This window comes from Mytilus trossulus, chromosome 2, assembly GCF_036588685.1.
Source record: "Mytilus trossulus isolate FHL-02 chromosome 2, PNRI_Mtr1.1.1.hap1, whole genome shotgun sequence".
Lineage (NCBI taxonomy): Eukaryota > Metazoa > Mollusca > Bivalvia > Mytilida > Mytilidae > Mytilus > Mytilus trossulus.
Genome location: NC_086374.1, coordinates 10,237,129 through 10,290,939, shown reverse-complemented (window position 1 = coordinate 10,290,939; position 53,811 = coordinate 10,237,129). Strand labels below are relative to the sequence as shown.

The 53,811-nt window shown below is 34.8% G+C and overlaps 1 protein-coding gene across 1 annotated transcript; it reads right to left on the bottom strand.

Annotated features, from left to right (window-relative positions):
• Positions 1–18,413: 18,413 nt before the first annotated feature.
• On the bottom strand, positions 18,414–50,368 carry LOC134704837 (ubiquitin carboxyl-terminal hydrolase 40-like). Its single transcript, XM_063563618.1, has 39 exons — positions 50,117–50,368; positions 44,946–45,013; positions 44,087–44,200; positions 42,773–42,898; positions 42,265–42,303; positions 41,775–41,921; positions 41,247–41,333; positions 40,905–40,961; positions 40,448–40,567; positions 39,710–39,844; positions 38,432–38,500; positions 38,162–38,295; positions 37,342–37,502; positions 37,000–37,081; positions 35,662–35,830; positions 34,954–35,012; positions 34,541–34,654; positions 34,127–34,240; positions 32,749–32,862; positions 31,783–31,896; positions 31,113–31,191; positions 30,561–30,668; positions 29,303–29,390; positions 28,824–28,897; positions 27,680–27,869; positions 26,988–27,093; positions 26,488–26,566; positions 25,935–25,985; positions 25,106–25,214; positions 24,713–24,801; positions 23,869–23,992; positions 23,410–23,549; positions 23,012–23,123; positions 22,453–22,687; positions 22,154–22,219; positions 21,523–21,742; positions 20,335–20,424; positions 19,781–19,881; positions 18,414–18,551 (listed from the first exon to the last, which is right to left on the bottom strand). Exons 1-39 carry the CDS (start codon positions 50,301–50,303, stop codon positions 18,449–18,451), a joined length of 4,374 nt encoding a protein of 1,457 aa, XP_063419688.1. The 5' UTR covers positions 50,304–50,368; the 3' UTR covers positions 18,414–18,448.
• Positions 50,369–53,811: the final 3,443 nt, after the last annotated feature.

Below are 53,811 nucleotides of genomic sequence, written 5' to 3'. Positions count from 1 at the left end.
CTGAGAACCGCTTTCAAACAATAGTTGTCTTATTACTTATTAGCAAGCTATTGACAATCATGCCTAGTCTTATTTTCATATCAATCTGCATGCATATAAAAAATATGACCAAAAGATAAAGGACATGCAGTTAAATTAAATGAGCAATTTCATTGTCTTAAATGTTTACCTGTAAATGGATTCAAACACTAGCTTACTAATTTGCAAACTCCTCTTATCATCACCTGCTTAAAATCATATACATTTGAAGATGAATAATTGTGTATGGTGTTCAGAGCTAATGTTCATTTTATGTTTTTTTAGATCGAAAGTTACAAGTAAATAAATAACTACGGGACACCGAATATATTGGAACAATGTTGACCATAGGGAAATGATGACCACAACGGAACAGCACTTTTTACAACAGTGTAAACTTGTGTAATACTGACAAATGTAAACACACTGTTCGCCACAGTATTAGTACTGAACGCACTGGAACAACACAGTGTGCACAGTATAATACTGAAGACATTGGCACCATTCTGTTCACCAAAGCATAATACTGACCACACTGGAAAAACACAGTTCACCGAATTCTAAAACTGAACACACTGCAACAACACTTCTCCACAGTATACTACTGAACGCACTGGAACAACACAGTATAAAACGGAACACACTGGAACAATACTGTTCACCACATTATAAAACTGACTTCACTTGAACAACGCTATACACCGCCGTAAAATACTGACCACACAGGAACAACACTGTTCATCACAGTATAATACTGACCATAAAGAAACAACACAGTTAACCTAATTATAATACTGACCACACAGGAACAACACTGTTCATCACAGTATAATACTGACCACACTGGAGCAACACTGTTCATCACAGTATAATACTGACCACACTGGAGCAACACTGTTCATCACAGTATAATACTGACCACACAGGAACAACACTGTTCATCACAGTATAATACTGACCACACAGGAACAACACTGTTCACCACAGTATAATACTGACCACACAGGAACAACACTATTCGTCACAGTATAATACTGACCACACAGGAACAACACTGTTCACCACAGTATAATACTGACCACACTGGAGCAACACTGTTCATCACAGTATAATACTGACCACACTGGAACAACACTGTTTATCACAGTATAATACTGACCACACTGGAACAACACTGTTTATCACAGTATAATACTGACCACACTGGAGCAACACTGTTCATCACAGTATAATACTGACCACACTGGAGCAACACTGTTCATCACAGTATAATACTGACCACACTGGAACAACACTGTTCATCACAGTATAATACTGACCACACTGGAGCAACACTGTTCATCACAGTATAATACTGACCACACTGGAGCAACACTGTTCATCACAGTATAATACTGACCACACTGGAGCAACACTGTTCATCACAGTATAATACTGACCACACAGGAACAACACTGTTCATCACAGTATAATACTGACCACACTGGAGCAACACTGTTCATCACAGTATAATACTGACCACACTGGAACAACACTGTTTATCACAGTATAATACTGACCACACTGGAGCAACACTGTTCATCACAGTATAATACTGACCACACTGGAGCAACACTGTTCATCACAGTATAATACTGACCACACTGGAACAACACTGTTCATCACAGTATAATACTGACCACACTGGAGCAACACTGTTCATCACAGTATAATACTGACCACACTGGAACAACACTGTTCACCACAGTATAATACTGACCACACTGGAGCAACACTGTTCATCACAGTATAATACTGACCACACTGGAACAACACTGTTCATCACATTATAATACTGACCACACTGGAACAACACTGTTTATCACAGTATAATACTGACCACACAGGAACAACACTGTTCACCACAGTATAATACTGACCACACTGGAGCAACACTGTTCATCACAGTATAATACTGACCACACTGGAGCAACACTGTTCATCACAGTTTAATACTGACCACACTGGAACAACACTGTTCATCACATTATATCACTGACCACACTGGAGCAACACTGTTCATCACAGTATAATACTGACCACACTGGAGCAACACTGTTCATCACAGTATAATACTGACCACACTGGAGCAACACTGTTCATCACAGTATAATACTGACCACACAGGAACAACACTGTTCATCACAGTATAATACTGAACACACTGGAACAACACTGTTCACCACAGTATAATACTGACCACACTGGAGCAACACTGTTCATCACAGTATAATACTGACCACACTGGAGCAACACTGTTCACCACAGTATAATACTGACCACACTGGAGCAACACTGTTCACCACAGTATAATACTGACCACACTGGAACAACACTGTTCATCACAGTATAATACTGACCACACTGGAGCAACACTGTTCACCACAGTATAATACTGACCACACTGGAGCAACACTGTTCATCACAGTATAATACTGACCACACAGGAACAACTGTTCACCACAGTTCATCACAGTATAATACTGACCACACTGGAACAACACTGTTCACCACAGTATAATACTGACCACACTGGAGCAACACTGTTCACCACAGTTTAATACTGACCACACTGGAGCAACACTGTTCACCACAGTATAATACTGACCACACTGGAACAACACTGTTTATCACAGTTTAATACTGCCCACACTGGAGCAACACTGTTCATCACAGTATAATACTGACCACACTGGAGCAACACTGTTCACCACAGTATAATACTGACCACACTGGAACAACACTGTTTATCACAGTATAATACTGACCACACTGGAGCAACACTGTTTATCACAGTTTAATACTGACCACACTGGAGCAACACTGTTCATCACAGTATAATACTGACCACACTGGAGCAACACTGTTCACCACAGTATAATACTGACCACACTGGAGCAACACTGTTCACCACAGTTTAATACTGACCACACTGGAGGAACACTGTTCACCACAGTATAATACTGACCACACTGGAGCAACACTGTTCACCACAGTATAATACTGACCACACTGGAGCAACACTGTTCACCACAGTATAATACTGACCACACTGGAACAACACTGTTCATCACAGTATAATACTGACCACACTGGAGCAACACTGTTCACCACAGTATAATACTGACCACACTGGAGCAACACTGTTCACCACAGTTTAATACTGACCACACTGGAGGAACACTGTTCACCACAGTATAATACTGACCACACTGGAGCAACACTGTTCATCACAGTATAATACTGACCACACTGGAGCAACACTGTTCACCACAGTTTAATACTGACCACACTGGAGGAACACTGTTCACCACAGTATAATACTGACCACACTGGAGGAACACTGTTCACCACAGTATAATACTGACCACACTGGAACAACACTGTTCATCACAGTATAATACTGACCACACTGGAGCAACACTGTTCACCACAGTATAATACTGACCACACTGGAGCAACACTGTTCACCACAGTTTAATACTGACCACACTGGAGGAACACTGTTCACCACAGTATAATACTGACCACACTGGAGCAACACTGTTCATCACAGTATAATACTGACCACACTGGAGCAACACTGTTCACCACAGTTTAATACTGACCACACTGGAGGAACACTGTTCACCACAGTATAATACTGACCACACTGGAGGAACACTGTTCACCACAGTATAATACTGACCACACTGGAGGAACACTGTTCATCACAGTATAATACTGACCACACTGGAACAACACTGTTCATCACAGTATAATACTGACCACACAGGAACAACACTGTTCATCACAGTTTAATACTGACCACACTGGAACAACACTGTTCATCACAGTATAATACTGACCACACTGGAACAACACTGTTCATCACAGTATAATACTGACCACACTGGAGCAACACTGTTCACCACAGTATAATACTGACCACACTGGAGCAACACTGTTCACCACAGTATAATACTGACCACACTGGAACAACACTGTTTATCACAGTTTAATACTGACCACACTGGAGCAACACTGTTCATCACAGTATAATACTGACCACACTGGAGCAACACTGTTCACCACAGTATAATACTGACCACACTGGAGCAACACTGTTCACCACAGTTTAATACTGACCACACTGGAGGAACACTGTTCACCACAGTATAATACTGACCACACTGGAGCAACACTGTTCACCACAGTTTAATACTGACCACACTGGAGGAACACTGTTCACCACAGTATAATACTGACCACACTGGAGGAACACTGTTCACCACAGTATAATACTGACCACACTGGAGGAACACTGTTCATCACAGTATAATACTGACCACACTGGAACAACACTGTTCATCACAGTATAATACTGACCACACTGGAGCAACACTGTTCACCACAGTATAATACTGACCACACTGGAGCAACACTGTTCACCACAGTATAATACTGACCACACTGGAACAACACTGTTCACCACAGTATAATACTGACCACACTGGAACAACACTGTTCACCACAGTATAATACTGACCACACTGGAGCAACACTGTTCACCACAGTTTAATACTGACCACACTGGAGGAACACTGTTCACCACAGTATAATACTGACCACACTGGAGCAACACTGTTCACCACAGTATAATACTGACCACACTGGAACAACACTGTTCATCACAGTTTAATACTGACCACACTGGAGCAACACTGTTCATCACAGTATAATACTGACCACACTGGAGCAACACTGTTCACCACAGTATAATACTGACCACACTGGAGCAACACTGTTCACCACAGTTTAATACTGACCACACTGGAGGAACACTGTTCACCACAGTATAATACTGACCACACTGGAGCAACACTGTTCATCACAGTATAATACTGACCACACTGGAGCAACACTGTTCACCACAGTATAATACTGACCACACTGGAGCAACACTGTTCATCACAGTATAATACTGACCACACTGGAGCAACACTGTTCACCACAGTATAATACTGACCACACTGGAGCAACACTGTTCATCACAGTATAATACTGACCACACTGGAGGAACACTGTTCATCACAGTATAATACTGACCACACTGGAGCAACACTGTTTATCACAGTTTAATACTGACCACACTGGAGCAACACTGTTCATCACAGTATAATACTGACCACACTGGAGCAACACTGTTCATCACAGTATAATACTGACCACACTGGAGCAACACTGTTCATCACAGTATAATACTGACCACACTGGAGGAACACTGTTCATCACAGTATAATACTGACCACACTGGAGCAACACTGTTTATCACAGTATAATACTGACCACACTGGAGGAACACTGTTCACCACAGTATAATACTGACCACACTGGAACAACACTGTTCATCATAGTATAATACTGACCACACAGGAACAACACTGTTCATCACAGTATAATACTGACCACACTGGAGGAACACTGTTCACCACAGTATAATACTGACCACACTGGAACAACACTGTTCATCACAGTATAATACTGACCACACAGGAACAACACTGTTTATCACAGTATAATACTGACCACACTGGAGGAACACTGTTCATCACAGTATAATACTGACCACACTGGAGGAACACTGTTCATCACAGTATAATACTGACCACACAGGAACAACACTGTTCATCACAGTATAATACTGACCACACTGGAGGAACACTGTTCACCACAGTATAATACTGACCACACTGGAGGAACACTGTTCATCATAGTATAATACTGACCACACTGGAGCAACACTGTTCATCACAGTATAATACTGACCACACTGGAGGAACACTGTTCATCACAGTATAATACTGACCACACAGGAACAACACTGTTCATCACAGTATAATACTGACCACACTGGAGGAACACTGTTCATCACAGTATAATACTGACCACACAGGAACAACACTGTTCATCACAGTATAATACTGACCACACTGGAGGAACACTGTTCACCACAGTATAATACTGACCACACTGGAGGAACACTGTTCACCACAGTATAATACTGACCACACTGGAGCAACACTGTTCATCACAGTATAATACTGACCACACTGGAGCAACACTGTTCATCACAGTATAATACTGACCACACTGGAGGAACACTGTTCATCACAGTATAATACTGACCACACTGGAGCAACACTGTTTATCACAGTATAATACTGACCACACTGGAGGAACACTGTTCACCACAGTATAATACTGACCACACTGGAACAACACTGTTCATCATAGTATAATACTGACCACACAGGAACAACACTGTTCATCACAGTATAATACTGACCACACTGGAGGAACACTGTTCACCACAGTATAATACTGACCACACTGGAACAACACTGTTCATCACAGTATAATACTGACCACACAGGAACAACACTGTTCATCACAGTTTAATACTGACCACACTGGAGGAACACTGTTCACCACAGTATAATACTGACCACACTGGAGGAACACTGTTCACCACAGTATAATACTGACCACACAGGAACAACACTGTTCATCACAGTATAATACTGACCACACTGGAGCAACACTGTTCATCACAGTATAATACTGACCACACTGGAGCATATAATACTGACCACACTGGAACAACACTGTTTATCACAGTTTAATACTGACCACACTGGAACAACACTGTTCATCACAGTATAATACTGACCACCCTGGAACAACACTGTTTATCACAGTATAATACTGACCACACTGGAACAACACTGTTCATCACAGTATAATACTGACCACACTGGAGCAACACTGTTCATCACAGTATAATACTGACCACACTGGAGCAACACTGTTCATCACAGTATAATACTGACCACACTGGAGCAACACTGTTCACCACAGTATAATACTGACCACACTGGAGCAACACTGTTCATCACAGTATAATACTGACCACCCTGGAACAACACTGTTCATCACAGTATAATACTGACCACACTGGAGCAACACTGTTCATCACAGTATAATACTGACCACACTGGAACAACACTGTTCATCACAGTATAATACTGACCACACTGGAACAACACTGTTCATCACAGTATAATACTGACCACACTGGAGCAACACTGTTCATCACAGTATAATACTGACCACACAGGAACAACACTGTTCATCACAGTATAATACTGACCACACTGGAGCAACACTGTTCACCACAGTATAATACTGACCACACTGGAGCAACACTGTTCATCACAGTATAATACTGACCACACTGGAGCAACACTGTTCACCACAGTATAATACTGACCACACTGGAGCAACACTGTTCACCACAGTTTAATACTGACCACACTGGAACAACACTGTTCATCACAGTATAATACTGACCACACTGGAACAACACTGTTCATCACAGTATAATACTGACCACACTGGAGCAACACTGTTCATCACAGTATAATACTGACCACACTGGAACAACACTGTTCATCACAGTATAATACTGACCACACTGGAGCAACACTGTTCACCACAGTATAATACTGACCACACTGGAGCAACACTGTTCATCACAGTATAATACTGACCACACAGGAACAACACTGTTCACCACAGTATAATACTGACCACACTGGAACAACACTGTTCATCACAGTATAATACTGACCACACTGGAACAACACTGTTCATCACAGTATAATACTGACCACACTGGAGCAACACTGTTCATCACAGTATAATACTGACCACACTGGAACAACACTGTTCACCACAGTATAATACTGACCACACTGGAACAACACTGTTTATCACAGTTTAATACTGACCACACTGGAACAACACTGTTCATCACAGTATAATACTGACCACCCTGGAACAACACTGTTCATCACAGTATAATACTGACCACACTGGAGCAACACTGTTCACCACAGTATAATACTGACCACACTGGAGCAACACTGTTCATCACAGTATAATACTGACCACACTGGAGCAACACTGTTCACCACAGTATAATACTGACCACACTGGAGCAACACTGTTCACCACAGTATAATACTGACCACACTGGAACAACACTGTTCACCACAGTATAATACTGACCACCCTGGAGCAACACTGTTCATCACAGTATAATACTGACCACACTGGAGCAACACTGTTCATCACAGTATAATACTGACCACACTGGAACAACACTGTTCATCATAGTATAATACTGACCACACTGGAGGAACACTGTTCACCACAGTATAGTACTGACCACACTGGAGCAACACTGTTCACCACAGTATAATACTGACCACACTGGAGCAACACTGTTCACCACAGTATAATACTGACCACACTGGAGCAACACTGTTCACCACAGTATAATACTGAACACACTGGAACAACACTGTTCACCACAGTATAATACTGACCACACTGGAGCAACACTGTTCACCACAGTATAATACTGACCACACAGGAGCAACACTGTTTATCACAGTATAATACTGACCACACTGGAGCAACACTGTTCATCACAGTATAATACTGACCACACTGGAGCAACACTGTTCACCACAGTATAATACTGACCACACTGGAGCAACACTGTTCACCACAGTATAATACTGACCACACTGGAGCAACACTGTTCATCACAGTATAATACTGACCACACTGGAGGAACACTGTTCACCACAGTATAATACTGACCACACTGGAGCAACACTGTTCATCACAGTATAATACTGACCACACTGGAGCAACACTGTTCACCACAGTTTAATACTGACCACACTGGAGGAACACTGTTCACCACAGTATAATACTGACCACACTGGAGCAACACTGTTCATCACAGTATAATACTGACCACACTGGAGGAACACTGTTCACCACAGTATAATACTGACCACACTGGAGCAACACTGTTCACCACAGTATAATACTGACCACACTGGAACAACACTGTTCACCACAGTATAATACTGACCACCCTGGAGCAACACTGTTCATCACAGTATAATACTGACCACCCTGGAGCAACACTGTTCATCACAGTATAATACTGACCACACTGGAGCAACACTGTTCATCACAGTATAATACTGACCACACTGGAGGAACACTGTTCACCACAGTATAATACTGACCACACTGGAGCAACACTGTTCACCACAGTATAATACTGACCACACTGGAACAACACTGTTTATCACAGTTTAATACTGACCACACTGGAGCAACACTGTTCACCACAGTATAATACTGACCACACTGGAGCAACACTGTTCATCACAGTATAATACTGACCACACTGGAGCAACACTGTTCACCACAGTATAATACTGACCACACTGGAGCAACACTGTTCATCACAGTATAATACTGACCACACAGGAACAACACTGTTCATCACAGTATAATACTGACCACACTGGAGCAACACTGTTCATCACAGTATAATACTGACCACACTGGAACAACACTGTTTATCACAGTATAATACTGACCACACTGGAGCAACACTGTTCACCACAGTATAATACTGACCACACTGGAGCAACACTGTTCACCACAGTATAATACTGACCACACTGGAGCAACACTGTTCACCACAGTATAATACTGACCACACTGGAACAACACTGTTTACCACAGTATAATACTGACCACACAGGAACAACACTGTTCACCACAGTATAATACTGACCACACTGGAGCAACACTGTTCATCACAGTATAATACTGACCACACTGGAGCAACACTGTTCACCACAGTTTAATACTGACCACACTGGAGGAACACTGTTCACCACAGTTTAATACTGACCACACTGGAGGAACACTGTTCACCACAGTATAATACTGACCACACTGGAACAACACTGTTCATCACAGTATAATACTGACCACACAGGAACAACACTGTTCATCACAGTATAATACTGACCACACTGGAGCAACACTGTTCATCACAGTATAATACTGACCACACTGGAGCAACACTGTTCACCACAGTATAATACTGACCACACAGGAACATTACTGTTCACCACAGTATAATACTGACCACACAGGAACAACACTGTTCATCACAGTATAATACTGACCACACTGGAGCAACACTGTTCATCACAGTATAATACTGACCACACTGGAGCAACACTGTTCATCACAGTATAATACTGACCACACTGGAGCAACACTGTTCATCACAGTATAATACTGACCACACTGGAGCAACACTGTTCATCACAGTATAATACTGACCACACAGGAACAACACTGTTCATCACAGTATAATACTGACCACACTGGAGCAACACTGTTCACCACAGTATAATACTGACCACACTGGAGCAACACTGTTCACCACAGTTTAATACTGACCACACTGGAGCAACACTGTTCATCACAGTATAATACTGACCACACTGGAGCAACACTGTTCATCACAGTATAATACTGACCACACTGGAGCAACACTGTTCATCACAGTATAATACTGACCACACAGGAACAACACTGTTCATCACAGTATAATACTGACCACACTGGAGCAACACTGTTCATCACAGTATAATACTGACCACACTGGAGCAACACTGTTCACCACAGTATAATACTGACCACACTGGAGCAACACTGTTCATCACAGTATAATACTGACCACACTGGAGCAACACTGTTCACCACAGTATAATACTGACCACACTGGAGCAACACTGTTCACCACAGTTTAACAGTATAATACTGACCACACTGGAGCAACACTGTTCATCACAGTATAATACTGACCACACTGGAGCAACACTGTTCACCACAGTATAATACTGACCACACTGGAGCAACACTGTTCATCACAGTATAATACTGACCACACTGGAACAACACTTTTCATCACAGTATAATACTGACCACACTGGAACAACACTGTTCATCACAGTATAATACTGACCACACTGGAGCAACACTGTTCATCACAGTATAATACTGACCACACTGGAGCAACACTGTTCATCACAGTATAATACTGACCACACTGGAGCAACACTGTTCATCACAGTATAATACTGACCACACTGGAGCAACACTGTTCATCACAGTATAATACTGACCACACTGGAGCAACACTGTTCATCACAGTATAATACTGACCACACTGGAGCAACACTGTTCATCACAGTATAATACTGACCACACTGGAGCAACACTGTTCATCACAGTATAATACTGACCACACTGGAGCAACACTGTTCATCACAGTATAATACTGACCACACTGGAGCAACACTGTTCACCACAGTATAATACTGACCACACTGGAGCAACACTGTTCACCACAGTATAGTACTGACCACACTGGAGCAACACTGTTCATCACAGTATAATACTGACCACACTGGAGCAACATCACAGTATAATACTGACCACACTGGAGCAACACTGTTTATCACAGTATAATACTGACCACACTGGAACAACACTGTTCATCACAGTATAATACTGACCACACAGGAACAACTGTTCACCACAGTATAATACTGACCACACTGGAACAACACTGTTCATCACAGTATAATACTGACCACACTGGAACAACACTTTTCACCACAGTATAATATTGACCATATAGAAACAACACAGTTAACCTAATTATAATACTGACCACACTGGAACAACACTGTTCACCACAGTACAATACTGTACACACTGTTCACCACACATTATAATACTGACCACACAGGAACAACTGTTCACCACAGTTCACCACAGTATAAAATGGAACACACTGGAACAACACTGTTCATCACAGTATACACATTGGTACAACATAGTTCATTTCAGTATGATACCAAAAACACTTGAACAACGCTGTTCATTATAATACTGTTTATCCACAGTATAATATTGAACACACAGGAACAACAATGTTTACAAAAGTATATCACTGAAGGCATTGGAACAGCACTGTTTCACATTATGATACTGACTACACTTTTCTTCAATGTTTAATACTGACCATACTAGAACACCAATTTTATTTTATGATACTGAAGATACTGGAGGAGAAGAACTATTCACTACAGTATATATATAATAATGAAGAAAACAGAACAACTCTGTTCACCATACTATATTACTGAACACAAACAGCACAGTATAATCCCGAAAACAGTGCAACAGCACTGTTCACAGTATTATTCTGGGCACGCTGGATGACACTGTTCACCATATTGTTATACTAGAACAGCACGTTTCGCCACAGTATAATATCGAACACACTGGAACAACACTATTCACCATAGTATAGTACTAAACATACCGAAACAGTACTGTTCACCACATTATGATACTGACCACACTGGAAAAAACACTGTTCGCCACAGTATAATACTGAACACACATTAACAACACTGTTCATCACAGTACAATACTGACCACACTGGAGCAACACTGTTCATCACAGTATAATACTGACCACACAGGAACAACACTGTTCATCACAGTATAATACTGACCACACTGGAACAACACTATTCATCACAGTATAATACTGAACACACTGACACAGCACTGTTCACAACATTATACTACTGTTGACACTGGAACAGCACAGTTCACCACAGTATAATACTGACTACACTAGAACAACACTGTCCACTACAGAATAATGCTGAACATACTGGAACAACACTGTTCATCACATTATATCACTGACCACCCTGGAACAACACTGTTCACCACAGTATAATTCTGAACACACTGGAACAACACTGTTCATCACATTATAATACTGAACACACTGGAACAACACTGTTCACCACAGTATAATACTGAACACACTGGAACAACACTGTTCATCACAGTATAATACTGACCACACAGGAACAACTGTTCACCACTGTTCATCACATTATAATACTGAACACACTGGAACAACACTGTTCACCACAGTATAATACTGACCACACAGGAACAACTGTTCACCACTGTTCATCACAGTATAATACTGAACACACTGGAACAACACTGTTCATCACAGTATAATACTGAACACACTGGAACAACACTGTTCATCACATTATAATACTGACCACACAGGAACAACTGTTCACCACAGTTCGCCACAGTATAATACTGAACACACTGGAACAACACTGTTCATCACATTATAATACTGACCACACTAGAGCAACACTGTTCATCACAGTATAATACTGAACACACTGACACAGCACTGTTCACAACATTATACTACTGTTGACAATGGAACAGCACAGTTCACCACAGTATAATACTGACTACACTAGAACAACACTGTCCACTACAGAATAATGCTGAACATACTGGAACAACACTGTTCATCACATTATATCACTGACCACCCTGGAACAACACTGTTCACCACAGTATAATACTGAACACACTGGAACAACACTGTTCACCACAGTATAATACTGAACACACTGGAACAACACTGTTCATCACAGTATAATACTGACCACACAGGAACAACTGTTCATCACATTATAATACTGAACACACTGGAACAACACTGTTCATCACAGTATAATACTGACCACACAGGAACAACTGTTCACCACAGTTCGCCACAGTATAATACTGAACACACTGGAACAACACTGTTCATCACATTATAATACTGACCACACTGGAGCAACACTGTTCATCACAGTATAATACTGAACACACTGACACAGCACTGTTCACAACATTATACTACTGTTGACACTGGAACAGCACAGTTCACCACAGTATAATACTGACTACACTAGAACAACACTGTTCACTACAGAATAATGCTGAACATTCTGGAACAACACTGTTCATCACATTATATCACTGACCACCCTGGAACAACACTGTTCACCACAGTATAATACTGAACACACTGGAACAACACTGTTCATCACATTATAATACTGACCACACAGGAACAACTGTTCACCACAGTATAATACTGAACACACTGGAACAACACTGTTCATCACATTATAATACTGACCACATAGGAACAACTGTTCACCACATTTCACCACAGTATAATACTGAACACACTGGAACAGCACTGTTCACAACCTTGTTAAATTCTGAATACATAGGAACTACACTGTTCACAACATTATGATAGTGACCACACTGGAGCAACCCTGTTTACCACAGTATATACTGACTACACTGGAACATCACAGTTTACCAGCAGTATAATACTAAACAGGAATCTGATGTACAGTGGTTGTCGTTTGTTTATGTAATATATACGTGTTTCTCGTTTTGTTTATATAGATTAGACCGTTGGTTTTCCTGTTTGAATGGTTTTACACTAGTAATTTTGGGGCCCTTTATAGCTTGTTGTTCGGTGTGAGCCAAGGCTCCTTGTTGAAGGCCGTACTTTAACCTATAATGGTTTACTTTTTAAATTGTTATTTGGATGGAGAGTTGTCTCATTGGCACTCACACCACATTTTCCTATATCTATTGAACACCACTGTTCACCACTGAATAATACTAAACACACAAGAACAGCACTGCTCACCACAGTATATACTGACTACACTGGAAAACACTGTCCACCACAGAACAATACTGAACCCATTTAAAAAACACTGTCCACCACAGTATAATACTGAACCCATTTAAAAAACACTGTCCACCACAGTATAATACTGAACCCATTTAAAAAACACTGTCCACCACAGTATAATACTGAACCCATTTAAAAAACACTGTCCACCACAGTATAATACTGAACCCATTTAAAAAACACTGTCCACCACAGTATAATACTGAACCCATTTAAAAAACACTGTCCACCACAGTATAATACTGAACCCATTTAAAAAACACTGTCCACCACAGTATAATACTGACCATTAGGAAAAATACTGTCCACCACAGTATAATACGGAACACACTGGAAAAACACTATTCCCCACAGTACAGTACTGAGCACTAGGAAAAACACTGTTGATCACAGTATAATACTGAACACACAGGGAAAACACTGTCCACACACACTGGAACAATAGTATAGTACTGAACATATAGGAACATCACAATATAAAACTGAACACACTGGGGCACCATGGTATAAAACTGAACACACTGGGGCACCATGGTATAAAACTGAACACACTGGGGCACCATGGTATAAAACTGAACACACTGGAACACCATGGTATAAAACTGAACACATTGGAAACAAATTAGTCACATCATGATACTGAACCCATTGGAAAACACTGTTGATCACAGTATAATACTGAACACACAGGGAAAACACTGTCCAGACACACTGGAACAATAGTATAGTACTGAACATATAGGAACATCACAATATAAAACTGAACACACTTGGGCACCATGGTATAAAACTGAACACACTGGGACACCATGGTATAAAACTGAACACACTGGGACACCATGGTATAAAACTGAACACATAGGAAACAAATTAGTCACATCATGATACTGAACCCATTGGAAAACACTGTTGATCACAGTATAATACTGAACACACTGGAACATCACAATATAAAACTGAACACACTGGAACATCACAGTATAAAAATGAACACACTGGAACATCACAATATAAAACTGAACACACTGGAACACCATGGTATAAAACTGAACACACTGGGGCACCATGGTATAAAACTGAACACACTGGGGTACCATGGTATAAAACTGAACACACTGGAACACCATGGTATAAAACTGAACACATTGGAAACAAATTAGTCACATCATGATACTGAACCCATTGGAAAACACTGTTGATCACAGTATAAAACTGAACACACTGGAACATCACAATATAAAACTGAACACACTGGAACACCATGGTATAAAACTGAACACACTGGGGCACCATGGTATAAAACTGAACACACTGGGGCACCATGGTATAAAACTGAACACACTGGAACACCATGGTATAAAAATGAACACATTGGAAACAAATTAGTCAAATCATGATACTGAACCCATTGGAAAACACTGTTGATCACAGTATAATACTGAACACACGGAAAACACTGTCCACACACACTGGAACAATAGTATAGTACTGAACATATAGGAACATCACAATATAAAACTGAACACACTGGGGCACCATGGTATAAAACTGAACACACTGGGACACCATGGTATAAAACTGAACACATGGGAAACAAATTAGTCACATCATGATACTGAACGCACAGGAAAAACACTATCCACCACAGTATAAAACTGAACAAACTGGAACACCATGATATAAAACTGAACACACTGGGACACCATGGTATAAAACTGAACACATTGGAACCAAATTAGTCACATCATCATACTGAACACACAGGAAAAACACTGTTCACCACAGTATAAAACTGTCTTGCTTGCATCACTTTTGTAGCAGGTTGGATAAAACCCAGTGCTAGTCAAATTTATGAATAAATATGGTATGTATTCTTTCACCTTAAATTTAGTTCTTGGAGATAGAAGAAAACCCTATTTTATTATAAAGAAATAGGGATTAATTTAGGTCAAAAATATGATCTATTTAGATTTTTTATTGAAACAGTTCAACAATTTAACAATCAACATTTTGTTTGTTATAAAAATGTTTATCACAAAATTCTAACAACCATGAAAATCCTTCTTTTCATATTACCTTCAACTTATAAGAGTAAATAGATCTGCAGGCAATTATAAGAAATACTTAAAAAATACAAAATTTTAACATTGAATGATATACCATTTATTTTATTTTATTTTCCATTATAAGTGGAAAACGTTCCAACTAATATCAGGAAATACTAAACTGTATTGATAATTAAGACATATAACAATAATTGTGTAACAAAGAGAAGATAAACTAAAAATTGGAGTTAACTATAAACTTAGCAAGAACTTTTCTGATATTTAGAATAAAAATAACATGTTACAGCACTGTTTTAAGATAAACGTGTACAACAATATTTTTTCTATACTGTGGATTCATTTATTTTTGTGGATACCAATTTTTCGTGGATTGAGGAAAACTTATATGTTTGTGGATATTTAATTTCATGGTTTTGGAGAAATCTGCATACAAGCCTATAGAAAATTTGGTATTCGTTGAACATTTAATTTCGTGGTTCGTCTGTCCCCACGAAATCCATGAAATAGGTATCCAACGAATAATAATGAATCCACAGTAGTTAAGAGTATTGCATCTATAGGCATTTTTTTTTGTTTGTGGATTTTTTTTATCAACTTCCTTTAAAATGATTTGTTTACCACCTACTTATCTACAGCAAACTACAAACCAAGTTCTCCGCAGGGCGCAGCTTTATAGGACCGCAGAAGTAGAACACTGAAGAGTTGGGACAAGTATAGACAAAATATTCAAGCTTGACACAGCTCTGAATTTGGATTGGGATCAAATTTTTGACATAATATTTCTGACACAATACAAATGTCAAGATCTTACAAATCTATTGTGTAATGCTGTGCAATTAAAGATTTTTTTTTAACTTTTCAAAAATTTGGAATTTGAGAATTTTTATGATTTTTTTTTTATCAAAACTACTACCACCCCCTTTTTTTTGCAACTAGTCCAAAACCTGACATTTCTTTGTACATAATATACATGTAAGGGACGTAAATTCTAACATACCCAACATGGTATGTTAAATGTTTTAGAATTACCTCCCTTACACTGCTTTTAAATTGTCTATTGACAATAGGTTTTTCGATTTTTTGCCCCTAATTTCAAAACATTTTGAGCCATAACACCCCAAAGTCATTACTTACTAGCCCTTAATGGTATGGAAACTTGTGGTTTAATTTCAGGGAAATTCATACCATTCATATGTTTTAAAATGTATAGGCCTTTTATAGATTACTATACATCGTAGGTTTAGCTCATTGTTGAAGGCAGTGCAGTGTGATCTTTGTCATTATGTCTCTAATTGATAGCCATCTAAATGAAAATTATACCACATCTCTTATTTTCATTCTGAAAAGAAACGATGTAGCAGCCAGTGAGTGCTTAACCAGAGACTATGTTTTTTTAGAAAATTATTCTTTATTTATACTGATCATAATACAGATCAGTCCATGCCTCCATTACAAGAACAATACTTTGTTCAACAGAAATATTACTTGAAATTATGTCAACTAATTATAGATTACTACTCCCACATTTTCAGTATAATACAGACTGTGGTCAGATGCTTACAGTAAACATAGTCAGCAACATAAAAAAAATTACAAAAATTGTTTTCATAAATCATCAATGTTGGTATGAGAAGTGACTTCCTCTTGATATCTTATAACTGAATATTGCAATTTCTACTTAGAATAACCCTTATATTTGTTCTGTTTGGAGGAGTTATCTAAAGTCGTCCACTTTTATTGTCAGTGATACTTCAGGTCTACGGGACTTAGACAATGTACTATCTAAGGCATCTTGGTTCTTTTTTCTTTCTTCCCTCCTGAAACACAAATAGGCCATTATACATAGGTATACACAAAATTATCTGGGAATAATAGTAAAAAGTCTTGCCACAAGATTAAAAAAATATGAGTGCAAATGCATCTATTTCCATCAAAATCCAATAATTCTGCAACATAGTCCCAAAGTATACACTTACACTGACAAAGTCAATCCTAATATTCAAGTAAAGTTTCTCACCTTAAAATTGTGTTTGATACATTACTAGACGTAATAAAATTAACGGTACAAATTTTCTTGCACCAGATGCACATTTCGACAATACATGTCTCTTCAGTGATGCTTGTGGCCAAAATATTTGAAATCCAAATCTTATATAAAAGATGAAGAGCTATACTCCAAAAAGTTTAAAAAGTATAGCCAAATCCGTGAAAGGAATCAGAACTTTGCATGAGGGAGATACATTCCTTAATTTATAATAATTTCCAATATTTTGTAACATAACTAGACACTTATGGTCCTTCTTTGTTTGTATACTTATTTATGGCATTTCAAAAGGTCATGTTTATCTCAAAATAACAATTTTATTCTTAATCCATGAAAGGGGCATTAGCTGTCAAATTCATGTTCCACCAATTGGCTAAATTCTCATATTTGAATTGTAACAAACAAACAAGCAAACAAGCAAACAAATATTTTATTTGCAAATCACAGTGCCAAGAACATAATATGATTAATTTTGATTTAATTGATACATGTATATCCAAATTTTTAAAAAAATCTAAAAGAAAAAATTTAATTAAAATAATATGCATCATCGTTTCTTGTATATTTTAGTCTAGACAGCATCTAATTAACTATAGAGGTGACTTCTAAATCTTGCAAGTGAATAATTAATCATCGTTGTTTCTTAGCTTATTTTGATTAAATTTAATGAAAATTGCTGCTAAATGCAAGTTATCATTTAACTATTTCACTTTCATTAATGATTCAACAAAAAAAGATCATATTTTGATTCATTCGCTTTATGCCCATCCATATTTTAAAGGCATTCTTATATGCATTTTAGTCAGAGGGGAAATAGTTTATATATAAGTTGAAATAGGGACTTTTAACTTTTTTTAAAACTATATTCATTTCAACCAAGTATTGAGCCTTTTGTGGTCAATATTATTCTTAGTTAGACACAATGAACATAATATATCTGTATCAGCTTGGTTTTTCAATATTATGTTTTTTAAGATCATTTGATATTTTGACTTAGCTTACTGTTTTTTCTTTTCCTCTGCCTGTTTCAGTAACTCTATCTTGCCTTTGTCATCTTCAATTATACAATAATCTTCTTTTCTTTCATATTCCAACTGTAAATTCTGAAACACATTAAATAATCCTAAAATCTAATGACATAAAATAATCTGGATTGTTATTAAGAAGCAGGACAGACTTTATGCACATATCTCTGAAAACCATAAGCATCTGGTCTCTCAGGTAGGGACTTAAAAAGGCCAGTAACACATGTTATCTGATTCTTTAAAAAAAAGTTTTATCAAGATTGAAATTTCTTATTTAACCAACCTTTAACTTTCTTAGACCTAATCTATTGGGTACTTTAAACAAAAAATATTATGAGGAAGTTCTACTTACATCCATTACCACTAAGAGGGATATAAATTTTATTAGTTCTTGCATTCATGCAATTTACATTTCCTTTTTGCATATATAACAAAGTGTAGCACTGTTATATAGTATTCCTGTCATATACAGAACTCATTTACACCTATCATATAGAGCAGTCATTTTGCTCATAATTCAATAAAGTTTACCTTTATGCCTATAACATCCCCATCTTGTAGGTTATACGGGCCATGTCGCAGGTTAGTTTTCTGTGCTTTCTTCTTGCCTTTACCACTTGACTTGAAAGATAAAAACAATATATTCATCAATTTAATCATTAAAAATTTCCAACACTGAATTGCTATTGATTATATTTTTATGCAAAACTAAAAACTTATTCAACAAAATTGAGAATTTTCACATGTTCGGTCAAAATACACATACCAGAGTAAAGCCCTATTGAATGGGTCAAGAAATAAGCAATTTATACAAGATCGTTTCCTGTCTGATTTGCACAATTTCCTTATTAATGCAGATATTGGCTTCTTATTCTCATAGTTGCCGCTCTTTAATAAACTTCATTATACCAGACCTATGTTCGGTGACGATATAGGAAAACTAGGGGCTCTCACGAACGGAATTTACGGACGAAGGACACCTAGTGATGAGAAAAAAGGTTGATAAAAAAGAAAAACAATATCTGAAATCACTCATAATGAGTTGTTGCATGTTAATGTCTTAATTATTTTCAATGTATGAAAGTTTGAAATTTTTTCAAGTTTTGTAAATATGTATTTTTAGAAAAAGTCTTGATTAAATGTCCAGGACATCACAACATACTTTTACAGTTTCTTTATTCATTTTTATTGTCAAATGTTGGATTTTAAAAGAAATAGATTTACAAAAATATTGACATTTCTAAAGATTGTGATGTTTTTATTTATGTACACTGTATTTATTGGATTTATAGTTTGTATGAAGCAAGCACTAATTCCCTGTTGTTTTTTGCCCCTGATGTGAAGGGGTAGTTTTTCAATAAATAAAAAAACAAAATATATATACAAAGTATTAAAAAAGTATTGTTTTTGGACCCTTTTTGGCTCTTATATCCTAAACAGTTAGGGCAATCATCCCCAACCTTCCTTTTGTGGTTTAAAAACTTGCGTTTAAATTTCATAGAGATCCATTTACTTAAACTCAAGTCATTGTCTGGAAACTAACTGTCTTCTAACAAGGCAAACATCGAGGACGGCATGTTACCAATAAACGATGGCACATTTGTCTTGCTGTGCTATAAAATTATGCAAAAGACAGCTAGATAGCAATTTAGTCATCAACAGTACATAGGTGTTTACACAATATTTCAAGCTCTAAATGGTCCACAGTCTATAACTAACCTTGTTTGGACCCTCTCTTATAATCAACCAATCAAATCTCTTTGAGAAATGTTTAGCCATGCCTAGATGATCTTGTGGTATAAATAGTCTATCTGCTATGGTTTTCTCTAGGCTATTTATAGATGGTCCCTGTGATGTGTCCCAGATTATTTCTACAGATGGAAGGTATTCTTTAGTATTAGGAATTCTCTGTTTAATGTTTAAAACCATCTGGTTTACACTGAAATTTATAAACATATGGATGCTTTACTCCTTTTTAATGTAAAAAATCATCTTTAGAATTACTGTTACTAAAAACTCTATCTTTTTTCTACAGGTTGTCACTATGTTTTCATGCAACTGTGTTAACAAGTCAGAACAACAGTTATTATTGTATGGAGAGTGAAAATACAAAATTCATTTCCATGTAAAATACCATTTTTTATTTGAAAAAGGAAATCAAAGTATTTTCATTGCAACCAATTTCAAAATTATTTATTTCACTGATAAATTAAAGCTGCTTAATCAGAAAAGCAATTGACAATAAAATCTGTGATTACAGTAACCGTAATATAAATGAAAAGATTTTAAAATGATGTCAACAGAATGCTAATAATGAAATAGAATTGTCTTTTTTATTATTACATCTTACTTCAAATTCTCCTCTTCATCTAGAATCTGTACTGCCACTCTATTACAAGATTTCACTTTAAGCTTCCTAAAATAAATAAAATGTCCTTAATAAAACTAAGTTGTAAAACACATTATAAAAGTTCAAATACTAAGGTCATAATTAAAAGTTTTTTGGTTGGATCTCAGTCACTTTTAACAGTATCTGAAGTAGGACATTTTTAAACAAAAGCATCAATAAACTACAATGTAACCTGAACTGAGAGAATTCTACCAATTTAAATCATAAGTATTCCAACAAATAGATAATGTAAAACTTACTGCAATGTTTGACTGGTTCCTTTCAATACTGTAGACAGGTACCCAGATTCCACCATTGTAACCCTTAGAAACCCCTGTGTTGGTAATGATAATTCAGACAGTGAAGGTAAGGTCAATATCTGGAACTTAAACTCTTCCAAGGTCATCACTAAGGCAACTTCTATATCACCCAAGTAAACTGGTTCTTCTGATGTTATACTGGTATCCTGAGGTTTATTGTCTGACCTGAACAAACCTTTAAATATATAACAGTTGTTAAAGATGGACAATTACCGATAAATCTTTTTACACATTATATATTATTATTGTCATTGTCATGCAGTTGTTTCCCATGATATTGTTTTTGTTGTATACCCACCACAGCCCTTATTTTGTGAAAAATATTCGTATATTTTTTCACAACTGGCATAAAAATATGTTGACAACAAGGTTATATTTCTAAGGTAGAGGCCATTATAAGTAGGTAAAACAGTATTCAATGAGGACACATATTATCTCTTGTACATATAAATCAATAACTCATATTAAATTGGTTAATAACATGCATATAATTCAATACCTTGTATCTGATTGGTTAACCAACTGAACATTCCATTTCCTGTATTGTTTGCCGAATCACAAAATGGTTTCCTAGGCGATGGATACAGCCAGATTGGAATTCGTACAAAACCCTGTAAAATAAAAGACAGTAATTTTTTTAGAAACCTCTTGCAACTGATGAGTGCCTTTTAGTTACTGAGCATTCTTTATCTGTATAGTGACTAAAGCAAAACAATAACTCACTAAATATTTACAGACAGAAGTAAGGGAAGATGCCAGGAAATGCCTAACAGCAACCTGAAATAATGACTTTCTTACTTTGGATTCATTTTTTTTTGGGGTGCTAAATCATTAGAAAGCATGTGCAAAAAAAATATGTTTATTATATACAACATATATCATTTGAAAAGTATTTACTTTTGGAGGGAGCTTTCCTTTCACGAGAAGCAAATGGTCACCATGGTTAACTAAACTCATCTCCAAGGTCAAGTCGAGGTCATCAAGTACTTCTGCTGGTTCCCCACACCAATTTGTTTTCTGTAAATGCCAATCATCATCTGTAAGACAAATGTCCTGAGAATTTAATTAACAGACAAGCACTCATTATCTTAAAATAGACATGTGTCCACCTAATGAAGTCTTAAGGACTGTCATTTAATTAATCATTCGAAACATTTTATCTGAATCTAATAATAGCCTTTAATATATTTCATGAATTTTCAAAATCATACATCCTTAACACTATGAGAAAGTAAAATACAAGCTGTTTCTTAAAAAGGACATATACAGGTTTTGATATCTATATAAATGTGAAGTTCAGTTATAACTAACCTTTCTTCAGACTAAATCATGTGTACCCTGTAAAATTAGTATTACCTGTAAACCCTGCCTTAAGGATCATACATTGTAAACAATCTCCTACAGTTGTCATTTTGCCAACAGTAACCTCCAAATCTGAAAGGTCACTTCTAAGGTCACCAGGTGTAAATGTCAAGGTCATCTGTAATTATTTATAAAGGAATTTAAAAAAATGTATCAATGTTAGTTTTTCACGGTTTTTAATTCTCAATAATAATGTATTATATATAATATGCTCCATTATATTCAATTTCTTCCAAGCAATAGGCTGTACTATGACCTATAGCAGTTAATTTTGTGTTATTTAGTCTCTTGTGGATAGTCGTCTCCTTGGCAATCATACCACATCTTATCTTTTACAGATATATGTATTTTATAAGAACATAATTAATATATAATATATAAAGGAATACAACATTAATTACTCCCTGTACTGACTCTGAAACTCCCAACCAATGTTTGTACATATGGAATTCATGTGTATCTTTTTGCGTACTGATTTATCTAATTCTTTTACACAGAGATATTCTATAAAGTGTATAACTTGCTCTTCAGGGTGACCAGACTAAAGTTCATGTTATGACTTATGAAACCACTGACATCAAATTGAAAGCAGAAAATGTGTATAAAGTGCATATTACTTAAATCAAATTCATTTGGTTTATAGTACTAAAAATGCAAAAAATCATATATGACAGTAAGTTTGTTACAGATTCTGTTTTTTTTAATGTAGTAGATTTAATTATTTTTTAAATGCAGTAGTTTGTATTATCAGACAACTGATTCTGTCTACACTTAGTAAATGTTTATTTACGAGAAGATTAAACATTGTACATAGCAGGTTATTTATTTGAAGCCTTACCTGGTTAGTACTGGGAGCTGGTCCTGATTCTAATACTAAGTTACTCCCCTTGGTAATGTTGGCTTCAGTCAGAGTCATGTTCTCATAAACTATAAATAGTTATCAAAGGTAACAGGATTATAATTTAATATATTATATATTATATATTTATATATATATATATTATAAAGAAACAGTAAACTTTTGTAAAAAAATGGTAAAAATCTCAATATATCATGTGATCAAACATATGACAAAACACATTGATATCACAATAATTTACAAAAACAAAGCATTTTCTTCATCAAAAATCTTTCTGTATGTTTTGTAATGTTCCTAAATTCTATGTTTGAATTTTTCAGGAGAAGACTACAACCTTACTCAAAACCAGGTTAAATCTTTAAAATGACTTACTAGGTGATCTTAATCCAAGTGTTTCATGGTCATGACGTAAACGACCTCCATCTATAATATCACTTATACAAAACTTAGATACTGCCATACACTTCACTTCACCTACTGTCTGAAAACATATAAATAGGTTGTATAAAATCATTAAATAAACCTTTTCATGTCATTGATGGTATTTTTTTTTTCAAATGGCTGTTTCATGGTAAAGGAAAACATTTTTCACAACTCACACTGTCACAGGCATAAGCAGATGTTCAATTTGATCTCAAACAAATGTTTAAAGTATAACATTTTGATAAACCTTTTTGAAATTTAATGAAAGAAATTTGTGATCTAAAGCAGGCATATTACATTTTCTCAAAATGACAAGTACTATAACAAATAGGATATCAAAACATAATGACATCATGTCCCCAAATGTATATCTTCCCAAAATGTGTTTATTAAATGGAAAACTCAGCCTTTCCTTGTCTGAATGAAATCAAACTTAACTTTTGTTTTCAAAAATGAATTAAAGTATGTTTCTTCAGATAAATGTAGTATGGAATGTCTAAAAGATTGTATTCATATAGAATAACAAATCTAAGAATTCAATTATTGAAAAATATTCCACGACTGACCAAACAACACATTAATTCACAAATGGGCATAACAATGGGCTTTTTAGAGGAATTGAAGTATAAAATGTATGGAACTATATCATTTTCTATACATTCAAAATTTGTTTTGATGGGAAGACATCGACAACATCTCTTGGTGTATACTGTCTGAGGAGTGAATTAAATGAGATATCTCGGTTATTCATTGCAAACAATGTAATAAATAGATTTACCATGTCTGCTGTTACTTCTAATCTTATGCGCTTGTTGTCATCATGTAAAATCTGTAAACATGAAAATTCAACTTTAAAATTTAAAATTGGGATTCTTGTATTCTAAAATAGAATATGGATTACAAACAATGAAGATAATACAATTTTCATAAAAAAACATTTACTTTCCTTGGTATTTTGCAGGGTTTTTCTTGGTGTGGAATGGATGCAACTTGAAAAGAGTTGATGTTTAGGAGTCAACATTATTAGATCCCTTTTTTGGTCTGCTGCAGTTGATAAATTAAATAATATTGGAGCAGGAACTGCATACTTTCACAAGCCACCTTAGATACATTTGTTCACAGTGTCTTTAGCTGAACTGTTACATTTTTTATGGTATAAGTTTTTGTGGGTTATTGTCTTCCTTTTAATGTTTATTTCATTTTTTTGCTCTGTTTCTTTACTTTGACTTTATATTGCCCTTTAGATATCTTGTTATACATATTCATATTGTGATCCTTTAAAGTTTTGGCAGCTATTTCCCATAATCCAACACATGTATATTGATACTTACACTACTGCTTCGATTTTCTATATAAATAGGATATGATATTTTCATTTTGTTCTGAATGGTTCTGTCTGACACAGGTAGTCTGAAAAAAAAAATACACATGTATCCACATCTGCTAATACTGGCATTAACTAAATAACTGATCTTGTTTTTAACATATTTTAAGAAATATTCGTCTGCCTTAGCTTCCTGATTAATCATGTGACCCAAAACTATCAAGGTCATACCATCATTGTTGTTCCCATAAACATATACAACTTCTCTTCTGTTTTAAAAAGACTTGTTTTACAATAATAAACAAAAAGCCCCAAGTGAGACTGATTTCACCAATACACAATTTCTACCAATGGTACTTTGTTGTCACACATTTTATATCAAAAAGGCCAGGGGCAATAACTCACACTGCATACAAATATTTCCTCTTAAAGATGGTATAAGAAATCAGAAAAATGTTTCTGTAATAAAAGATATTTTGTATCAATAAGAAACCAACTAATTCTTACTTAGATTTGTCCTCTGCAATTATTTCATCTCCATTTTTCAGTCTGAGTGTTTCTAAAGTTGTATCTAATAAATCACTGGAAAAATCTATCAGTTTTGGGTTAGTGTCTACAAATAATTTGTGCATATAGTTATACTATTTCATTTAGTACTCACAAAACATCTATGTTAAAAATATCTTATCGCTTAACCTGGTGATAGTAAGATGGACATATGCTGAATTTAATCTGTACTTAAATTGGGGTTACCGTACATAGTTTTTGGTGGGGTTCTTGTTGCTTAATCTTTAGTTTTCTATGTTGAGTCTTGTGTACTATTATTTGTCTGTTTGTCTTTTTCTTTTTTAGCCAGGGTATTGTCAGTTTGTTTCTTATCTATGAGTTTGAATGTCCCTCTGGTATCTTTTGCCTCTCTTTAAAAATGTTATCAATTTCCACAGCTAGGCATAAATATACAGCATAAATGTTTGTAATATGCCCAAAACTAATATTATGTTAGTTCTTTTGGTTTGATATTAGATAAACTTCACTCTTTCTAACAGTTGAATTCAATTATAATCCTGTTTCAACATTGACAATGAAATTGAATCCACCTAAAAAACCAATTCTTGGTTAAATCAAGTCCTTAATTCTTTTCAGTTCTTATATACTTGTTAAAATTTCTGTCTTTTTTTCGACATTGAATGTTAACTCACCTTGATTTACAATTCTCTTTAATCTCAGATCCTTAGTTCTAATCCGTGTGTCCTCACTTACAATGACCTTGAACTCCTCCAATGTCAACATTTTTGAGAAACCTCTAATAAACAGTTGGTCATTCCCATAAGATATGTTTAATAGAATAGGTTCATGTTCCTGACCAGATGGCACAGTTGTTCCATTCACCTGTAAACAGTTATTGTTTTCAATGGCAGAAGATATTTTATATACAATAGTGTTTTATCTAGATCTGAATAAGGGCACTTTGCAAGTTAACTATACCAAATAGGGCACATAAATAAACTAGTAAGTTATGCATATTCAGTGTTTCTCATAAAAAGATATATAAAGTTAAGCTGGTACATAGTATAATGATATGAATAGTCCTAGAGTTGAGCAACTTAAATAAATAAATTGAAACAATACACATACATTGAAATATATAAATTAATCAGGTGGATCTAAACAAAAGTATGTTATAGTGTGTGGAAAGCATAATTTTTCCTTTCAGGATCAATATTCTTCCATGAGCTGTGCCATTCATGTGTCCCCAGTCATTATCATGAAAATTTAGAACTTCCTACAAAGCTGGTTAATTACCTGACTACCATCCTCAGCTATGAATTTTTAAATGTTGGACAAAAAAAGTTTACAAAAACAACCGATGTTAGACACGCAATTTGGAAAGGAATATGACATTTTCAATACAATAAATGAATAACAAATTTATTTCAGGCATTTTTCACCATATTCTTACAAAGTAAACCGAAATTAAGAATGATTTGATGGAAAAAATAATCATTGATGAAAGATTGAAGTTAAAAAATAACAGGTGAGCGATTCTGGTTCTATAGAGTTTTCGGACCCTATGCCCTTTTTCTTCTGAAAAATTTGAAGCCATGTGCCTTTTGTATAATCTGGGTCGAGATTAAATTGTGGTATTGTGTTTTTCATTGATCGAATCAAATCATTTATGTCCTTTTATGTTATGATGCAGACAATTAACAGGTGAACAAAATATTGTTATTTAAAAATTAATATGACCAATTCAAAAAGTCATCAAAGCTATGGTCAAATAGTATGCTTAAATTATCTTATCTTGTTCATTTGACAAATTGTATAAAATATAGATCTACTAACCAGATGACCATCCCATATAAATAACATGGATCCATCATCAATAGTAATGTCCTTTAGCTGTTTACTGTCTTCACCTGTAATAATTATTGTTCATTAGTCAGGTAGATATCACATTAATTTAAAACTTAAACTTTTGTTCTCTTTTATAAGATTATCTATGAAATAATAATTGTTTTACACATTTGAAAAATATTTCTTAATAAAAGACTGAAGTTACTGATATCATATACAATAAGCATGCTCAGGAATAAATGTATGTTTCACCTTAAGCTTTGTATCTATTTGTCGGTTTAAATAAAAAAAAAATATGGTTTTGAATGTGATGGGACTAACTCAGCCCAATATTTTAAAATCCAAACATTTGGATTTCATCTATAAAGGACTATATATATATATCTGTTTTAAGAAAGGACTGATGAATAAAGAAGTCTTCTGAAGTATCAATCCATAACAGATCTATTTAACATGTAATCATTTACCAGATAAAAACTCATACAAATGGTGGCCTGCTGGTAACTCCTTCATCCTCTGTATTACAAATATTTCAGGTACCAGTTCTCCACCTAACTGAAAAACAGAATGAATAGAAAATCATAAAAATACTCAAGATTATAAGATTTTCTCATTTCTATTCACTGATTTCAGATACATTGTAAAACCATAATGCATGGTAACATTTATTTAAACATTGTGACATTGCAAATATACAGGAAAGTGCACAAATATCAAAGTCTTTTATTCTCATAAAAAGAATGATTTCCCTAAACCATTTTCACATCACTATATTTATGATTATGAATATCAACTCCAAGTTTGAAAGTCCAAATCATTAAACACAAAATTCCATATAAATTTCTAAGAACTATTCTATTAATCATGAAAGTATTTCTCATATACAACACACAACACAATGTTTCAAGCAAATGATGCCCATGTTCATTCAGATAATATACTTATAGATTCTCCTTTCAGTCAGAATAAAAGATGAAAATACTAGAACTAGAAACAAGGAAGTAATTGTTTGAGTATGCTTGAAATGCACTGTAAATCATTCCCTTACTGTAATATGGACTACATATTTTAATATTTTAACTTGCCATAGACTTACCATTCTGTGATATTTGATGCTAAGCATACTTATCTTTATACAAACTATACAATAAATTGGAAATGTGTCCATGGGAAACAGATGATACTCCCGCTTGCATATCATATAAAGTTATAAAGGGACATAACTGACAAACAGTTAAAGTGATGCTATCAAAATTTGTACTTGATCTGAGTTTTGTGGTAATTAACAAGCATTGTGTATAAATTTCATAACATTTGGTTGAGGCCAATTTAAGTTAGAGAATTTAAATGAAAAATTAAAGCAACTTTTCCAAAGGGGCATAACTCTAGAACAGTAAAAGTGACACCATAAAAAGTCAAATTTGATCTGTATATTGTGGTAATAAACATTGTGTACAATTTCCATATCATAACAATTGGTTGAAGCTGAATTAAATTAGAGAACATTTTTTTTTCTATTTGTAAAGAAGCATAGCTCTAGATGTTTTATTTATTTTTGGAATTAAGCATTGTGTTTAAGTTTCATAACATTTGGTTGAGGCAAACTAAAGTTAAAGAATGGAAACCAGCTTTGGGATAGCTTACTGCCTCCTCCGGGGCATTAAAATGTGAATTATAAACATAACAAAACTGCACTAGTACTGTTCCAATAACATTAGTACTGACCTCAGTTACAGCTATTTTTAGATCCCCTATAGTTTTCCTCCTGTCAATAGTAAGTTCCATCCATCCACACTGGTCTTGTCTAGGATGTAATGACCCAGAGTAGTATCCCTATTACTACCCTCTAACATTAGTACTGACCTCAGTTACAGCTATTTTTAGATCCTCTATAGTTTTCCTCCTGTCAATAGTAAGTTCCATCCATCCACACTGGTCTTGTCTAGGATGTAATGACCCAGTGTAGTATCCCTATTACTACCCTCTAACATTAGTACTGACCTCAGTTACAGCTATTTTTAGATCCTCTATAGTTTTCCTCCTGTCAATAGTAAGTTCCATCCATCCACACTGGTCTTGTCTAGGATGTAATGACCCAGTGTAGTATCCCTATTACTACCCTCTAACATTAGTACTGACCTCAGTTACAGCTATTTTTAGATCCTCTATAGTTTTCCTCCTGTCAATAGTAAGTTCCATCCATCCACACTGGTCTTGTCTAGGATGTAATGACCCAGTGTAGTATCTCTATTACTACCCTCTAACATTAGTACTGACCTCAGTTACAGCTATTTTTAGATCCTCTATAGTTTTCCTCCTGTCAATAGTAAGTTCCATCCATCCACACTGGTCTTGTCTAGGATGTAATGACCCAGAGTAATACCCCTATTACTACCCTCTAACATTAGTACTGACCTCAGTTACAGCTATTTTTAGATCCCCTATAGTTTTCCTCCTGTCAATAGTAAGTTCCATCCATCCACACTGGTCTTGTCTAGGATGTAATGACCCAGTGTAGTACCCCTATTACTACCCTCTAACATTAGTACTGACCTCAGTTTCAGCTATTTTTAGATCCCCTATAGTTTTCCTCCTGTCAATAGTAAGTTCCATCCATCCACACTGGTCTTGTCTAGGATGTAATGACCCAGTGTAGTATCCCTATTACTACCCTCTAACATTAGTACTGACCTCAGTTACAGCTATTTTTAGATCCTCTATAGTTTTCCTCCTGTCAATAGTAAGTTCCATCCATCCACACTGGTCTTGTCTAGGATGTAATGCCCCAGAGTAGTATCCCTATTACTACCCTCTAACATTAGTACTGACCTCAGTTACAGCTATTTTTAGATCCCCTATAGTTTTCCTCCTGTCAATAGTAAGTTCCATCCATCCACAATGGTCTTGTCTAGGATGTAATGACCCAGAGTAGTATCCCTATTACTACCCTCTAACATTAGTACTGACCTCAGTTACAGCTATTTTTAGATCCCCTATAGTTTTCCTCCTGTCAATAGTAAGTTCCATCCATCCACACTGGTCTTGTCTAGGATGTAATGCCCTAGAGTAATACCCCTATTACTACCCTCTAACATTAGTACTGACCTCAGTTACAGCTATTTTTAGATCCCCTATAGTTTTCCTCCTGTCAATAGTAAGTTCCATCCATCCACACTGGTCTTGTCTAGGATGTAATGACCCAGTGTAGTACCCCTATTACTACCCTCTAACATTAGTACTGACCTCAGTTACAGCTATTTTTAGATCCCCTATAGTTTTCCTCCTGTCAATAGTAAGTTCCATCCATCCACACTGGTCTTGTCTAGGATGTAATGCCCCAGTGTAGTATCCCTATTACTACCCTCTAACATTAGTACTGACCTCAGTTACAGCTATTTTAAGATCCTCTATAGTTTTCCTCCTGTCAATAGTAAGTTCCATCCATCCACACTGGTCTTGTCTAGGATGTAATGCCCCAGTGTAGTATCTCTATTACTACCCTCTAACATTAGTACTGACCTCAGTTACAGCTATTTTTAGATCCCCTATAGTTTTCCTCCTGTCAATAGTAAGTTCCATCCATCCACACTGGTCTTGTCTAGGATGTAATGACCCAGTGTAGTATCTCTATTACTACCCTCTAACATTAGTACTGACCTCAGTTACAGCTATTTTTAGATCCTCTATAGTTTTCCTCCTGTCAATAGTAAGTTCCATCCATCCACACTGGTCTTGTCTAGGATGTAATGCCCCAGTGTAGTATCTCTATTACTACCCTCTAACATTAGTACTGACCTCAGTTACAGCTATTTTTAGATCCTCTATAGTTTTCCTCCTGTCAATAGTAAGTTCCATCCATCCACACTGGTCTTGTCTAGGATGTAATGCCCCAGTGTAGTATCCCTATTACTACCCTCTAACATTAGTACTGACCTCAGTTACAGCTATTTTTGGATCCTCTATAGTTTTCCTCCTGTCAATAGTAAGTTCCATCCATCCACACTGGTCTTGTCTAGGATGTAATGCCCTAGAGTAATATCCCTATTACTACCCTCTAACATTAGTACTGACCTCAGTTACAGCTATTTTTAGATCCCCTATAGTTTTCCTCCTGTCAATAGTAAGTTCCATCCATCCACACTGGTCTTGTCTAGGATGTAATGCCCTAGAGTAATACCCCTATTACTACCCTCTAACATTAGTACTGACCTCAGTTACAGCTATTTTAGATCCCCTATAGTTTTCCTCCTGTCAATAGTAAGTTCCTGCCATCCACACTGGTCTTGTCTAGGATGTAATGACCCAGTGTAGTATCCCTATTACTACCCTCTAACATTAGTACTGACCTCATTTACAGCTATTTTTAGATCCCCTATAGTTTTCCTCCTGTCAATAGTAAGTTCCTGCCATCCACACTGGTCTTGTCTAGGATGTAATGACCCAGTGTAGTATCTCTATTACTACCCTCTAACATTAGTACTGACCTCAGTTACAGCTATTTTTAGATCCCCTATAGTTTTCCTCCTGTCAATAGTAAGTTCCATCCATCCACACTGGTCTTGTCTAGGATGTAATGCCCCAGTGTAGTATCTCTATTACTACCCTCTAACATTAGTACTGACCTCAGTTACAGCTATTTTTAGATCCTCTATAGTTTTCCTCCTGTCAATAGTAAGTTCCATCCATCCACATTGGTCTTGTCTAGGATGTAATGCCCCAGTGTAGTATCCCTATTACTACCCTCTAACATTAGTACTGACCTCAGTTACAGCTATTTTTAGATCCTCTATAGTTTTCCTCCTGTCAATAGTAAGTTCCATCCAACCACACTGGTCTGGTCTAGGATGTAATGCCCCAGTGTAGTATCCCTATTACTACCCTCTAACATTAGTACTGACCTCAGTTACAGCTATTTTAGATCCCCTATAGTTTTCCTCCTGTCAATAGTAAGTTCCATCCAACCACACTGGTCTTGTCTAGGATGTAATGACCCAGTGTAGTATCCCTATTACTACCCTCTAACATTAGTACTGACCTCAGTTACAGCTATTTTTAGATCCTCTATAGTTTTCCTCCTGTCAATAGTAAGTTCCATCCAACCACACTGGTCTGGTCTAGGATGTAATGCCCCAGAGTAATACCCCTATTACTACCCTCTAACATTAGTACTGACCTCAGTTACAGCTATTTTTAGATCCCCTATAGTTTTCCTCCTGTCAAAAGTAAGTTCCATCCATCCACACTGGTCTTGTCTAGGATGTAATGCCCTAGAGTAATACCCCTATTACTACCCTCTAACATTAGTACTGACCTCAGTTACAGCTATTTTTAGATCCCCTATAGTTTTCCTCCTGTCAATAGTAAGTTCCATCCATCCACACTGGTCTTGTCTAGGATGTAATGCCCTAGAGTAATACCCCTATTACTACCCTCTAACATTAGTACTGACCTCAGTTACAGCTATTTTTAGATCCTCTATAGTTTTCCTCCTGTCAATAGTAAGTTCCATCCATCCACACTGGTCTTGTCTAGGATGTAATGACCCAGTGTAGTATCTCTATTACTACCCTCTAACATTAGTACTGACCTCAGTTACAGCTATTTTTAGATCCTCTATAGTTTTCCTCCTGTCAATAGTAAGTTCCATCCATCCACACTGGTCTTGTCTAGGATGTAATGACCCAGTGTAGTATCTCTATTACTACCCTCTAACATTAGTACTGACCTCAGTTACAGCTATTTTTAGATCAGCTATAGTTTTCCTCCTGTCTATAGTAAGTTCCATCCATCCACACTGGTCTTGTCTAGGATGTAATGCCCTAGAGTAATACCCCTATTACTACCCTCTAACATTAGTACTGACCTCAGTTACAGCTATTTTTAGATCCTCTATAGTTTTCCTCCTGTCAATAGTAAGTTCCATCCATCCACACTGGTCTTGTCTAGGATGTAATGCCCCAGTGTAGTATCCCTATTACTACCCTCTAACATTAGTACTGACCTCAGTTACAGCTATTTTAGATCCTCTATAGTTTTCCTCCTGTCAATAGTAAGTTCCATCCATCCACATTGGTCTTGTCTAGGATGTAATGCCCCAGTGTAGTATCCCTATTACTACCCTCTAACATTAGTACTGACCTCAGTTACAGCTATTTTAGATCCTCTATAGTTTTCCTCCTGTCAATAGTAAGTTCCATCCATCCACACTGGTCTTGTCTAGGATGTAATGCCCTAGAGTAATACCCCTATTACTACCCTCTAACATTAGTACTGACCTCAGTTATTGCTATTTTTAGATCCTCTATAGTTTTCCTCCTGTCTATAGTAAGTTCCATCCATCCACACTGGTCCTGTCTAGGATGTAATGCCCCAGTGTAGTATCCCTATTACTACCCTCTAACATTAGTACTGACCTCAGTTACAGCTATTTTTAGATCCTCTATAGTTTTCCTCCTGTCTATAGTAAGTTCCATCCATCCACACTGGTCTTGTCTAGGATGTAATGCCCCAGTGTAGTATCCCTATTACTACCCTCTAACATTAGTACTGACCTCAGTTACAGCTATTTTAGATCCTCTATAGTTTTCCTCCTGTCAATAGTAAGTTCCATCCATCCACACTGGTCCTGTCTAGGATGAAATGCCCCAGTGTAGTATCCCTATTACTACCCTCTAACATTAGTACTGACCTCAGTTACAGCTATTTTTAGATCCTCTATAGTTTTCCTCCTGTCAATAGTAAGTTCCATCCATCCACACTGGTCTTGTCTAGGATGTAATGCCCCAGAGTAGTATCCCTATTACTACCCTCTAACATTAGTACTGACCTCAGTTACAGCTATTTTTAGATCCCCTATAGTTTTCCTCCTGTCTATAGTAAGTTCCATCCATCCACACTGGTCTTGTCTAGGATGTAATGCCCCAGAGTAGTACTCATAGGATTGGCTGAAGTGGATCTGCACAGTAATAGTGTTAACTTCTATCTCATATTCCTGTCTGAAAACATATCATCTCTGGTCAAACATTGAATATATCACTAACCATTCCTTTTATTTTCTCACTCCATTCAACTTTGATGTTTTAAGTACTTTTTTTCTATAGAATTAACTTTGATGTTATAATATAAAAAAAAAAGATGTGGTATGATGGCTAATGAGACAACTCTCCACACGAGACAAAAATGACACAGAAATTAATAACTAAAGGTCATTATACAGCCTTCAACAATGAGCAAAGCCCATGCCACATAGTCAGCTATAGAAGGCTCCAAATGACAATGTAAAACAATTCAAACTAGAAAACTAATGGACTTATTTATATGAAAAAGGAACCAAAAACAAATATGTAACATATGAACAAAGGACAACCATTGAATTACAGGATCCTGACGTGGGACAGGCACATACATACATAATGTGGCGGGGTTAATCATGTTAGCGGGATAAGTACTTTGTTTTGCTGAGATACCTTTGATGTTATACATACATTTTTCTGAAGAGTTAACCTTTGGGTGCAATCAACAGTTTTTTTCTATGATGTCATATTTTGAGGGACCATGCATATGTGACCCTTACTGGTGGACTGATTAATAAAGATACATGTATAAAACTAGATATCACTGGAATCAGCATGTTCTCTAGTTAATAATGAAATAAAAATAATGTGTACTTTTAATATATTATAAAAATTTCATCCAATGAACATGGGGGAAAAAAGGTATAATTTTAACATACAAAACTTGAAATCAGGTCATGTGCACACCCATGAAGACACGATCCATGCACATTTTCATAATCAAAACTGTATGAATTTTGTAGGTTTTTACCTGGCCTTTCAATAAAACAGTCTCCTGCTCCGAAAAGAGCTACAGTGGCTGCAAATAAGTTTTCAATTTTCACTGCTAAAAAAACAGGCTGTTTACAGTGTTGTCTCCCCTCGAAACATGTATATTTAATATAATTTTTTAAATTATTTCAATCATTCAACCTGTTTTAATTGAAAGCTAATTAACTAATTTTTACAATCAAATACAAAAAAACATGATACTTTTTCACCAAGTAAGTAAATAAACAGGGGTTTCCCTCCATGGTTATTTTTAGTCAGGGAATAACCACTAGTTTTTTGTATACGAAACTGTTTATAGCACCCTTTATGATGTTAAATACCTTTTTCTACTGAGTTCATCATTTTCTATGATAATATCTGTTACTAAGTTATCTGGAACCTTGTAGGCTGGATTTCCTTCAGCTAAAATTACAAAACATAATCACTTTGATAATGACCAAAAACGAAGATACATTCCTAAAATTTATTGAACTAGTGTTGTGCCCTTCAATATGAATTTCAAAGTTAACAGACAACATCAACATATTGTTGTTGTTTATTTTTATTCATAACATTTCTATTTTTACTTGTTTTATGCCCAGTATCATTAGGTGAGAATCAGTGACATGGCTAGTAAGGATTATAATACACATGTGTAATGAAATAACTTATAATGATTATACCTTCTTTAGGTCTTGTTAAAGTCTTCCTTCTGTAGAACAACATATAAGCACTCTCTTTTCCTTGGTATTGTTTTTCTATTTCCTTTTCTCTGATTGGAGAGACTCTTGAGTCATCAAAGTTAAACCAAGCTTGACCAGGCATTGGTGTTGGTGATTGTGGTCTATAACATAAATAAGAGGTTTTTATTATCTTCTATTTGTTCCAAATATATATGTAATATAATCTATTTAGATGATAAACTAATCCTGAATGTCTTCAACAGCCAAAGAAAGATTTTTATAATGAATATTCCCCAAAAATATTTAAAAATAATAAAATATCACTTAGTAATTACCTCTGTGTTTAGAGGCTATGAAATCAAACCTATATCAATGGTTACAGGCTATGCAATCAAAACATACCTATATCAATGGGAATATTAGTTCTCTTTATGGTTCTCCAGAAGAGTGGATCTCTTCCCTGATTTGGCATTCAAATTAGAAAGATCATATCATAAGGAACATGTGTTATAAGTTTCAAGTTGATTCGATTTAAACTTCATCAAAAACTACCTTGACCAAAAACTTAAACCTGAAATAGGAGAAACGGCCGGACGAACAGGCCCACAGACCAGAAAACATAATGGCCATAAAAGGGCATAATAATAAATGGGACATAAAAAGAAGATGAAACAACTTATACACATGGTTTACTTCTGTCAAGATAATCCAGTAGATTCTCTATAATTGTGACACTAAATGTGAATTAGTTTACTAATCAACAAAACAAGAGCTGAAACAGAGAGGGGTGATTGAGAGAACTTCAGAATAAGAAGATTACCTTTTGTTTCTTGGCTCAGCATTTGTTGTAGATGAATTTTCTTCTTTATCAGCCTTCACTTGAGTAGAATTTCCAAGTGAGACCTGATTACTACCAGAATCAAGTACAAATATATCATGATGTTTTTCTAAAAACTGAAAATAAAACAAGAAATTCATATACATAAAATTGTTAACATTAACCTATTTCTAATGTAAATGATGAAGTACCAAATTTGAAGTAACTTTTTCATTATATATACAATGTTTTTCAGTATTTACCATAACTGACCTTAACAATAGATCCAAAGTTTTTCCTAAATCTTTTGTTCCATGATACTCCAGTCTGTTTACTTATCTCCTGTTAAAAAACAAAAACAATTATCAATCCTTGAGCCATAGAATTTTAAAGTGTAAGTTCTATGGCAAATGTCAGAAACATAGGAATAAAAAAGGAAAGGATTGTCTGCATATCATTTCTATTAACTTCAACTGCATTTAACTTTTCCACACAAGAATAACCCTCTCCAAATCTAGCATGTTAATCAAAACTATAAAATGCTTTAATCAGTGGATAATAAGAGTCAACTTTCGTATTATAAAAAGAGGATAAAACTGATACTCCAGCTAAAATTAGTCTCTTGGGGGAAAGAATTAAAATTTTTAAAATCTTATATTCTACCCCATGATTAAGTTTGTGTATTAGCCCTTACCATACTTAATATAATGGCTGTTCCCAAAATACTGTTATTTGGCTCCAATGGCTCTCCATACTTTTGGAGATCAACCTTATGACATTTATTTCAAAGTGAGTGCATGTTATCTCAATCTTACACTATCAATAGTAGTGTTCCTTCCTATGTTTTAATGTTCAATTTTACCTAAAATAAGAATTTAACAAGAATGTGTCCCCAGTACAAGGATGCCCAATCCGCACTATCATTTTTTATGTTTAGTGGACAGTGAAAATGGGGGAAAATCTCTCATTTGGCATTAAAATTACAAAGATCATATCTGACATAGAGAATATGTGTACTAAGTTTCAAATTGATTGGACTTCAACTTCATCAAAAATAACCTCGATCAAAAACTTTAACCTGATGTGCAGACGAATGGACGAACAGACAGATGGACACACAGACCAGAAAACATAATGCCCATAAATGGGGCATAAAGATTGAAATCTGATAAAACTCAGTTTTTTGAAGGGGTGAGCATCCTCTCAATATCTGACACATGATGTTCAGAGCTCTATCACTAGGAAACAACTACTTCTTGTTGCAGGTCCATTTGAAGTAAAAAATTGAAAAATTTGGATTTTTAATCAAAAAAAATCTTCTTTAGACTGCTGTACCAAGATCAGTTTCACTTGGACATAAGGAATGTTGTGTTAAATTTATTTATTGGGGTCCACTCTACATGCAGACCACTGATTGATACATCTATCAGCATAGCACAGTCTTCCAGGTCAAGAAATGGGACAAAAAATTGTCAAAATTGATGTTTTTTGCACCAGATGACCAATTTTCTATAAGTTCTACAGGGGAGTCTTTTTTGATATATTACTTACAGCACACAGTTTGTCTATAGTGAGGACTTGATTTCTGACTAGAATGGCCTGTATCAGTTCTACAGGAGAGTCTACCTCAATGTAGTCCACTTCTCCAGTACTGGGGTCTGTTGGAAGCTGGATAGGTTCTTCATCCTAATATTTAAAGAATTATTCAGTATTCATACATTGTAAGAAAATATAAAATGTATTTGCAAAACCTACAGAAACAGTAAGAAATGCCAGGCTAGCAACAGTTGATGTTACCTTTATTGCTTTTTGTGATCTGTACACCTTGTTAATATTGTATTGGAATAGGTAATCGTAGGAGATACTATAATTTGTTTTTCGTTTGTAAACAGCAGGTAGTTAACTTTCATAGATCCTTTTTTACTTATAATCTGTGTCATTTGGTCTCTTGTGAAGAGTTTTCTCATTGGAAATCATACCACATCTTCTTATTTTTATATTGTTAGAGGTTTTACATTCTACAAACCAACCAAGCCTAAGGGAGAAACAAATCCCAACAGATGAATATAAAGTTTTACTTAATTTTGTCTTTACTACTATGTTGATATCTCTTTTATTCAATGTGTATCATTTTTTAACATATATCTACACCGAAACAATGATTTTGTAAAATGCTATTAGTGCAAAAGTTCCATATCAAAACAGAATGTCTGGTCAAGCAAACAGAAATATTACTTGATGATTGTTTCCCAATCTACAGATTAACAAACTATTGTAATGTCTACTAACTGGATGAGTCCACTTCCCTAGAGAGTCTACATCCTTTATAAATGCATGATAATGACCGCCATAGGCTCCTCCTTTATGAATCACTACAGAAAACAACTCATACTCTGAAGAAAGCTCTGCCTGAAAATGAAAAAAGTATTTGTTGATTTTTCACAGGTTCAGACTCAAGGTGCTATACAGTTTTGAAAGATAACATAAAAAACTAAAGTGGAGAACAATTAAGTAGATGATAGTCCATCATAAAACAATCATAGATACTGTAGTGACCTCTGTAGGTTTTAATCAGCTATCTAGTCAAAAGATATAGAAAGTGATAGATAGCTAGATGTTTTGTTTGATAATGATCAATAATTACATATATATATTTTCTTAAAATTTTCTGAAAATGGTTTAACAAAATGTTTCAATAAAAATACAATTAATCAATAGAGTTATGTCCCTTATAACATAATAATACCTTTTCACAATATGGTGCCATGTCAATGGTATGCGGGAAAACCAGTCTTCCTGCCTCCTACAAAATAATATATCTTCTGAATAAAAATCATATAAATCTGATGTGAGAATTAATCTTTTAAAACAGTAATAATTGATTCAATGCTTAAACTATTGTGTAGAACATTTAAAAAATAAACATATGTTTGAAATGCCAAAAGACACAATAGTTATTTATTATTGTACAAGACAAATATCCAGAATTATTAATTTGTATGTTGGCATATTTGTAACTATTCTGTAGCATGTAATTAATTTTTGCAGGTTCCTATGATGTTCAACTGTTTATCTCTCTTAATCATACCTTGTATCTCTCCATCTTCTGGTAATCAAAACTAAATCTTAGAAAAGAGATAGACAAAATTTCTGGTAAACTTCTTAATTTGGCTCCCTAAAATAACATAATAAAAGTTAAAATTAACAGAACATATCTGGCAGGGAATATAACATATTTATATAAGTATTCCTGAGTATAACATATAAATAATACATGAAAATAAACTTACTTTGTGCTACAATTCACTCTGAGTTTCATAAAAAAAACAAGAATAGGATAAAAGTCTACAAGATTACATATTAAATTTCAAGCTGACATTTTTTTTGTTTTTATTAACAAATGATGAATGCCTAGCAGAGGATCAGTAAATATCTATATATAGTCAACACCTATTTTAGCAATATTAGCAATCATAAGAATTTTTACATGTATTATATGGAGATTTAACCAACAACCAGACCACCTTGGCTTTACAAGGTTTTTAGTCTGTGATGTAGCAGACCTCAAAGATTCTTAGTTTATAAAAAGTTGTGAAAAAATTAAACATTAAGTTACCTTTTTAGCATTGACAAGTTTGTTACACAATTCACATTTGTACTGGTTTTTACCATCCATACTTTCCATCTCAACAAAGCTTCCACATAGAGCTTCTTCTAAACTGTTGTTGCCAGCAACTGTTAATGTTAAATCTAAATAATCCTCCTAAACATACAAATATTGACAAATTACATACCACAATAAAAAATCAGTATTTCACACATTAGTATCTGACATATAGAAAACAGACCTATCAAAATATAAAGTAAAAAAATCTAAAATTAGCAGATTTCAGAAATTACATTGTAAATTATATGCAACCGTTACCTGACAAAAGAATTTCATATTATTCTGTTTATGTATATCAAATATTTGTCAACAACAAACTTTTGTCATATGAAGCTCAGTGAATATTTCCTTTATTTTTATGATTTTATATTTTACTTGTTGACATGACTTGATGTGTATCAGAAATCTTTGAAGTTATTCTATCTTGTTTATTACTTACCTCTCTTTCACTAACTTTTCCACATACAGAGCAAATGATCTATAATGTAAATAGTAGGCTGATAATTTCATACTTTCTATAAGATGATGATGGATGGATACTTAATGTCCAAAAGCAAATTGATAAGCATATTCAGGATGAGAACATGTTATTGTAATATAAATATAAACCCTGCTTTGTACTAGTTTGATAGGAAAAGCAAGATTTTTAATGTATTGGTCTGCTGAGAGACATGTCGCGTTACCCGAAAATATGATTCTGACTCCAAGCCGATCAGTCTTAGGTTTTTCTCCTTAATGCCCCATGCTTGGGCAAGAAGCTGCATAATTTTTTTTAGTATTTGGTTTGACTCAGAGTGTGTTCAGACCCACAACCTTCTGCAGTCAAGGAATGAACGCTACCATTTAGTAGACCATCAAACCATAATCAAGGTGGTTTTTACATATTGTGTGAAGTAATAATATAGCATAACAAGATACTATGAAAACATAAATAATGAGTGTATAACCTGATTGACAAGTGTTCCATGGTAAAGTGTGTTTATTAAGTCCTTTCCAGTAGTCCCTACTAATGAAGCTTCCACAGCACTAAACAAGATACGATTCAGTTCCTGTACATCATGTTGTTGTAATTCCTGGTAGAAAAAATAGTCAAGCTTAAGTTGAATCTTGATTTATCATGAATGATCAGGAGATGAACAATAAATAAAAAAACATGAAGAAAGTACGAAGACACAAAGTTTACTTTTCTAAGATAACAAAATACAGTTGAGACTTTTCAATAGTTACAGTAGAAAGTGTCCATGGGACACAGATGATACCCACACTTGCATATAATGATCTTAAGGGGCATAACTCCAGAGCAAGGATCCGGAAATTTTTTCACCTAATTTCGGTAATTTTCATTCAACTTAAAAGTTGATCCCCCTTTCAAAAAAATGATTGTCAAAATCACATTACTGCATGAGACTCATTATGAGTATGCTCATACTCGATCGTCATGTTCATAGCATCAATTCACTGTTGCATCGCATTTGCTTCATGATTTGTCCTACCATTTTCCAAAAATCAATCAAGAGCAATTAAGGGAAGGCAACAGTTTAAAAATAAAATGATTTTAATGACTCAAAACGATAATATTCTCAGTTATCACTTATGTTTATTTCGATTCTGAAGTCAAAATCCAAACCGGATGTAATGCAACAATACTAAAACGAACAATTCTGGACTCATTTCTGGGATTAGTTTTGTTTACCCATATCACAGGAAACGGCTTTTTAATATTTTACCTTTAATAGTGCAAGAATATTAATTAAAATAGTTGCACTAGCTTTATTTAGGATGAAATTATTTTCAATTTACAATTAATTGTCTAAATCTGTGGAAGAGAATTTCAAGCATGCATATTACATAGTAAACAAAGCACGATGTGTGTTAGAAGTAAAAAACAGAGTAGTAAAGGTGACACCACCCAAATGGAAACTTGACCTGAGTTTTGTGGTGATCACAATTGTGTATAAGTTTCATACATTTGATGAGGTAAACTTAAGTTAGAGAATAACAACCAATTTTGGGATGTACTGATGGACAGACTGATGTAGGGACAAACAAGTGGACACCTACAATGCATTTTCAACATTGTAATTTTATTAAAGAAATAAAACATTTAATATATAATATCTCTAAACTTTGGAAATTTTTTATATCTTTTAAAACAAGGGCTACAAGTGTGATATCCTTTCATTCAGTAACAATGGTCTGATGAATTTAGATTTTCATTGGGTTTTCACAGATACTGTTGATTACACAGAATGATCACACACCTCTCTGTTGTTCCACCCAAAACTATCTGTCAGTTCTGTTGTAGATATACTTTGTTGATCACTCAGTAGTAATCTTGTAAACAATTTCTGTAATTGTAATGGTATCACTCTAACCTACAATATAAATCATAATAATGATAAATATAAGAAGATGTGGTATGAGTGCCAATGAGACAACTCTCCATCCAAGTCACAATATAGTACTTATGTATACCTGTATGATATTGACTTGATGTTTTAATCATTTTAATTAGTCATAGCAAAAATTAATAGATTGATAGGTGTTTAACGCCACATTCTGCATTATTGACCAAATGCGCTATTTCATGGCTGTGTTTTTTTTTGTGTGTACAGGATCGAGGAAGCTGGGTGCCTTGAAAGAACTCCCAACCTGTAACAGCAAAATATGTTGATCAGAAAAGACTTTTAAAAGCTTCTAGGACATTGCTGATAGAACACTTTGATATTAGCACCTACAAGTTCAAATATAATATTGATTGAGGGGTCAGCAGTTCTTTGCCCTAAATTGTGTTGCGAAGGACAGGTACAAAAAGAAAACAACATGTACTACATGTATATACCATGTATACAGACTTTTCTTTGTCCCTTTTTGGTCCTAGTAGTAACATTTTCCTTTCATTTGCCTTTGCTTACAGCAAACTGTTTTAAAGACTGTATATCCTTTGTATAGTATTGGCAAGTTAAATAAAGGAATGAATAATTTGCAGTAATTTACCACTTTCAAAACATATGAACATTGTTTGCAATGCTACTTTGAACCTTTATTTTAATGTGCTAAATGATTTACAAGATATCTATAAACAAGTTTTATATTCAAGAAAATTCATAAAATTCATACCTTTTTCCCAGGAATATCTTTACTATCAAAACTTCCTAGCTCATCTTCTGTCAAGTCAAATAATGATTCTGAAAGTATATCAAATAAGAAACTCACTTAGCCATGTTAGAGACAGTGGTACAAATGTATGATACATGTACAATTATGGCTTTCACATTGTGCATGTTGTTGGGTTTGAGCATTTGTAACTTGTAAAACATCTACCAACATTGTAGTACATGTAGTAAACAAGAGGCTCCCAAGAGCCTGAATCGCTCACCTTAATTCTTTTGGTTAAATCTCTCATCAATGATTATTTTGGCTTTTCAATTTATTTAAATGTTCTTTGGATCGTCCTATTTTCTTCAAAAGCCAAAAAAAATAATCATTTTCTCCTATGTTCTATTTTAGCCATAGGAGCTATGTTTCTTGACATACAAGGAAATAAAATATAAAATTTATACTAGATACTCTGAAACTCATTTAGCCTAAGTTTGGCTGAAATTGATACAGCAGTTTCAAAGGAGAAGATTTTTTAAAGTAAGTCAACATGATGAACAAATTGTGAAAAAAAGTCTTTAAAGGGCATTAACTCCTTAAGGGGTCAATTGACAATTTTGGTCAAATTGACTTATTTGAAGATCTTACTTTGCTGAACATTATTGCTGTTTACAGTTTATCTCTATCTATAATAATATTCAAGATAATAAACAAAAACAGCAAAATTTCCGTAAAATTATCAATTCAGGGGCAGCAACCCAACAACAGGTTGTCTGATTCATCTGAAAATTTCAGGGCAGATAGATCTTGACCTGATAAACAATGATACCTATGTCAGATTTGCTCTAAATGCTTTGGTTTTTGAGTTATAAGCCAAACACTGCATTTGACCCCTATGTTCTATTTCTAGCAATGGCGACCATGTTTGTTGATAGATCAAAACTTCGGATACATTATAAACTAGATACCCTAAGGAACATTCAGTTAAAGTTTGGAAGTATTTGGCCCAGTAGTTTCAGAGGAGAAGATTTTTGTAAAAGATTACTAAGATTTACGAAAAATGGTTAAAAATTGACTATAAAGGGCAATAACTCCTAAAGGGGTCAACTGACCATTTCGGTCATGTTGACTTATTTGTAAATCTTACTTTGCTGAACATTATTGCTGTTTACAGTTTATCTCTATCTATAATAATATTCAAGATAATAACCAAAAACAGCAAAATTTCCTTAAAATTACCAATATAGGGGCAACAACCCAACAACCGGTTGTCTGATTCATCTGAAAATTTCAGGGCAGATAGATCTTGACCTGATAACCAATATAACCCCTGTCAGATTTGCTCTAAATGCTTTGGTTTTTGAGTTATAAGCCAAAAACTGCATTTGACCCCTATGTTCTATTTTTAGCAATGGCGACCATGTTTGTTGATAGATCAAAACTTCGGATACAATTTATAAACTAGATACCCTAAGGAACATTCAGTTAAAGTTTTGAAGTATTTGGCCCAGTAGTTTCAGAGGAGAAGATTCTTGAAATAGTTTACAACGACAGACGACGCCAGACGCCAGACGCCAAGTGATGGCATAAGCTCACTTGGCCCATCGGGCCAGGTGAGCTAAAAAGGTATGTTTATCCAGAAAAGCACTTCAGATGCATCAAACTCATTTTAAAAAAGTGTTATTTCCTTTTAAATGCAAATCAAGCTTCACAAAAGTTATGCATTTTCCTCCTGTATTAATTATAACTATTCAGTGAACTAGTTCTCATTTGTTTTTCAGTTATTTACATTTGTACCTACAATTTCGTTTCATTTTGGTCTGTTGTGGACAGTTGTCTCGTTGGCAATCATACCACGTCTTCTTTTTTAATGTATGTACCACAAACTTTGAATAATAACAATATACATGTATGTCATAGTTCAGTTTATCAATGACAATAACATGAATAAAGGAAAACACTTTTTTTCAATGGGAATGGTGTATTATACTACATGTAATTAAAAATTATAGATAATAATCTTGTAATCAAATATATACATGATATATGGACCATAATTTGCTATTGGGCTACGTTTCCTATAACTATAGAAAAGTGATAAAATGTGAATTACTGTAAGAAAAGTTGTAACTACATCTAAAGATGCCATTATTTTTATCAACATACAAGTGTATGCTACTCTTCCCTAGAAAAAAATTTGAAATATACGAATTTCAAAGATTCTACAACCGTATTTTTGTGTCGTTTCTCGCATTATTTTTTGCTTCCGAAGAGCATAACGCGGACTGATTTATAGATAATCCTCACCGGCAAATTCGTAACTTTTGCTTTCAAATAACAAAGAACATCGACCAATAAGAATAGTGAGAAGAAAATGCCGAGAACTATAAGTATTTATGTAGCAGATGTAAGAACAGTGGCGTGATTTTTGTGTCCGATTTTGTAACGCAATTTTTAGATGATGTAATCTGCTTTGTTGTAATAGAATTCTTAAAAACAATATTCAAATATGAACTCTCGCGAGATGATCAAACAGGTAAATCCGAGATGATTTACATTCTTGTTTTGATCTTCGTAATAATTAAGTAAGAAAATTACGTTGTCGTTATGCGTTACATTTCACACGAAACAGAAGTCCAGTTATTTATTAAAATTGTTTTTGTCCTTCAGTTCTAACCATTTCCTGTCATACGTGAAACATGTGACTAACATGTGATAACGCCATTACAGCCGGATGTACGAAATACTAGGTCTAAACATTGTTTTTGTTTCCAACGGGATGTTAGCAAACATAATCTGTAGACTTGTTTCGTCTTGTTTAAAAGAGGAAAATACAATTGTCAAAGAGATTGCGACGGTGGTCTGTTATTTTTCCTATGTGCATAATGTTACATACGATCCTGTGTGAAAATAAATGCCCAATGACTTGACAAAATCAATTTCATATTTGACAGACGTTAGAACACACTTCGTTTCCCGATAATGACCTGAAGAGTCCTTGGAAAAATCAATCGAAATTACGTCTCTTATCATTGTACCAATGCTCGTTGGATTGATTTAACTTCAGCAGTAAATATTACTGGATATTTTAGGTGAATAAATATAATTTAATTACAAATATACATGTTAATATACCGTTACACTTAGAATGTACAAAGTTGGAATCCTGTCACAGTTTTTAATTAATATTTTTTATTCATGTTCTGCAAACACTTATCAGAAACGCAATAAACTTGTCAAAGGAGAAGTAAACTTTTACCATGCATGACTTGAAAGGAAGTACTTTATTGATTTTAGCCCACTAAAGTAGGTTAAAATGTGGAAACCATGTAGATGGTGTACAGGTCACAAGTATCACATTGTGCCTATTTTAAAGATTTTAATTCCAAGTTAAAAGTTTTTTTCTTTACTGGATTTAAGAATGTTATATTGCCAATGATTTGGAATAAATTGTATATAACTGGAATATCAAAACCAAATATAAATACATTTTTTTTGCTTAAACATCCAGATACAACGATTATGATATCCTGTATCAATGGAGAAAATATGGAAAATTCTGAATAAATTGTACTAATTGTTTTCAAAACAAGCACATATTTAGGAGTTTTATAATACTGTTACATTTAAGATGGATTTTAAGAAAAAGTATACTGTTCAGATTATTTTAAGCAGATTTTGCAATAAAATAAAACTAAAAAAATGCTTTCGGTTTCTTATTGTTTCCTGTCAGGTTTATAAAAAACTTTAATATAACATTGAAAATAGATTTTAAATATTAACATGAAGCAAGTAACACTAGTAATGGTGTTTATTTATGCATTTTGAATTATATTGTGCAAAATAAAGAAAATAAAGATTGGTTTCCTGTTTGGTTTCATGTCACGTAAACGGTGAATCAAAATGTATTAATTTTTTCTCGAAAAACTCAATTGTTCCATTCATACTATTCTAACACGAACACAACCCACAAAATAAAAGTTAAAATTTTAGAACTTATAAAAAAGGATACAAAAAGAAACCAAAGGCCGAATACCTAATTATGGTCCATATGCTTGAAAAAACCCTGGTAATAGAAGACATTGGTAAATTTTTCCTGAATTAAAAATGCTTATTTCAATCTCAGAGATATTTTCCACATTACTCCTTAGCTGTTTTTAACATATTAATCTATTGTTTGTTTTTTAATCTCATTTGATTGGAAATAGAAATAACGGTTCACTTCTTGTAAGTTTATATTCCCTTGTCATTTGAATTAGTTTACTGGTCAATTTAACGTGTTTAATTTAATGGGAGTAGAGGGAATTATAAAAAAGTGTCAAATAGAAAAGACGGACTGTAATTGATTTTCATTTTGTTCTTTTATATTACATACCATACACAAGTACACGAAGTAAAAATAATTCGGAATACCAGGCATTTTACATGGAGAAATAGGAAGAAACCAGAAACAAAATGAACCACATAAACCACAAAACATATTTATAAAGAAAAGCTTGATCCACAGACACTTTATTAGCATTTAGTAAATTTTTAAGAATGAATCTACATGTTACCAAGATTTACAATTCCCAACATTGTGGCGATCATACACTTCACCCTATTACCAACGCAATTGGAAGCAGTACCCTCAGAGCAAAGCCAGTTGAATTGGTACAAGATGGCCAGTGGGGTGTTGTCCAATTTGAAAATGAACTGATACCTTATGATCTACTTTCATCATTTCTACAATAAAACCACTAGAAACCTCCATGAGAACAACTACACAGAGGTTAAGAATAGCAGCTAATCACTTCGTTAATCATGTTAATAACTTTATTGACTAACTTTCACTTTTAACTATACTAGATTCTTATTTTTCTTCCACTTTCTATTTATATCTATAACGATGTCATAACAACCTCTATTGTTATGTTACTTTAGGCGAACCACACAAGCACAAAAATTGTACTTCACTTTTTGATTTCATGTGTAATATCCTGAATATTGTCCTGAAGACGCCACCCTTGTTGGCGAAAAAATGTCGACTAGAATAAACTCTTACCATGCGGTAATTGATGGGTGTTGCTGTCTTTATCGTTTTATTTTATATAAAATGTATAATTTAGTATGTATGCAAAACAGGCTAAACATCCTGACAACAAATGACCATGAAAATTCAATCTTGCAATTTTTTTTTATCCAATTCTCACCACGAAATTCTGGAGTGTAAAGTAAGGTTTGCAGCAGAGAATTAAGATAACATGTGGCTCCTTGGTTACTAATTCCGGCTAGACCACACTGATAACGTGGTCTTGGTGGTGACTGTATTCCAGGTTTGGAAGGCTCTGATATTCTAGAAGAGGTTACATCTTCTTCTCCAAATAACCCTTCCAACATTTTTCAAAATAAAATACTGCAGACAATGAATTGTGCAACAAGAAAACAACAGTCTTAGCATGTGTATTCTATTTTCATTTCGTGAAGAAATAACCGGAAGTTGCGAATAATTTATATAATAAAAAACTTTTGACGGAGAGGACATACAACAAAGACGTGTGAAAAGATGAGCAACTGAAACTTGGTAAAAAAATCGTAGTTCGTATTTTAATCTCTTGTAGAAAATTATATTTACTTCTGGCAAATTTTCAGTGATATTCACTTGTTATCTAAATTAGTTTACTGGCCAATTCAACACGTTTCACTTTAAGTCCTTTACGAGGCTTACGACCACAGCGGGCACTTGTCTCCAATTTTGTTTTCCTATATACCTTAATATAAAATTAAGGTATATAGGAATTTTTTTTTGAGACAAGTGCCTGTGCTCATGACTAAAATATAAATATATATATAGTCACTCGTTTCAACCCTAACTGTAATCCACCATTTTCTACCAGTAGGACAACCGGATGTGCCTTTTTGGCCAAAATGTGATTCGGCGGCGCTCAGTAGTCCTACGCCGAAAATTGGACTATTTTGCGTCGGCCGACGTCAGCTGAAAAATGGCGCGCTTTTGTACAAAATATTCATTCGTTTACAGCAAAGTACCGGCGGTCAATGCTGTTGATTGTAAGCACATTTATAAGAGAAAAATATATGAGTTTACTTATTATTTTCATGTTTGAACAAAAAAATTAAAGAAAATCTTATTTTTTCACATCTGAACATAGAATTTCGGATTTCGATTTTCTGCACTATAGAATAAAATAGCGATATTAAAAAGGGGTACAAAAAAAAGCATATCCTCCAATTACCTCGAATTTTTTACATCGTAATTTCGCTAGTTTTTCACATCGAAATCCGTAAAGAAAAGAGGTGTCCAAAGTAGGGCAAAAAATTGTACCCATTTTAAAGACGGGGTCTCAATTTTTTATAGGTTTTTCCTAGCATGGCCGGTAGAATTAGAAATTGGGAAAGATTCTGTTTTTAAAGTAAATATTCATTCAACTATCAAGAATAGCTGAATCCTTATATATGTAACCCCTATAAAAATATCAATATGTGTCAATAAATTGTAAAATTATAGATTTTTTTCGAAATTGAAGAAGGCGCCATTTTCGCCTATTTGTCTATTACGTTTATTGGTCCGCTATAATTATTAGCTGATTCTAAAAAATCTCCGCCTCGATTTTTTTTATACTTGCATTTTATAATCTTTGGTACATAATACAGATGTTATAAAAAAAATTAGGCACTTCTATCGAGTAGAAATGGAGAACGGTCATCTTTATTTTGTATGTCCCCACTATGGGGGCGTGGTCCTCTTTTCCCCTTGTTTCTGAAGTACACGATAGCTATTCATCTCTCTAAATTAATTATCAACTAAATATCATTGAAACACAATGAATATATTTTAAAACATCATTAAATTTTAAGCGCTACTGATTTTTTTTAACAGAATATGCCGGAATCGACCCCATCCGATATTGTGTCAATACATAGATCAACGTTGTCAATTTCCGGCGCCGAAAATGTCAACGTAAAATGTCAGTAAAAGTTGGAATCTTTTCTTCTTTGTAGACTTTGTATAAATTTTGTTTATCTTAATGTCAGGAAAGTCAGGCAGTATGTTGAAACCATATCAACGTTATACCAAAACCAGGCTTTATTTGGTAAACTAACAGTTTAAGGCCTGCATCAACATCATGAGATTGTTGACATCGTTCTTTAATAAAGTTGAGAAAAGATTCATTTCGTGCATATTATATTGTTACCGGCCGCTGAGTTTTTGAAAGGAACAACTTATCTGTTTGGTTATATCGATTTCTTTCATAATTTTCCTTTCATTCATTAATACAGTTATCGTTATGTGTTTTGTTTCTTTTTTTTTTTGTCAAAAGGGGGAGGGGGGCTCGCTCTTTTAATTTTATCAAAGGCATGCGTAATTTTTAGGACTTATGGTTCTCAATTTCTGATTTGCAGTGAAGGTTCAGCCTCTTCATGACTTTACATATATATTTCAAATCTGCAGTTTCTTAGGAAATGATTATTTATGATTACTATATTAGTATTACATACATGTATCTATGCATAGGGGGGAAAGGGGGTGACCATTTGCTATTCTAGGTGGTGGGAATTCGAAGCGAATCCTGAGGTATTTGTACTAGTATTTGTCTGTCCTAGGTGCTCTATATATATTCAATAGTAGGCCTATATGTTCATCTTTTTTTTTTGTTATTTTTTTAATGTAAATTATTTGAATGAAGTATGTAGAAGTTTGTTGACAACTTTTTTTGATAATCCACATAGACTATAACATTGGAGATCTATAGTAGGATTTTTTTCTGGATTGACTATTTATCTGCATCCATTGCATTATATGCTTTATTTTTAATTAAACATATTTCACTTTTGCACACAGACACAGAATATTCCTTTTCATGTAGTTTTGTGTCATGTTATTTAGGGGTCTTTTATATACATGTAGCTTACTATACGTTATTGGTTCTGCTATAATAAATGTTGAAGGCTGTCAGAGATCTATATTAAGTCATTTAGTATCTGGCCAGGAGTTGTCTCATTGGCAATCATACTCAAACTTCTGATTTTCATATTAGAACTGTAATCAAGCCTTAAGCAGGCAAACTGAAAGGGAACTGTAGTACCTATAGTAAATAACTTATTACAAAAAACTGTTCCACTTTTAAAAAAAAATCAATGAAGTATTTTAAATGATATAATGTAGCTTATAGCTAGCCATGTGGATTATGTTTTATATGTTGTGCATCTCTTTTCTCCTTTCAGTCACAGGGGCTATGTTCAAAGCATGGTTGTTTATATCATACATTTGTAACTGGTGGTAGGATATATACATGTAGTAATGCAGTGTTGAATACTGATTCCCCTCTCCCTAAATTGATAGGGATAAAAGAATTAAAATTCTTTCACTAAATCTCAATAATAGGGCAAAAGTGAAGGAAATCAATCTAAGCACACTATTGTTTCTGCTCTGACAGACATGTTTTCTGCTCTTTGGTAGGGTTGTCTCTTTAACACCTTGCCCATTTCCATTTTCAATTTAATAGATAATTTAAGTATGTGGTATGTGATAAGTATCCAAAAGTGAGCTTATTTGATCAAATTCATCCTTTGTGATTCAATTCTTGAAAATAGAGTTTTACAACATATGGGTAAAAGGTAAAAGTCTTCTTTAACATAAAAATAGTCAAATAATTGTGGAATGGTAAAACTTGAATTAGCCAAAAGGTAAAAGTGAGATTTCTTTAAATTACATGCATGCAAAATAAAAGGGAAACGCTTGAGTCCAGAGGGATATATTCGTTTTTCAGAAGTATACAATACAAGAGTGCACACGCTGAAATGTCTTGCTTTTTCTTTACTTATCATTGATATTATGTTGATGGTCCTAAATATAAAGCTTTATTACAACTGTCACACAAACTTAACA

Bases quoted from the DNA above. Each gene is read 5' to 3' on its own strand.
- LOC134704837 (XM_063563618.1), bottom strand. From the start codon at position 50,303: ATGTTGGAAGGGTTATTTGGAGAAGAAGATGTAACCTCTTCTAGAATA. The intron at 24,802-25,105 runs GTAAGTCATTTT...AACTATTTATAG, and splicing joins ACTTGGATTAAGATCACCTA to TTTATGAGAACATGACTCTG. The intron at 23,124-23,409 runs GTAAATACTTTT...TTTATTTTACAG, and splicing joins AAGGAAAGCTCCCTCCAAAA to GGTTTTGTACGAATTCCAAT.